Source organism: Mercenaria mercenaria, chromosome 18, assembly GCF_021730395.1.
Source record: "Mercenaria mercenaria strain notata chromosome 18, MADL_Memer_1, whole genome shotgun sequence".
Classification (NCBI taxonomy): Eukaryota; Metazoa; Mollusca; class Bivalvia; order Venerida; family Veneridae; genus Mercenaria; species Mercenaria mercenaria.
The window spans coordinates 54,090,147-54,162,235 of NC_069378.1; the positions used below are offsets into that span (position 1 = coordinate 54,090,147).

General features: G+C 33.2%; 2 protein-coding genes and 1 long non-coding RNA gene across 6 annotated transcripts in view; all 3 read right to left on the reverse strand.

Annotated features, from left to right (window-relative positions):
* The window catches only part of LOC123538892 (uncharacterized), a 7,220-nt gene extending 7,208 nt beyond the window's left edge, over positions 1 to 12 (reverse strand). For all 3 annotated transcript variants that reach the window (XM_045323301.2, XM_045323300.2, XM_045323299.2), the window contains exon 1: positions 1 to 12. This exon is cut by the window's left edge and continues 128 nt beyond it. The gene's annotated coding sequence lies outside the window, so the exon portion shown is untranslated.
* A 9,133-nt stretch (positions 13 to 9,145) lies between these two features.
* Positions 9,146 to 43,038, reverse strand: LOC123539166 (low affinity immunoglobulin epsilon Fc receptor-like). 2 transcript variants are annotated; one of them, XM_053530030.1, is made up of 2 exons: positions 41,304 to 43,038; positions 9,146 to 12,216 (listed from the first exon to the last, which is right to left on the reverse strand). In XM_053530030.1, exons 1-2 carry the CDS (start codon positions 42,512 to 42,514, stop codon positions 12,072 to 12,074), a joined length of 1,356 nt encoding a protein of 451 aa, XP_053386005.1. In that variant the 5' UTR covers positions 42,515 to 43,038; the 3' UTR covers positions 9,146 to 12,071. The 2 variants fall into 2 exon arrangements, with proteins under 2 accessions (XP_053386005.1, XP_053386006.1); XM_053530031.1 differs by lacking the exon at positions 9,146 to 12,216 and adding an exon at positions 36,003 to 39,415 and having other exon boundaries at positions 41,304 to 43,037.
* Positions 43,039 to 67,017: 23,979 nt separating this feature from the next.
* LOC128550643 (uncharacterized) lies at positions 67,018 to 71,355 on the reverse strand. The gene is made up of 4 exons (XR_008368350.1): positions 70,769 to 71,355; positions 68,394 to 68,485; positions 68,102 to 68,186; positions 67,018 to 67,050 (listed from the first exon to the last, which is right to left on the reverse strand). It is a non-coding gene; the product is annotated as an uncharacterized LOC128550643 (long non-coding RNA).
* Between the last annotated feature and the right edge of the window lie 734 nt (positions 71,356 to 72,089).

Sequence of the window (72,089 nt, forward strand, 5' to 3'; positions counted from 1 at the left end):
TGCTTAAGTAGATAGATAACATTTTCGAAAAATAGGAAGAATAATACATACGTAAAAACAAATCTTCACAAAAGTATCAATTCGTCTACATTTTATGATAAGACGCAATTTACAAAACGGACAGGTTTATAAACGTAAATATGATTTTGAAAAAAAAAATGTTTGAAGAGTGTAGCGGACAAAAAGATTAAAAGCTTAAAACAGAGTATGCTATTATTTTGTTTCTTTGCATTCTATCTTTTTACAGAGTCTATTTATTGGCATATATTACTAGTAAATAGCCTTTCCACACACACTGTTGCTAGTTATACGTATTTAGGGTAGCATACTCGTAACGACGATCGGCAATTTCCGCCCGATTACGTATTCTCGTCCTAGGCTATTTCGGTATCCTTCGGTCGTTACAGTTACAGATTTGTTTTCGTAACGACCGGAGAAGGCTTATTATTATCATTTATAAATTATAATAACATTGCTTCTGCGTCCACAATTATATACCTATATGGCCTGTGTGTTTACAATTCCCAACGAAAAGATATTGCTGTAACGTCACGTAATGACGGAGCATTCTAGAGGTTAGAACGCTCTAGTATATTTTACATACAACACGTTGTCATATAAGATACGTGCATTTTGCCAGGCGTAACCTATGAAAAACGGACATTGCTTAATTTAAAAAAAAGTATGGACAGATGGAAAGGGAAATTAAAACTGTAAAGATAAGATATAAATCTCCGTTAAGTTATTTCCCTTTGGTTATGAAAGGTATGATTGTCTTAACATACGTCTACATTTCATGGGAAAATTCATATTACTGTCTTCAGTGATGTGTGTGCTTTGAAATAATGCATTTTAGATTGTATGGAAGCCCTGGAGGGACACTCAACTTTCGTACTTCCAACTATTGAATTCGAACTTTTGCAAATCTCACTTCCAACCAGTTGACTTCTTACTTCCTATTTCTAGCGTCCGTACATTTCACTTCTTACTTCCTCCAAACTTCGACTTCTGTCTTCCTACTTCCACACTGTCTTGTTATTTCCGACTTTCGCACATCTGATTTCTGACTTCCTGTCTTCTGACTTCCAACTTCCCTCCTTCTTACTTGTACTTCAGAAATCAAGAAGTCAGAAATTAAAAGTCTGGGGCTGGAAGTTACAAGGGCAGAAATTGGACGTCAGAAGGGCGAAGTTGGAAGTAAGAACAATGGAAGTTGGAAATCGGATGAAAAAAGTCAATAAGTTAGAAGTAAGAAATATGGAAACTGTAGGTTAAAAACAAGAAGTTCACAAGTTATAATTTAAAAGAAAGGAAATTTGATGTCAGTGGTTGGAAGCGAAGAGAATAGAAGTGAGGAAGTTGGAAGTAAAACGTTGGAAAGGTGGATGTCGGTAGTCAAAACTCAGGAAATCAGAAGTCAGATTTGCAAAAGTTAGAAATTGGAAGCAAGAAGTCATGAACTTGAAAGCGAGAAGATCAGAAGTCAGAAGTTATAAGTAGGAAGTACGGAGGTCAAATGTCCCTCCAGGGCCTCCATAAGATTGTACTTTACATACAGATAATATTAAGCACACCACATTCACAATGTAGGAAGACGACGTGTAATATTAATTAAGAAAAATAAATGGTAGGGTGTTATTGTCATAGAAATTAGAAGCATTTACGTTCAGAAAATGTTACTTAAACATACATGGAACATGTGCTTTCTTTTTTTTATATCAGGTTATGTATATCTATAATTTGCAATTTCAACAAAGCCGAAGTTGTGCTGTGCTGTTTTCTTTTTCTTTCTTTTTTCTTTTAAATTAATAAAATTTAATGTTATACCGTCTAACTTGTGCATGCCTTTCTGTGTAGAAAACAGTTCAGGGATAAATCTTCTATTATATTGAATAAAATAAAAACACTGTAAGATTTGTCGGTCCGTTAATCGGCAACAAGATAAAACAATTAATCTAATTATCGAACTACATGTAGTACGAATTATTTACTTTTTGTCAAAGGTAAGGGACAAGGGATAGTTAAAATTAAAAATAAAAATAAACAACGCATTTATATAAGTGTGGGAAAATCCATAAAATTCACAACTTTGAGAAATGTTAGATGAATGTAGTACGATAGTATTACATCGCATGTCAATTAAACGAGTAAAATATAAAACATCTGTTCAGGACGTAAAAGTTTCTTCAGGATTTTTATAGGATTTACAGTACAACCTCTCCAAAGCGGCCCTCTCTTAAGCAAAAACCTCTCTATAACAACATTATTAAAATTTCCCTAAGCCGAAATATACTATCAAATTTACCTATCCAGAAGAACAACCTCTACATAACAATCAATGTTTGTATCTCCCCAAGGGTGTTGCCCAACAGAGGTTGCACTGTATATGCAAAGCTACGCTTGAAAAGATGATGTTGCTTTGAATCATTTCAAATCACAAGACGTGTCTATTTTATCAAAGTTTAGTTAACGTTTCACCGAAATGGTCCTGAGGCTAACCTCAGCAGACCTCTTATCTGTAGGAACAAGTTTATCTTACTCGGGGCGAAATAATTTCAGTACACAAAGTATAAATATAGCAAATTTGCTAGAAGTATGCTGCTGATCATGTAACTTTTGCCAACGCTTTTAAATATCATTTTTCTTTATCAAAACATATGTAATGACTTGTTATATAGTTAATCATTAAATAAGATCCTGCGTAGCTTTTATTTCTATATCAAGAAGTAATGTACACAAAGTTAGGCAATTTTTTATTTCATTAACAAAAAACAAACCAATCACCACAACTGCAAAATGTCATTGATAGTTATTATACAATTGATATCTTATGTACTGTTTATTTCTTAATTATCTAAACACGATAGGTATATGCGCATTATTGATATTTTGATCATGTATATATAATCTACAAGTAAACAGTACATAATTCAACAACAACAGAATAACAGCAAATAGTCGCATTTATTTTGCGTACAATATTCCTAGCCTGTAAAAAGCGATTGACCTTTTCAATACGTGCCCTCAGTAAACTCTTATGATTACGTATATAATATGGTTTTTTTTCGGCGTATGAATAAATAAATGCAGCGTACATAATTTTGACGACAGAATTAAGTTTTGAAAGTGTATGTGTTTTAAGTGCAAGAGATTATCTATAACTCGCACCTGTTTGTATGCGTACGCGTGTTGAAACTCCGACTGAATGGCATCCAGCATATAAATGTTGCAAGTACATAATTATTAAACGACTACTGCTGAGTAGAAAAAAATAGGTTCTGCACTTTTGGGGAGTCGCCCATAATGACCACTTGGAAATGTTGTTATGTTTTAAATACAACCCCTGACGCCTAACATCGAGTCTCAAACAACACCGTTTTATTTTAAGGTTCTAGTGTTAGTACAGAAAGAACGACTCACGAACATACAAGTTGACAACTTTATCCCTTTCCTATAACTCTTAAACAAATTGTGAATGTTACATCTGCGTTCAAGATAAATGTAGGAAACATACTGACCTGATTTCTGCAATCTATGCCATTGCCTTGAACTAATTTCACCCACGTGATGTTTTATCTTGACAGAGTAGAAATTTCTCATGATAAGCACGCTTAACTTGTAAACAATTCTCAGAAAATCTTATAAATTAAAAGGAAATAGGTTAGAAAAAAATAAAACAGAAACCCGGATGTTTACTGAGAAATGAAAAATAGAATGCAGCAATTCAAAGACGTGAGTCAAACTTAAGGTACTTGGAAAAAAAGAGAGCAGATTTAGTTTTGTTAAACCTTGATAGACTTTCTTATCAACAAAGTATAATTTTGACTTTGCTATGTATTTTCAAATTGCTTATGTGAAAAAAAAATCATCAAATACAAATATAGGGGAGTGTGTCTGGCTGATTAGTATTTGTATTCTACACAAAAATATATTGTGTATCATTAGCATAATCGAATACTACACATGCTCTTTAAGCGATGTTTTTCCTTGGTCCATTTTAGACTAATACGGCAGCTCCTAATTATGTTTTCCGCTCATTACTAGCATGATAAGAGCTCTGTATACAGAAAATAGAACATTCTGGACATTGGGATTCAGTATCTTACAATCTCCTGTAGGATTAGCTCTTATGGGCTACTGGCGGCAGGTAGTAATCAGTTGAAATACACATCAACACAAACCATTTTATACGCTGGGCACGCGGATTAAAGGACTAATCCCTATTGGTCTTTGACTCTTGACCAGTATTTACGCCTTAGCGTGGGACTGTGAAATGAGTGTTATGGCATCTTGGTTTGGCACCGTATAAAATATGGAGTGGAGTCGTGGAGTGGAGTGGCGGAGTGGAGTCTGGAGTCGATTTTGGAGTAAAATTTGGAGTGGAGTCTTTTTTGGAGTCAAATTTGGAGTCGATTTTGGAGTCAATTTTCGAGTCAAATTTGGAGTGGAGTCGTTTTTGGAGTCATGGGAGTGATTTCTCTCAGGCCTGGAGTCACTAAATATATGTAGTTGTCTCTTAATGAAACAGTCTTGATTAATAAAGTGGGTCTTAAGACAAATGGTCTCTAAATTTATGCGGTCGGTCAAACAAGATTTTTTGTAAATGTTAAGGGATTTTGTGAGTGGAGTCTCATTGGTGTTTAATGTTACTGAAGTGTTTGGTTTATATTAATTTCTTTTTATCATTTCTGTGGTGAATTGAGGAATGAAATTCCTTGATTTTATGGTCAAACAAAAAACAACAACACTGGTTATAACTGTTTTCATCACGGTTTTCCTGGTTAAAAATTTCTATTAGAGTCTGTGTTTTAAGACAGTGGTCATGTCATTATTGATAATATTATAGTTTACCAAGGGTATTAAGTCCCAGAAACACTTTGGATATTATTATTTCAAGTAGCATTTATTTCACCAAGAACGATATCAGCCTTTTTAGCTGAAAATATAATCCTAGCATTGCTTTTTAAGTTAAGTGTACAATAGAAATACAGCACAATATTTTTGAACGGTATTGCAAAAACTACCAAATGTTTCAATTTAATTGTTTTTATTGAAGAAATGACTTAAATACATAAAATGGTATATAGTAACCTTAATTTTTTTTACACAATTACATCACCGAACTATCACAAAAAATAATGTTCTGTAAGTAAATTAATTAATGGTTTTATCTTTACCTTTTTCACTTATACTTTTTATTAACTACCTTTAGGGTTTAATGAATATTAGTTTAAATATTTTAGCATCAATATTGCTTACTATATTGGTGAGTTACAGTGACCTGTGACCACCTGATTGGTCAGTGGGCCTTAGATTCATCAGTTATCTGTTACCCCCATTTATTAGTAGAAACTAGAATGTGTATTCTCTCGTGTTACTTTATCAAGGTAAATTGTCATCGTGTACCATTATAAATATGACTTGTTTGTTGGAATATGGAGGACACTGGTAACATCATTCATTGGTTGAATAATACTTCACAAAATGGAAAAATATGAGCTATGTAAAATGTATACAGCAATTTTTATTTTACATGTTTTTAATGATACAATCTTTATAACTGACTCCAGAGTAACATGGATATTTATAAATTCTGACCTTCTTATTTCTCAATACGCCCTTCGTTATTAACAAATTTTGAATTTTGACCAGCGAAGACCATGGCTGAACATGGTCTGCATTGTTTGCAGAAGACAGAACTATTTACCTGCTATAACAGTCTGAACTTAAAATTTACAAAATGCAAATCTTATAAAATGCAGATATTTTGTCTTTATTCATAGTTGAGCCACACCATGAGAAAACCTGCATAGTTTACTGCATTGGCATTGAACTAGATCAGCCTGCTCCAGTCTCATTCATCAGATGTCCGACATGGTATCCGAGAACCTGGCAGAGCTCTGCCCCTGCGAAATGAAACGTTACTGAACACTTCAGGAGTTGTTCGTGAAGATCAAATGACACAAATTCTTGAAACATTCTTAAATACTGTGCATGAAAAGTGAAAGATGACTTCAAGAACTAATGTACATGAACAGTTCATGAACTATTCACTTCATGAATAATTCTTGATATTTTGTTGAACATGAATAGTTCATGAACTTCCCGCTAGATGTTTTATTGTGCCATTTTATCTTCACGAACTGGCAGTGAACCGTTCATGAACCTGATTCTTCATTAGTTCATGAACTACCTGTCATGGGTAGTGCATGAAAGATTCAAGAAAATAACATCATGATTGTTCCTTTAACCTTTTATCATGGACAATTCAAGAACTCTGTGTGATTCCTTAGTAGTTCATGAACTGTTATTGAACACTTTTTAAAAACAGGTCATGTCCAAAAAGTCATGAACACAAATCAAGTACTGTTGAAGGTTAGTTCATGAACAGTTCTTTAATGGTTTGAAGTGTTCATGATTTCAAGAACTGCATTTCGCATGGGTGGTATGCGAGAATGGCCTGCACAGGCATGCAGTTGATCAGGATCCATATAATTCTTAACAATTTGTCTTACTCGAATATGGTCTGAAAGCAAATTTTGTATGGAATGAGCAGACTAGTCACAATTACAGTATACTGGTTTTGTCATGGTGTGGCTCAATTATTAATTCAATTCTTTTGCTGGATTAAGTGGCACATTAAAATGTTGCAAACTATAATTTTGCAAATGTCTTCTATATGTTTGTTTTCCTCCACTCTGATTTTATAGAAATCAGAAATGGCATTTCTTGCATGCTGGACAGAATTTTCCCGTGCTTTTCATGTGCTAGAAAAACAAGTTTTTTTTTCTTCATTGAATATTGAATTAACAGTCAAACATGTCTGGACGGACCACCCATGGAAACAGCAACAAGTTGTTTTGGGCGGACAGTCTCACTAAACGTATGATATCTTTGAAAATGGTCAAATTGGAGATAAAAATCCTGGTCTTTGCAGACAAGTTTTGAAATATTGTTTTTTTGTTAGCAGGTGGTTTTTACCACAGGTTGACTGTACATCAAATTCCTAGTTCTTTTTATAATCTGTATGTCCATATGCATTTTATAATATGAAAATAAAAGTACAAATGTATTTTTCTTTTTTTGTAAATTGTACTATTGTCTATTATAAACATGTGCATAACACAGAGTATTCTATCCTTCGTTAATTTTATCAAGTATTATCGAATATTATTATGTGTCTTATTATATTATGCCGTTTGTAGCAGATAGTAAATATTTAATTACCTAAGTTTTTTTCTTGTTTTCGAATTTTCCTGATTCATATTTTAATCTTAAAACAATAGTTTCTTATTATTTTATATTTCAAGTTAGAAATGTTTATTGATTCTCTCTGAGTAATCTTCAGGCTACATCTGGCCTAACATCATAAATAACAAACCATGAAGGAACTAGGGGTCAAGTCCTGATAAAAATGAGATATCATGCTGAGGTGCTAATAGGCTGTACCCGTACCTTCTCCAGCAGAATTTTGTAGAAATCTGTCATAAAAGCAGAGAGTGATTTGTTGTAATTAACTATCCAATGTAATGACAAGTCAACCTTACCAATCTGATAAGGGTCATTTGAGAAAACGTCAATAACTGCTATTGTTATTTCTAGAAGAGTATGATATTGAGCCCATTCATGATTCAACAGTTTACTATTAAATATAAGTGTGAAATAACTGTTATTGTTATTTCTAGAAGAGTATGATATTGAGCCCATTCATGATTCAACAGTTTACTATTAAATATAAGTGTGAAATAACTGTTATAGTTATTTCTAGAAGAGTATGATATTGAGCCCATTCATGATTCAACAGTTTACTATTAAATATAAGTGTGAAATAACTGTTATTGTTATTTCTAGAAGAGTATGATATTGAGCCCATTCATGATTCAACAGTTTACTATTAAATATAAGTGTGAAATAACTGTTATTGTTATTTCTAGAAGAGTATGATATTGAGCCCATTCATGATTCAACAGTTTACTATTAAATATAAGTGTGAAATAACTGTTATTGTTATTTCTAGAAGAGTATGATATTGAGCCCATTCATGATTCAACAGTTTACTATTAAATATAAGTGTGAAATAACTGTTATTGTTATTTCTAGAAGAGTATGATATTGAGCCCATTCATGATTCAACAGTTTACTATTAAATATAAGTGTGAAATAACTGTTATTGTTATTTCTAGAAGAGTATGATATTGAGCCCATTCATGATTCAACAGTTTACTATTAAATATAAGTGTGAAATAACTGTTATTGTTATTTCTAGAAGAGTATGATATTGAGCCCATTCATGATTCAACAGTTTACTATTAAATATAAGTGTGAAATAACTGTTATTGTTATTTCTAGAAGAGTATGATATTGAGCCCATTCATGATTCAACAGTTTACTATTAAATATAAGTGTGAAATAACTGTTATTGTTATTTCTAGAAGAGTATGATATTGAGCCCATTCATGATTCAACAGTTTACTATTAAATATTATTTCTAGAAGAGTATGATATTGAGCCCATTCATGATTCAACAGTTTACTATTAAATATAAGTGTGAAATAACTGTTATTGTTATTTCTAGAAGAGTATGATATTGAGCCCATTCATGATTCAACAGTTTACTATTAAATATAAGTGTGAAATAACTGTTATTGTTATTTCTAGAAGAGTATGATATTGATCCCATTCATGATTCAACAGTTTACTATTAAATATAAGTGTGAAATATTATATGTTGAACAATTTTTGAAGGTGGCATATAAACGCAGGATCTTTTAATGAATTTAAACGTTTTATTAAATGTTGACTCCAAAACTGACTCCAAAATTGACTCCAAAAAGACTCCATTCCAAATTTGACTCCAAAATTGACTCCAAAATCGACTCCAGACTCCACTGCACCACTCCACTCCACGACTCCACTCCATATTTTACACGGTGCCTCTTGGTTTTACAACATAATCAATAATCAAGATGTTGATGTTTCACCACAGTGCATCTAAATGATGCAGTAAGTTACATAAATATGATCTAACTATGACATAGATCAAAAGGTTATTTTAATAGTTAAAACAACCATTATCAAATAAATATCAGAGTTATTAGATATTCGTTAGGAAAGTAAAACTAGAGGATAAAACAAAATAAAAATATATGTATATAAAAGCTTTATTATATAAAGAGAAAAAACTCTTTCAGGTTATATGTCAGAGCTATCTTAAATTTACAACACTTACAAACAAAGCAAAAACAAAACGTCTTTATTTTCCTTAAGAATACTGCAGTCAGAGTGGTTACATTCAATAGCTAAAGCATAGCTTTATTTTCCATGAAATAACAATTATCAGAGTGATGTTGCATTCAAAAACTATTGTAGTGCTAGTTAAAACACAACATAAATCATAGCTTTATATTTCATGAGAAAACAATTTTCAGAGTGGTTACATTCAAAAGCTAAAGCATAGCTTTATTTTCCATGAAATAACAATTATCAGAGTGATGTTGCATTCAAAAACTATTGTAGTGCTAGTTAACACACAACATAAATCATAGCTTTATATTTCATGAGAAAACAATTGTCAGAGTGGTTACATTCAATAGCTAAAGCATAGCTTTATTTTCCATGAAATAACAATTATCAGAGTGATGTTGCATTCAAAAACTATTGTAGTGCTAGTTAAAACACAACATAAATCATAGCTTTATATTTCATGAGAAAACAATTGTCAGAGTGGTTACATTCAATAGCTAAAGCATAGCTTTATTTTCCATGAAATAACAATTATCAGAGTGATGTTGCATTCAAAAACTATTGTAGTGCTAGTTAAAACACAACATAAATCATAGCTTTATATTCCATGAGAAAACAACTGTCAGAGTGGTTACATTCAGTATCTGAAGAAATGGTAGTCAATAAGAACATAGACCACTACTTTATTTTCCATGAAATAACAATTGTCAAAGTGATGTTACATTCAAAAGCTATTCTAATGCTAGTTAAATAAAACATAAATCACGGCTTTATTTTCCTTAAGAAAACAACTGTCAGCGTGGTTACATTCAATAACTGAGGTAATGGCAATAAAAAAGAAAGCATATATCACTACTTTTTTCCATGTAAAACAATTGTAGGATCAGTAATGTTACATTCAAAAGTATTGCTAGTTTAAAAAACAACAACAAAAGAACATAAATCCTAGCTTTATATTCCATAAGGAAACAACTGTCCGAATGGTGTTACATTCGATAACTATTGTAATTCTAGTGAAAAACAAAACATAATTTATAGCTTAATCTTCGTACAGAAAGCAACTGTCAGAGCAGTTTTTCATTCAATAGCTACAACATTACTAGTAAAAAAAATCTTTTTCATTATGTATCAAAGCTAATATTCACAATCTTTTATTTTATGCTAACTAATGAAATACTGTATTCTATCAGTTAAATATTTTCATATTTCATCACTCATACTGTGAAAATATGAAATCTATATTTTCACACTGTGAGAGATATAGCTCCGCCCCCTCATTATATTGTGTATGAATTTTAAATTATTTGCTTAAAACAGGATGAAAATTGTAGCCGCACTTTATTCTTTATAGTATATTTCTCGATTCAAATTATTTTACTTAAAGAGAATTTTATACCGTTATGCAGCAAAAAATAAAACAAAATGGAACTTTATGTTGCATGCGTCTTTATAACGTCACAGCACGTCTGACGTCATGTCTGTTTACGCGCGTCTGTTTCCCGCGCTGAGATTAAAATAGTTGCAAAATACACATCTCTACGTAACTGAGCATAAAATAAAAAGAAAATTTGTCTGTTTTTCGTGAATATAGAATATATCTCACCTCGAAGTGAGAAAATTTCACATTTTCACTCGCGCTACGCGCTCGTGAAAATATTTGAAATTTTCTCACTTCTCAGTGAGATACATTCCATATTCACTCAAAACAGACAAATATCCTTTATATATTCACTAGCTACAAAAAGACTAGAACATAAAACGAAATATACATACATCAAAATGTTAATATAAAAGGTGAAACAACTCTTTAAAAATGTACATCAGACCTATGCAACATTTACAAGGTACAGTAATGCTCTTTGTCACATGTTCGACGTTTATAGTATAAGAGACGTTGGTAAAATTGACTATAGTAAAAGAAAGTAGAATTTTTTGATGTTTCGACAGGAAAAGCTAACATGTGATATAAAGAATATCACATTAAAATTTTGTAACTTTCCACATTGAATTTATTAAACTCGTTAGAGCCTCGCATTTTATTATTTTATTCAACTCGTTTAATAAATTCAATATGAAAAGACTTTCATGTAATATTCTCTATTTAAAAACAAAACATAAAATCAACGTTAGCTTAAATGTTCATGTGTGAACTATTGTAATGCTACTTATAATCACCAACCAGCCATAACAGTAGGTTACTCGTAGCCTCGTGTTATTATGAAGTTAAATTCAGATCTCAACAGAAACGAAAACAATGTTCTCTATCTTTTAGATTGAAAAATACACTTCATTTTAGTATCGACACAAAACGCCAAATGAACTTAGATTTTGGGCGTTTGAGTGGAAAAATATAACAGATACCCCTTTTCACTCTATGTAAAGAGCTAAAATAATATTTCTGTCAAAGGTAAAACAACGGAACTTATTCAAACTTTGAAAGTATTGTTTAAGCAGAAGATATAATATTAAGTGCCAACGGCTAAAAAATTTTACATGAAACACTTTTTATAATATTTCTGTATGATTTTGAAAACAGAATTTAACATGTGCCGTTACTAACTTCATCATTTAAAACTTACCACAAACAAGCAAATATGATACATTATAAAGTATCAAGGTACAATGTCATGTTACACTGTCCGCAATTATAGATGACAACAATAATGACTTTCGTCCAGGTGTAATAAAATCCCCTTTAATGCTTATACACGTATTTCGTTGCTGTGAAAGGAGCATGCACATACCAGTAATACTGCATGTTTAAGACTGTATTTGACGTTTAATTAAATAGCCAACGGGAACAACAGTAATATTATGTCAAGTCAATATTAACCAATTCGTGCTGCTGTTTTACAAACAAATGTTTGAAAATAATAACAATGCCAGTCATTCCATTGATCATAAGGACTATTATAGCCAATTACAACACATTGTTCGCTTGCGCCTCCATTAGGTTGACCAGACCTCCAGTTTCTGTAAATAGACACATAATTACACAAGGTAAGTTGTTGCCTTATTTTTGTACACAATCAGTCACATATAAATGAATAAAAGTACAACTGCTATACATGAAACGACAAAAAACAGACTGAAATTCTTCTAAATATTTTGAAATGTAAATCATGTTATTTATGTTTTGAGCAAAAAAAAAAGAAACAAATAGGAAATTTTTCTTATACTTATATACTATGTTTTTTTTTTTCTAAATATAACATTAAGTGTTACACATGACATTTTGAATTAAAAATATTTAGCAAAGAAATACGCTGTACGTATCTAACAGACACATGTATAAGGTCTATTTAATAGACACCTAAACATATATTATCCTGTCTTTCATTTGGAGAAAAAAGAAAATCGTTCCGAGTCCACATTTCCTTTGAAGAGCGCCACCTGGCGGCATATGTATTTTTCAAGGGAAATCGCCGTTTTTCTGTAATAATCGCATTAAAATTAATGTTATTACATTTTTTCAAACTCAGGAATATAGCTAAATTCAATGTTATTGTTTACATTTTGCGTTTTGTAAATTATTCCATTTGGAAAATGCTTAGATAAAGAGATGTCCGTAGTAGGGGTGGGGAAAAATGGCGAAAATATTCAATGTATTTCATGGCCGTTTAGCCGAAATAAAATAAACGGAACGGTCAAAGTTCTTGATTTTTAAATATATTCTTCTTTAATCATTTCTGAACAAAAAAATAAAATAAAAATAGGGGGTCTTCACGGCAGATTTTTTGCAAATTTACTTTTTATTTGTTTTGGTAATGTAAATTTTGTGACGTTGATACACAATGACGGCGTTCACGTCGTCATTATGTCTTTCATTGATATAAACAGGACCTTCAGAGTTCACAAAAATCTTTAGAATCTTTTTTATTTGAATATATTCACATGATGTACATTGCTGCGTATTTTGCAGTCAATATCTATCTATTATCTAGTAATATACACCAGAGCCAGTTAAAGCTACTTGCCCACAGTTTCGGTGAAATTTTTCAACATGTTCATGTTCACCAAGTTTGGCACAAAATATGAATATGTCGCGCTAAGACATGTACTATAACTACTGAATATAGTATAAGCGGTTGAATTTTTTATGAAAAAGTTTAATCTTGCATAACTCACGTATCTGGCTCCGTATTTAAGGGTTAGTAAAGTGTTGCGGGGACGGGGGTGGGGGTGTAGAAAAAATCTTATCAGTTTATCCGCTATGAATTAAAACGGAGCTGTCAAAATTCTTTATTTTCAAACATAGGTTTCTTTAATTATTTTGAAGAAAAAAAGAAAAAAAGAGTGATTTGTAAATTTACACTGAGCCGCGCCATGTGAAAACCAACATAGTGGCTTTGCGACCAGCATGGATCCAGACAAGCCTGCGCATCCGCGCAGTCTTGTCAAGACTCCATGTTGTTCGCTTTCAAAGCCTATTGCAATTAGAGAAACTGTTAGCGAACAGCATGGATCCTGACCAGACTGCGCGGATGCAAAACCATTATGTTGGTTTTCTCATGACGCGACTCATTTTACCTTTTGTATGAAATGTTTAAGTGCGAAACTGAACGACATTCCTTATTGTTTTTCAATATTTCAAGTGACTAGCTAACAACGAAGATACAAGATACGTAATGTGGTGAAACTGTTTTCCAGACAAAAATGAAATACATTTTTAACGAAAAGGAACATTTTGAAGGGTGGCTAAAACATCAATATGTTTCTTTTTTGTTATGATATGTAACTTTATTTAGAGGTTTTGATTTTTATTATAATTCTAATTGTGTATTATATTTATTGCTTTTTAAACCTATATTTAATATTTTCAATAAATACAATAATGGAATCTTAAGCAGATGATGGATAAATGAGATAATGCCTCTTACGGTAAAAATGTACTTCAGTCTGTGAACTTGAAACCGTTACTTGAATAAAGCTCATTTTGGTGCCGCTTAGTGCATTAGATTTATAACGTCAACGTGAATGCACAATGCAAACCGTATTGTGGGAAAACTTGCTTCGAAATGACAGAACAAAAATAAAACTCTAACTCATTTCGCTTCAAAACATTCAGAAAATAATATAAAACATACAGTTGACGCAGCCGATACTTTAGGATGGAAAGATGGAAGAAGGGTGGTTTAACTGAGGCTGCTCTTGCGAAAGGTTTAGAGGCATGCGTTCATTGTTCAGACCCGCTGTTTCTTTCAGATATTTTCAAGGAAACGCACTTTCGACATGTTTCACTGTTGTACATACAAAAGTTTCGATTATAGAATTTTGGCGGCAAATTGGGATCATTTTTATTTGATGAAGGTTTTATTCCAAAATCGAAGTATGGTATTCCAGTGCTGAATGTAATATCAAAAAAATAACCACTATGATTTCATCTCGTGCATTTCTTTTGGTGTTTCAAAAATTTTAAAAGACGGATAAAACTAAGAAATAAATAAAACCACCATTTACATGTACTTTGAAATGTTTTCGCCAGAATGCTGAAAACAAAATATTTGACTGGTATTTAGTGTAAAAGTGCATTTTGACGCAGATGCGAATAAATTCGGATATTTCAGGACTGCAACTCACTGCAGACCTAGAACGCCTGTATAAATTACAGACCCCGGTATATACCGGATTCAAGCAATTTGAATGAAAATTATCTTTAATGTATATATTTTGTGACCATTGTAATACTAACCCTAACCTTTTGTCAGTATATTATACATATTATACACTAAATGCATGCTGTCGTACAATAATTTGCGTATTTTTGCCATGCGCTCCGACTGATAATCTGTTCAAGACATGCGCAGAAGACCGCTCCAGCTATGACAGACTGCAATGAGCAACATCGCATAAAGAATGTCCGTGACATTGAGCGCAAAGTGAACAGAAGTTACGGTATGCAAGCATCAAATGGGGATTTTACATTTATGCGTTTTGAAGCGCCTTGTCAGATTTTTCTGTTAATTTTATTTTCACAGTTTTGCATATCATGGATCACAAATGTATCATAATTAAAATGATTATAGTGAAGTCTACAAGTAACCACCGACTGGATATATTCCTTAATGAATTACTGTGATCATTGCGTTGAAGATCCACGGCTTAAAAATGTACCATGGATTGATTACAGTGAAGTCTTCATGCATTAAGTTAGCTCTAAAACTGTTTCAAAAATGGATAAAACAATTTAGCAGATGCGTATTGGTTGCACGCAATGCTAATTACGACGCCAGTATTCAGAAATCCATGTGAATATAGACTCTGTTCTTGCAAACAGCTAGTCTAATAGAATTTGAGATAGGCTGAAATTTTAATACCCTGACAGAAACGGCAAGGGTGTCCGTGGTCATCATTTTTAAATGACATTTTACATCATAATATAAACAAAATAATTAGCGTCTTTAAGGAAATTGTTGAACTTACATAGAAGTATATTTCTAGATGATATACTTAGATTGTAAATTACTTAAAACTGTAAATAATGTGAATCTATTTAGTAAAAATAATTCATTTTTGTGTACTTTCATCATCCTGTATATACAAAAATGTATCTTTAAAGGACATAATGAACAAAACGTTTGTGTGACGTTAACACCATAAATGACGTATCAACGTCACAATATTTACATTACCAAAACAAATAAAAAGTAAATTTACAAAAAATCTGCCGTGAAGACCCCCTATTTTTATTTTATTTTCTTGTTCAGAAATGATTAAAGAACAATATATTTGAAAATCAAGAATTTTGACCGTTCCGTTTTATTTTATTTCGGCTAAACGGCCAAGAAACACATAGAATATTTTCGCTATTTTTCCCCACCCATACTACGGACATCTCTTTATTTAAGCATTTTCTAAATGAAATAATTTACAAAATGCGACATGTAAACAATAACATTGAATTTAGCTATATCCCTGAGTTTGAAAAAATATAATAACATTAATTTTAATGCGATTATTACAGAAAAACGGCGTTTTCCCTTGAATAATACATGTGCCGCTAGGTGGCGCTCTTCAAAGGAAATGTGGACTCGGAACGATTTTCTTTTTTCTCCAAATGAAAGACAGGATATGTTAGTACATACAGACTTAATATCAGTCTTATATCTCATACTTCGAAATTTTCGTAGGAACCCCGCGAACCACCTTAAAATATGCATACGCTCTGTCTAACAGACACGTGCATCATATTTAACATATACACAGTAGCAGAAATTATTACTGTCTCTGGTGTGAGATGACTTTTATAACACTACTTATTTGTTGACTTTCGTGTGTCAAAATAATAAAATTAAAGGTTATTGATATGACCATTTGTGACAAACTTAAGTCAATATTTTTCCGTTTTGGATGTTGTAGCCGCGGGTATGTTTCATGAATGACTCAGCAAATTATATAAATAATATTATGAACTTATTGTGTGTTTTCTAATGAAATATTGAGAAAAAGTGATGGAAACCAATGTTTAATTTCATTACATTATTTTTATAGATGAAACACAATAATTTGTTATTGCTATGAGCTTGTCATTATTACGATATTAGCGGGTATTGTTTGTCTATAAAACCACATTTTCGTGTTTTCACAGTGACAAACATTAACTGTACTTTCATCGGTTTTACAAGCTATTTTTGTTTCCTTGGACAGAGACGGAAAATGTGTTGTAGTTATTTCGCTTGGTGTTAATTAAAACAAATGACGTTTTTAACCGTTTTAATATATAATATCAAATACAAAATTAAAGTTTTCACCATGATAGTAATTACTTTCATGTCTTATTTATTACAATATGATGAATAATTTTCGAGTATGGTATTTCTGGCGGCAAGTGATTCTGTCTATGCGACCAGTGCATACCAAGATGTGCAGGCTGATCATTCTCTGCACTGTTTGCGATTCAGTCAGTAAATATTCAGTGAACACTTGTTCGAATAATAAATAGTATTGCCCCAATTGAATGATGGACCAGTCCAGTTTATAAATTTAGCAGGGTAAAGGTAAATTTAATGATCTAGTATACATCATTTTTACAGAGTGACATGTTTTTGTCTGAAACTTTAAAGACAACAAGCATAAACCAGAACTATCAATTGTAACAGCCAGTTACTATTAGACTTTTCAGATGATATCATTTGTCGCGCACAGAAACCTTTAGCTCTGAGGAAACGCCTCCGACTCCCCATGTCTCGTCTGATAGGACCAATTGCCACATTGATTAATGGAATAAAGTTCTTGTAAATGCTAACTTCCGGTCAAGAGACTGTGGTAGGCAATCATTTGTCTGATCAAGAGATCTAAAGCCTGTTTTAGGACAGTCTGTCACATTTGAGACTTGGTCTCATGGTTACGAATGCGTTTAAACGAGTCATGAGTTAAGGTTATCATGTAATAACTGGATTATTGTGGTGAGAAGCCATCTGACAGTGAAGTAGTCGCCAAATACATGTATATTCTATGACTGCCTAAAATGTTTCAATGGATACTCCGGTATATTTTAAAGAGTTGACATAGATCTATGATTTATCTTAATAACTTAATTATTCCGCAAATTAAGTGAACAGAAAGAGATTTTTTCATCGAATTGATACTTGCTTTGACAGTCCCTATATGATTAATATGTGATGTCGCGAAAACACGTGACAAATCGACCGATGAATAATCGGAACATGAAACTCAAATTATCTTACGTTGTTCTTTCTAAAAATGCATTATATTTAAAAGGAAAGTACAATATGACATTTTATAGCAATTTTCATATGTAGGTCAGATAAGCAAAATAAGGAAACTTTCACTTTTATGTCGTCGAAGTACACAAAAAATTGTTTTAATTAGACATGTCAGTTTAATTTTAGAAAAAGTGATTCAAATATAGTTATAATTTTTTTCTATATTCCAGTCACATCAATAAGGAGTATTACGTTCTTTTGTGTAGCTGTCTATCGTTTACACTTCCATGCATACGCTGTTGTCGGGTTTTATTTTAAGGAGGCAGCGTGTTAATAACTATTCCTCTTGTACCGTTGTCCTTGTTCTTCTGCTGCAACGAACAACAAGGAGACACCATCTTCAGTAACTATTGCCACTGAACAGACAACAACCAATCTATGTCCTAGACAATACAAATGCTAAGCTTACAAGCATATGACTCTGACGGAGAATTACAAGACATAAGAATCTTTTCGACTCGGGTTTTCAAACAACATAGAAATTAATTGTGATCATCCAAGCTGTTAACGAAAGAAACGGATATGGTTAATTTTAATCATTCAACAAACTTTCAGCATTAATTTCCCAGAGCATGTATTAACTTTTAAACCATAAGATTCTATGCCATCATGTGACACAGTTTGTTTTAGAATAATTAGTCACTTAAGATCTAGATGTTACAGCATGGACCCCGTTGGAAATAAGTATTTGCATGTAAATGCCGAAACTATACGGACAATCCTGTGCATTGTCTGCTATTTATAACTATATATACTGAAATAAGTATCACAATTATATGTGATATCAGTATCGTTAATATTTTGTTTCAGCCACTATATTATCAGAACATCCTCTGATGAATTATTTTAATAGTATGCAATAGATGATATTTCGTTGCTACAACGGTGATATCTGAGAAATACTGTAATAAAGTAATATGCTATGTAATTTGTATTGACATGAAGTGCACGAATAAAATTATTATTATCATTATTATTATTATTACTATTATTATAACTGTTTTTAAGGGACGTTATTATTTCCTTAGAATAATAATATATTCAATGTATTATTTCATATGCACATTTGCCCATTTACAATTTACTAGGATAAAAAAGTTCAGCTATTTCAAACAATAACATAGTAAATTGCAACATTTACAAGTAAAAATCTTGTCTTGTCCTCGTTATTTACATGTTTTACTATTTTTCAATAATTTATTTGTGTATACTTCAATCATGTAAAAATACATGTATACAGTTATATGTGGTTGCAGTTTGATGGGACTGTGATTTTCCTATTTGATATAGAGTAATATGGACGTTTGTTAAATTCAAAGAGTATGTAATAATAAAACAAGCAGTGAAAACAGGTTTGTATCATATTTTTGAAATATAGTTTTTAGAATTAATTGCACATTATTGAACTGATTGTACTCTCTCTCTTTCTTCCTCTCTCCCTCTCTCTCTCTCTCTCACACACACACATACACACACACACACACTCTCTCTCTCTCTCTCTCTCTCTCTCTCTCTCTCTCTCTCTTTCACTCATTTACTCACTCACTCACTCGTACGTGTAAGTTGCCTGTCTACCCATTCTGTCAGATATCCACACATTCTCTGTTACATCATCAGTAAATCCTATCCAGACCACCAGACCACATTATATGACAAACCAAAATCGTGTCCACTGTCTGTACACAATTTAACGATGGAATCATTCTCCTCCGTGCTTTGGATATCAGCTACACTTACTTCTTGTGATGAACACCTCTCTCGTGTTTTATTGTACGGCAATCTATACTTAACGTACAAGTAACAATATGATTTGAATTGAGTCCAACTTCTTTGACAAGGTAAAAACACAACACTCAGTTTTAGTTGGTCTACACTTTGTTTATTTTTTCTGTGGGACATGGTAACAAAAAGCCACACATTTGGTCTACACTTTGTTTTAGATTGTTTATTTCAAGTCTTTGTTCACTTATAAGTTTCTCCTTCTCTTGGATTTCAGTATTTAACTTTTGTAACATAAGTTTGCAAGTCTGTTTTAATTCGGCGCTTACAATTTCTTAAATGTCCACAATCTCTGAACTAAAGGATGATATATTAATTAATTTGCTTCATTATTTTGATTATACATGTAATAGGTCTAATATATCATAACAAGAGTGGCATTTACCCTACAGCGCTCACCTGTGTACAAGGTATCAAGTGTGTTTGAACTAAGGGCAATAATCTAAACAATTACTGTAGACAGTACAACGCTGATATTACACGTCAAGTATCAAGGCTCTAGGTATGATCGACTCAGAGTAGAGTTTCAAAATTTGAACAATTGAGGAAGAGGTTGACATAAGGACCATTTGTTTGATTTTCTTTTTCAAAATATGACCATCGGTTTAGGAATTTATGTAGTTTAAATTTTTTTCTGTTTTTAACTCTGGTGACCCCTATGTGGAAACAAGCCAAACTGTTTAAACAACTTTGGTAGAGGACCATCCATGGAACATCCAAGCCAAGTTACATCAAAATCCATTCAGTGGGTTTGGAGGAGATGTCGTTTAAACACAATTGTTAACAACGGATGGACGGATGCACGCACGCACGCATGACGAACGACGGGCGGGCACAGCGTGATCACAGAAGCTCACCATTAGCACTTAATGCTCAGGTGAGTTTATGGTGGTAGCAATATATTTGGGTGAATACATGTAAGCCAGCGTTTGCGTGTATCAATAAATCATTAACATGTATTGATTGGTCATGTCAGAAAAGAGAATAGTGGACACCTGTTTCAATTTATCTAGACACGAGGAAGAGACTATTTTTGCCGGAGAATAATTGATAGAGGATGTAACCTAAATGGTGTAATAGCTGTAATTCGGTCAAAAATATGCTTCCGTGGTGTATTCCAAAATCATATAGATTATAATGTTATATTTTAGCGCATTTGCACGTAAATAACACAAATTCACTCGCGGAATGTATTTTAAGTAAAATACTAAGGCACATTTCATGCTTATATAAGTATGTTTTTGATTAATTTCAAAGTATTGGGCTTATTGTACTGACCTCTTTCTAAAATGCGGCAATATGAGGGTACCTGACAAGTTGACATGCGTTTCACCGCGTAATATTTAACAACCTATTTTCTTTTCGTTCTTGTTTAAGCATATGTATGAATGTACCTTGGAAAATAGGTTTATGACTGGGTGAGAAACTTGACAGTATACTAAACTGGATTTGAAATGACAACTGACATATTTTTCTCATCTACCATCCTTCATTTTCTCTTGTTTGAACCACATTCTTTCATTCCGTGAATAAATTGAAATTTTATATGATAAGCATGCGTTAGTTGTAAACAATGAAGACAAAGTCTAATTTATTCTAACATTTGACATTCGAAATGCGTAAAAGCAAGATCAAGTATTAGAATGCAGCATTTCGAATTTAACGAATTCGTTGAAATATAAAACCTAGGTTAATAGAAGAAAGTTAGTATAGTTATTTCATCTTATTATACCTTACTTTTGTCTACAATGATTAAAGAAAAAGATATTTTGACTATGAAAAACATTTTCAAACTTTTTGACACGTGACCAAGCGAAAGTGACTGTTATGTCATATGACAGCGCCGGTATGTTGAATGATATATAAGGGCAAATAACTGCCGCTTCATTTTTTAGCCAAATCTTGAAATGATTGCCTCCTTTGTACACAAAAAAGTAGCGACGTTACTATTCAGTGGGCGATTCAGATGACAGTAACTGTCAGAAAGAAAAATAAAAAAATAAAAAATATTTTTAACTGTTTATGTTCGATATAAAAAAATAAATATCATATGACAGTGTGTGTGACAATGGTCACGGAATTTAAACTGATTTTTCTCACACGCTCAAAGGCAAAAATGTGCAGACTTTAAAAGAACATTTTTATTCAATCTATAGTGATAGCTCGATAGTTTGATATTTTTTTCAGAGTCAACAGCTGCGATCACACAGATTGGTGATCAATATTTATTTCCAAAATCTTTCATTTAATGTGTGAAATTAAGCTAGCATTCCATTTCCAGCCTGGTTCAAATTTTCAAAGGACAGAATTTCGAACAGGCATTACATTTCGAACAATCAAGAAGACTCAAGCTAACTAGAAGTTCGAAATTCAAATTTAAAGAAACCATCGAGCTGGAATGTAATTTCAAATGTGTTAACAGATTTAAAAAAAAGACAATTTACATTTGCACCGACCAATTAGAAAATCGAAAGTCAAATTTTTAAAAGGCGACTTTAATACTGACATTGTACTTTATTTTGGTCTTTCCTCGAGAATCACATTTTTGAATCTATGTTTGTTCGCATTGGTATTTGAAATGTAAGTCCTGGCGTACATGTTTTATTCCTGTACGGTTCGTAACTTCCAGCTGGAGATCCGCTAAATAAACGACCTTTCGGTAATAACGTTGGCTCTCAAAGAGTCATATCCCAATTGAAGTAAAGACTGTGTATATATTCTACAAGTAATCACATATATTATCATGGAGTTTGTTTAAGAAATTTCAATTGTTTTATACTGTTTATGTATGGTAATGCATAAGTCTTAGATAAGATGTTTAATATTTACTCCAGTGAAAACCAATTTTCGACTGCATGCTTTTTCAAGCAAAATTCCAATATTGCTCCATGTGAAAGTACCCATTATCGGCTTTGTGTTACTTTAAAGCATAAGTTTGAGATATGGTTCTCAATATTGACCCCATTGAAAGTACCCATTATCTACTTTGTGTTTGTTTCATGCATAAGTCTGAGATATGGTTCTCAATATCGACTCAAGTGAATGTACCCAATATCGGCTTTGTGTTACTTTCAAGCATAAGTCTGAGATATGGTTCTAAATATTGACCCCAGTAAAAGTATCCATTATCGACTTTGTGTAAGTTTCAAGCATAAGTCCAATATCGACCCCAGAGAAAATATCCATTATCGGCTTTATGTTACTTTCATGCGTAAGTCTGAGATGTGGTTCTAAATATCGACCCCAGAGAAAGTACCCATTATCGACTTTGTGTGACTTTCAAGCATAAGTCTTAGATAAGGTTCTCAATATTGGCACTAGGAAAAGTACCCATTCTCGACTTTGTGTTAGTTTCAAGCATAAGTCTGAGATATGGTTCTCAATATTGGCACTAGGAAAAGTACCCATTATCGACTTTGTGCTAGTTTAAAGCATAAGCCTGAGATATGGTTCTTAATACTGACACCCCTGAAAGTACCCTTTATCGACTATATGTAAGTTTCAAGCATAAGTCTGAACTATGGTTTCCAATATTGACACCGGCGAAAGTACCAATTTCCGAAATTGTATTCTTACGACTTTAATCGTAACAAATCAAAGAATTTTAGAATTTTATGATGAAAAACACCAACTGTCTGCGGCGGGATTCAAACTCGGATGGATCGGATGTTAGTCTAATGCTCCAACCACTGAGCCAAATATTCGACTCCCTGACGCAGTTGTCACAGATTTGCTTTAATGTACATGATATGCAAAAAGCGACCGTAACACTTCCCCTCTTCAAAGAAGTCATCATAAAGATGACGAGTAATCCATTTTGCCATAGATAGAAAGTGCCATTTTCGGCACGAGAAAAAGTCCGTATTCCGGATGAGCCCCAATCTTATAATTTTAGCCTTAACAAATTGAAGAGAATAGCATTTTATTACGAAAAATCCGAACTGCCCATAACGGAAGTCAAACCCTGGTCGCTTGGGTGGTAGTCGAATGCTCTAACCACTTAGCAAAAGAGTCGCCTCCCTGACATAGTTGTCAGAGACTGGCTTTAAACGTTCAGGCTATGCAGAAGAGTCCGTAAAGTGTAAGTTTCAAGCATAAGCCTAGCCAGTTATTGAGAACATGCAAACATCGGCTAAATGTAAATGTTACAAACAATTTCATCTGAGAAATGAAATGCATATCTTTAAAGTATAATTATGATTTCTTTTAAGATATTTTTATGTATACTCTTTATAGACGGAATAATAGATCACAATATAAGCACGGTTTACTACTGTGCATAGTTACGAATAAGCTAATGTCCTTAAATAAATCGACTGGAAAAATAACTGCATTAAGCGCAATCTCAACTACCTTTCAAATTTATTTCAATGTTAATTACTAGTAGATGAAGCATAGGTCGATTGAATTCAAACAACATTTACAAATGACTTTGAACCCATAATGTATTGTTCGTAAACTTGCGTATTTGGCTGTCTTTCCTGAATATTATTTACTTTTTATTAAAGATACTAACAAAACTGTAGCTAATAATAGTCAGGAATTTAATCAAATTTAGAACTATGTTTTTTCTTCTTCTTTTCTGTTCTATTACAATTATGTCAAACTTGAGTTTACCTTAGGTATATATGTTTTCAAACGATTAAAGGGAACTTAAATAAAGTAAGCAATTTATGGAGTTTAAAACATTCTCTGTGTTCAGAAACAGTCCTTGTCTTTAGGATTTTCGAATTTCCGTGATACCCTATGATTTGATAAATGCGTTTATTGTCTAGAATCGTCATGGTACATTTTACTTCTACATGATACTGCGACAAAATACATTTTACCGATTGCTCGAGATCTCGTCTTCGCAATACATTTAGTAAAAGCTTAAAAACATTATTTTTCAATTGGAAAGAAAATCATAAACAATAAATGTAATTCTTATTCAATTAAACAATATTACACACTGTATTAGATAAATTCAAATGAAAAAATATCTTAATTATAAGAGAACACTTTAACGAGGGAAACATATAATTATGAAATTTGTTAATCCCTTGTACATTGTAATCAAGATACATGTACTTAAAGCATATTAGGACAAATTACTTCAAGTAGATAAATAACAATTGGGAAAAAGGGGAAGAGATATTTTTAAACTGATACAACAGTTGAAAAGACAATTGCAACGGTTTCTTTTAAAACACAGCCGTAAATCAAAATGTTCGTGAAGTATGAAAGCGTGTGCATTTTTAGATAAGAAGCATTTTCCGACAACTAACAGGTTCATATACTATGTGAATATAGTTCTGAAAAATACAAAACTTTTGCAGAGCGTAGCAAACATAAAGATTTAAACATAAATTTGATGTTATTGAGCGTGAGTGGTGTTGACATTTCATTTTTTCATCTCATGAACAGTTTTTGTTAAGCCGAGTCTGCTATTATTTTGCTTCGTGGCATTCTATCTTTCTAAATACCCTATTAGTGTCATAAATTATATTTTTGGTAACAACTGGAGAATGCCGAAATACAGAGAACACGTGATCGTGCCGAAATTGCCGAATATCATTCGAGTATTCTACCCTAGGTGCATGCGTAAAGAAAACATAATACATATATATATATAATGTAAACTGCCCGAAGATATGTGTACAATTGAAAGCGCTTGCAGTGAATAATTAAAATAATTGAAAAAAAAAACAACAACAGAAGTCTACTGCTGTTAATTCCTTGCAAATTGAACCTTTATATATTTTATACCTGCACAAGGACTTTTTTTAATATATATATGGACAGAATGCAACTAAGCAAAATAATGTAAGACAGTGCCTTTTGTCGATACAAGTTCGCTACTTTAAGACATAAACATAGATTAGCGTTAACGAGTGTAATGAGACAGCACACAAAAATGAGAAACTCATAAAAAAAAAAAAAAAAAAAAAAAAAACACACGTATACATGTACACACGATGATCGTCTAAGACCAATACTACAAATAAACAATATCATGTCTACAATGTAAAATGCTTCTGAGAAATGTCATTTGTTTTTTTACGTAAACGGAACATAAGTGCATATTTTGGAATGTAACGATTGAATGAATTTTTATATAACCATAAATGCCGCAGAAAATTATGCCGAGCTTGGATGGCCTAATGGATGAGACTCCTGCACTGCAATTGGGAGGACGAGGTTTTGAGTCCTGTCAAAGGCAGGTCTTGTAAATGAACAGAGACATGTTGGTGACCGCCAGTCCCTTTTAATAATAATTATCGACTGCCTACCTCTCTCCGCCTTACATTTGAAAAATGCTGATCTTCTGGTCTCGTCGCAAAGGCAGTGCCACTTGCTGCCAGCAGGCTGGCTTAAGGTTGAGCATCATGAATCCGTTTCTTTAAACTAACACTATCTCTCTCTAATTCGTGTAAGTCACCACACATTTAATTTCCCTTTTATACTCCTTTCATTGACCACACATTTAATTTCCTTTTTACACTCATTCCATTCACCATACATTTAATGTCTCTTTTACACTCATTTCATTGACCATACATTTAATTTCCATTTTACACTTATTTCATTGACCACACATTTAATTTCCCTTTTACACTGAATTTCATTGACCATACATTTAATTCCCATTTTACACTCCTTTCATCGACCACACATTTAACTTCCCATTTACACTCATTTCATTGACCACACTTTTAATTCCCCTTTTACACTGATTTCATTGACTATACATTTATATTGTCAATTTAAAACTCGTTTATTTACCATGCGGAACGTGCCAAAACAGAGATGTGAAGGAAATTTGAAATAATTGGTCCAGCAGAAGATTGTAATTATTTCATACACGTGTAATCATCTGACTTTGACTTTTCGTAGCTTCCTCACAAGAAATTGATATCCAGAATCCATTGCGAGGTTTCAAACCTACAACGGTGAGGAGCTTCGAAGTCAGAGATAGATCATTGATGGCATTGACTGCCAATTTAGAAACTGTTACCATTGGTAAATCAAACTTTAACGGAACGGGTTTAAGATACGTTTATAGTTACTTGTGTACACTATTTTCATTTACATTTTGAAACTATTGCATTATAACGTTCACTCAAACAAACAGATAACCTTTAAGAAATGCCTGTGTCAATGTATTTATAAATGTTCACATTGCTTCTGCGTCCGCATTGATAAACCTTTATGACTTGTGTATATACAGTTCCCAAAGAAATGATATTGCTTTAACGTCACGTAAAACGGGGGGTAGGTCAGAACGATCTACTATTGTTTACATACGTCACGTTGTCATGCAAGATACGCTTATTTTACCAGGCGTTGCCTATGATAAACGAACAATGTTTAATTTTAAATGTATGCAAAATAGATCTAGGACGAATTAGATATGGAAAGAAGGAAAGGGATATCTATAAATAAAAAGTAATAAATCTCAGTTTAGTAACTTCCCTTTGGTTATGAAATGTATGGTCTTCTCCACATACTTTAAACATTTCATAGACAAATGCATAATACTATCTTCAGTGATATATGTATGTGTGCTTTGGAATAATGCTTATTAGATTGTATGGAAGCTCTGGAGTAACACTTAAACTTTAGTACTTCCAACTTTGACTTTTAACTATTGCACTTCTCACCTCCAACTTCTTGACTTTTCACTTTCTACTTCTAGCTATCGTACTTCAGACTTCTATTTTCTGCATTTCTGACTTCCAACTTCCCGACTTTCGACTTCTGACAGATAATATGAAACACACCGTATTTACAATGTTGGAAGATGACATAATGTTCATTTAAGAAATTAAAGTGGTAAGTTTTTGTTGTCGTATAAGTTAGAAGAATTTGCGTTCAGACAATGTTATTGAAATATACATGGAGCATATGCTGTCCTTTCTATACAAATTGATGTAAATCTATAATGTATGGTGGCTGATTTCTGCCATTTCACGTGTTGAAATGTCGAAGTAACGAAAACACGAAAGGTCGAAATAATGCTTATTTGTCGTGTGTTCGCCTTTCGACTTTCGAGGCGAATACACGAAGTAACGAAACATTGAAGGCGAAATAACGAAATTTCAGAGGCGAACACACGAACTTTTGTATTAGTCACTTTTCGTGTCGGCGGACGTTAAAACTAAGTCGCCTTCAATATTTCGTTACTTCGTGTATTCGCCTCCGAAGGCGAAAGGCGAACACACGAAAACTGAGCTGTTTTCGACCTTTTGTTACTTCGACCCGCCGACACGAACACACGACAAATGTTTCGTGTAGGGTCTGCCTTAATACACTATAATAGCGCAAAATGGGGCGTAGTATAGAACTGAAATACTTGAAGAGTGACAAGTTTTATTGCATATGAAACATTTTCTATCATAAATTGAGAAGAGGAAGATCTTTTGTATAAATGGTAAAACACGTTATCTAGATAGCATTCAAAGTTCAGGTCGGCGTAATGATTTGCCCCATAAGACTGACAGAAGTTTTATGTATGTACAAAGTTAATATTAGTGATAAAATATCTACACAATGACATCTTTTATGGAATAAAAATCATTATCTTTCGTTTTCGGACAAATGTTATTTTATAAATGGTAAAACACATTATTTAGATAGCATATTCATTCAGCAGCATATGTGTAGTAGCTATGCGCATGCCTACTGGAGTGCGAATACACGAAAGGACGAAATTGCACATTTGTCGTGTGTTCGTGTCAGTGGGTCGAAGTAACGAAAGGTCAAAAGGTCGAAAACTGCCTTTTTGTCGTGTGTTCGCCTTTCGACTTTCGCGGCGAATACACGAAGACACGACAAAAGAAGGGCGACAACACGAAGTCTTGATACCCGCCGACATGAAAAATAATCAGTACAAAAGTTCGTATGCTCGCCTCTGAAATTTCGTTATTTCGCCTTCAATGTTTCGTTACTTCGTGCATTCGCCTCGAAAGTCGAAAGGCGAACAAACGACAAATAAGCAGTTTTCGACCTTTCGTGTTTTCGTGTCTTCGACATTTCGACCCGCCGACACGAACAAAAATGTATTATTTCGACCTTTCGTGTTTTCGTTACTTCGACATTTCGCCTCGCCAACACGAACACACGAAATGGCAGAAATCAGCAACCATAATAATGAGCAATATTAATGAAGCCAAAGTATCGCTGTTCTTGATAATGCTGTTTTTATATCAAATATCGCTCTTTATTTAATCCACTTAAATATTAATATTCTAACATATACATGTTTTTCTGAGTAGAAAACACTTCAGAGATGATCAATTGTATCATATTGACAAGATGTTAAACCCTTATCATGCTGGAGACAATTGATTCTTCCTTCTCAGTCAGTGAAGATTTTGATCAGCATGCACATCCGTGCACCAACAAGTTAATACAATTAATCTTATCTAATTATCAACGGTAACGACATATTTATTACAAGGTAAAAGGAAAGGAATAACTAAATTGAAAAATTGTAAAACTCGTTTATATTAGTGCGAGAAAATGTATAAAAAGGTACAATTTTGAGAAATGTTAGAGTTTGAAAGTATAACATCGCATGTTTTCGAAATTGGTCGATTTGTGTAGGTTTTGTTTCGCTAAAAAGGGTCCATCCTATTTGATACGGATAAAGTACGCGGATTTCACAAAATGAAAACGGGAGTCCGGTTTGTTCTGCGAGTTGATACGGATTTGCAGCGGATTGAGACCTGTCATTCTAGCATAAAACTGCTGTTCTTGTCACTTTTTGGGAGTGTTTTAACAGGAGAGAAAACGTGTGTTAACAGAGAGATTCTCACGCTCACATGTTGTTATAACACCTTTATATATATGCGCGTTCCGCGGCAGAGCGTAAACGTATTACGGATAATTCAAAAGGAAATGACGTCAACGTGAAAAACAATTCGGATGTTTCCCGCGCGTGTTATTTTTGTGTTATAACATCTTCAGAATCCCTCGGGAACCAACCAATCCCTCTGGATTCTGCAGACGTTATAACACGAAGAAACATGCGTTATCCCTACAATCAAAAAACAATGCGGCCGTCAAACGGTAGGGAACCGGGGTGCTTCGGATCTTTACCGTTGTTTAGCGATTAAGCTGAGGATAAGTTCTGTCTTATATTGAATGCTGCGTATTGATCAGGGGTAAATACGTGTTTTAACCGGACTGTCGTCGGATGTGGCAAAGTCCGTATTCGGGCAATATAAGCGCCGCTTCTTGAGTCGTGCATCAGTCATATCAAAACTGGTAACAACTACAAGAGGTCTTAGAAACCACCATGCCAAATGGTGCAAAGTTGGGGACGGGAAAGAAAAGCTCATTTAATGGGGCAAGCAGACCCAGTGGAAAGCCAAATAGGAAGGGAAGCAAATCGTTACTTAGTTTTCAAGAACATGAATGCCATCTTTATTTCTGACACACATGACTGACTATATTGAATATTTCATATTATGATTGTGCACTTGGGCTCTATTAAGTGTGATTTAAATACAAATCTCATTTTTCTTGTTAATTGAAAAAATAAAGTTTTAAATGTAAAATCTATTCGTCAATAATGGCTTGACAGACCTCTCGAACCACCAGGTATATGGTTTTGTGTTGTCACCAGTAGTTAGGTACCCGAGTGTCATAGTCAGCTTCCAGGGTCAAAGCTTGTTTTTTGGTAAACCTGGGACGAAGTATGTCTAGGAGCTACTCAAACATTGAGGGTCATCTCAAAAAATTCTTGAAGGCTTCTGGATTATCCACCTTGAGTTCAGTCATCAGTACCTCATAATGTCCGTGGTTTTGTTGTCACTTAAGCCAGTCTCTTGTCCACGATTTTTCCATCCATGTCAGCGTTATCTGACCACCTCTAGCATATGAGTCACGTAGTGGTAGTCCAACCCAAGCCATTCTTACATCGGTTTATCATTCATTTTAGTTGTGGGTTATACTAGACTATTTCATTATCAAACGCACAGAAAGCAAGTTGAAAAATACCCTAATATGCCAAAAATTATACAAAATGGATGTCACGGGAATCTTATATGATGTCACCTTAAATCTAAGTTCTTGTTAAATTTTTATACATTCGGGACAAAATCCTATCAGAATAACGTAAAAGACCATAATTTTTCAATTATATTCCTATAGAAGCCTTAACATGTCTTAGGACATCTCCATTGGTCGTTTCAAAACAGTAAAAATTCGTATTATGTCCGTATGTACTTTACCCGTAGCTACACCGTAAATGTCGGCATGCAGAAAATACTACATATTTTATGCGTTGACTTAATTGTGACAGAGAAGTACACGCTTCAGACTTTGTTAAGTTTGCTTTCGGGTAAGAGGTTAAGATGCGACAAGTTACATTATGGCTGACATCTGCATTTCAGTCATTTTGGAAATGCTCCATATATAAGAAGGCTTACTACTAAAAGATTAAGTGTATATCAATACTATTACAAATAGTTTCAACACAAACACTGATTTATTGCAGAAACATCGGAAAATATCCGTTTAAGCAATCGATATCAGACAACAATATATTATATAATAACATATAACGGATGCAAAACTGATATCGGGCCAACGTTAAAACCCGTATTGGTCCGATATCGGCCTGATATAGAATGCTTGTAGCTTTATGATATACAAAATTATACATGCAAATGAATATAATTTTGATATTTTAATGTTAATGTTGTATTGAAATAGATATGCATCAATTCAAACTGACTTTGAATAATGAGTACGTACATTTGAAATACACTGTTTATGGTATGTCTTTAGAACATTAACAACTCTCGTAACTTTTGTCTTCATTTTCAATGACACAAGAAGAAAAGGCTTTCTTTCAGAAATTTTTTTAAAAATTCAAGTTGTAAAAATCAATTTGAAATGTTTTGTTATGACTAGATATCTCTGTAAGAAATTTATAATTTATGATATTTGTTTTTCTTGTGTAATTGAATTATATATAAACAGATAGACATGTTTGTGTTTGTTTTTAAAGTGTGTTGAGACAAGCATACATTTGATGATAAAGGGAAATAACTAAACTGAGATTTATACATTTCATTTTCAGTTTTGATTTCCCTTTCTTTCACTTACTAAACCGTGATTTCAATCATAAGTGATATGTATGTGTGTTTTGAAATAATACATAATACACTGTTCTTTACACACATAATATTATTATATATAATAAACACACCACATTAACAATCAAGGGAGAGGACATTTTGTAGAAATAAAGAAGATAAAGTGGCAGCTTGTTGTTGTCATAGTAATAAGAAGCACTTACGTTCAGAAAATGTTGATGAAATAAATGGAATATGTGCTTTCCTTTTTATATCAATTTATGTAAATCTATACTGTGATACTAGTATAGGTCACATGTCATGCTGTTTTGGCAAAAGATTTCGCTCTATATTTTGATTCACTTGGATGTTTAAATACATATGTCTAACATGTGCATGCCTTTTTGTGTAAATAACAGTTCAGGGATGAACAGTTACATGATTTTGAAAAGACGACTTAACCCTTATCATGATTGATTCTGCCTTTGCAATCAGTGTAGATCTTGATCAGACTGCACATTCATGCATTTGTGCAATAATGTTATCAAGTCAAAAAGTGACATAACTAAATCAACTGAACACAAAACAAATGCGCATGTCTACTTAATGCTCATTATGCTTAACAAGTTGTATTTGAAATGAAGAAAAATGTAGAAATTTACAATGTATTTTTTATAGTCCAACAAAAGAAATGCCCCAGCTTAAGACAAAATATTGACCATAATTGGCCGGACAACATGCGCATGTTCACTTCATGTTGTTGATATATACAAAGTTTCATTCCAGTTGGGTGGAAACTGTAGGACTTGAGTTTACAATGTAATGAATTATTTCGTCCAAATGGGCAACAACTCCGGGAAAACTCCGGGAAAAAATAACAAAGCATTATAGTCCCGATAAATGCTCATGTCCCCTTCATGTTGAAGTGTAAAGTTATTCTTTTTTGTTTGTTTGTTTGTTTGATTTCACATTGTACTAACGTTTTTGTAAGGTTTCTGAATCCAGAATATTTCTCCTGAGAACCTGACAACCAAACTAGCGTTTCTGGATTTTGTATATATTTCCTGAGAAACTGAAAACTTTCTACAGACAAACGCGTTAGTCGATATCGGAGGTTGGATTACTTTAAATCCTGACAAATCATCCTTTGGCCGGAGATTCCAGTCGCGACCTCTTGAGGCAAAGGGGGCCAAACCTACTGAGCTTTTCTTTTTATTTTTATTCTCAAAATTTAAAACGGTCCTTTCCCTACATGCTTTGAGTTCTGTAAGGGCATCGGCACCAGTTGTACAGAGATCATATCAGAAAAACAGCTTGTAACGGAAAATGTTAAACAGACATTAGCACTCGACTTTTCGTCCATTCGACCTACTTTTCACATTCAGCATCCATTTTACCTTCTTTTAGCTACATGCTGTATTACCGAGATAAGACCAGTCTCTATAAATAAATTAGATTTTATGTTTTCTGTTTACAATTATGTATGCTGATCGCCTAAAATTTCAACTTATTCACGGTAGTACAGCAAACATATAGCTAAGTACAACAAAGCAGTTTTATCAATTTTTTAAAAATATGAAAGTTAAGGTAAGCGAAGGGAATAGGTCTATAGCAAGTTAATTTGCTTGTGCATAATATAACTTTTTAACAACACAAAATTTTATTCATACGTAATGTATAATGTTTGCAAAATGTAAGGGCTGATTTACCTTTTATTAGAATTAAATTCTGTGGAAATATAACACTTTGACGCTATCTGAAAATATTGTAAAAGTCTACAATTCGCACTGTGGGGAAATAAGGCTCCTCGAGTTTAATAGGTCTGAAGTGTGAAGAATAAGTCATTCCCTTTCATTCAAATTCATGAAAAAAAATTCAACACATTTATCATATAGATATTTCAGTAGTGATGATATTCAATAAACATTGTTTTTCTTGTGAATATTGAATTTTCACGAAAATGGTCTTTTGTAAATGACAATAAGTTGGTAGGCAGTTGGTAGTTAGTATATGAACATTTGAATAACCAACTTCTTGCCTGTTGGTGGTTGGTTATTCAAAATTTATTGGAAAGTTCACTTGCTTTTTCAACTCAAAAAAAAACACAGTCTAGCAAAAGTTATCAGTTTGGAGGCATAGGTTTTTATTTCACACGAATATCAAACTGCTTCCTGGAAGGTAACTGGTAATTCTAATTTTGAAAAAGATATCCGAATCTCTTTAAAAGAGATCAAATCATTCAATTTAACATTGGTTTAGTATCAGATATAAATATTCAACGCTTTAAATGTATGGAGGTCAGGACAGCCAGTTGATAATTTGGCAGAATAACCATCTGCATACCGGCAGTCTTTGCGACGATAAGGGTAGCCAGTTGCCAATTCATCACATGTTTCAGAAAATCTACATTTAAGACATAAAAGTATAAAACATTAAATTTAAGGTAGTTCTGCACGTTTAATAAACCGTTAGCATAACGTCATTTATCCAGAAAACGTAAGATAAAGCATGGATACGGCGTACGGCAACGGAAATCATTTGATTAATTAATTGCAAGAGGTGAGTAAACTTTATTACAAGGGCAACATTACTATCTTTCTAAAGTTAAATGTATGATAATAAAACATATGACATGTTAAATGATTAAAGAATGTCTTAAAATCTGCCCGAAATACTAGGATATCTTCAACCATATCTAAAAAAACAAGCACACGGACCTATACATTTTATTTCACCATATTATAGCTCCTCTGTTTATTTACGACTTTGAGAAGTTTTATTAAACTCTACATTGTAGATAAAATTATATTTTCGAAAATGTTATCATTTGTGACTTTCCCATAGACTCCCATTATCAAAACTCGTGTTATGTCATTTTTTTTTTTTTTTTCAAATCAGGCTAGCAAAAATCAAGATATGAAGCACATTACCCTACCATTTATATTTATTGAAAGTAAATTCTACAGTTTTTTAAAGTGAGAGTTTAATCAAATTCTACATTGTAGAAAAAAATGATCCAAATATGCAGAACTACCTTAACGATTTATTTTCCCTTAGATATTAATCAGTCCTATCCATCCCTCAAGAAAGATTTAATAAGATAATTAATATGGAGGCTTTAATCTGTCCTCCCATCTTGAATGTAGAAGGAATTATCCCGAGAAGTCGTTTATCGGAATCGTGTAAGACAAGAATTCTGTAGAATTTCAAAGAGTCATATCCCCCCTAAATTGTGAATGATACGCATTTGTTGGGTTAAGAATCACAACGACACATTAACGTCATATGGCCATTTTTCTAGCTTTTGATGGTAGAAGATGACCTCAGGTGCTCATACAGATTTTTTTTTCTATCATGGGCAGGCGTCTGGGAAGAACCACAGAAATTCCGTAAGCCAGCTGGGTGGCTTGCTCTCATGAAGAATTGTGCATCCTGAGGTTTCGAACCCATGTTGGTGAGGGGAAATTCATTCATAGTAAATGACTATAACCACTCTGCCATGGAGGTCCACTGATGCATTCATATGCGGTCACGTGATAGTAAAATATTTATCTATGTTTGGACAAAATCCTTTGAAATGTTTCTGAGATTTTGATGGCAAATATTTCTAAACGGACGAGCAGAAAGAATGATCTACGGACAGACAAGTCGACAACTTTAATCTCTAACTATTTAACAAAAAATGTATGTAACATCTGTTTTCAAGAAAAATATCGTTTTTTTTTTCTATTTCAAGGTAGCATATAGACCGGATTTCCGCCATCTATGCCATTGCCTTGATCTGATTTCCTCCACATGATATCTTATCGTGATAGAGTTGAACATTTCCCAGAAAAAATCTTATAAATTAATAGAAAGTAGGTTACAAAAAATTCAAAACAGTAACCCAGATGTTTTACTGAAAAATAAAACGTATTTCAAAGATGTAAGGTACTCGGAAAAAAAAGAGAGCAAATTTATTTTGTTAAACCTGATAGAATTTCTTTTTAACGATGTAGAACTCTGAATTTGCTATGTGTTTTTAAATCGTTTGTCAAAAAACCTTCGAACACAAAACTCGATTGATTCGAACTATTATACATTTAATTACAACCTCCAGTTTCTGTAAATAGATACATAATTACATAAGGTAAGTTGTTGCCATATTTTTTGTACACAATCAGTCACATGTATATTAAAAAAAGTACAACGGCTATACATGAAACGACAAAAACAGACTGAAATTCTTCTAAATATTTTGAAATGTAAATCATGTTATTTATGTTTTTGAGCCAAAAAAAGAAACAAATAGGAATTTTTTCTTATACTTATATACTATGTTTTTTTTTCTAAATATAACATTAAGTGTTATACATGACATTTTGAATTAAAAATATTTAGCAAAAGAAATGCGCTCTACGTATCTAACAGACACATGTATACGCTCTATTTAATAGACACCTAAACATATATTAGCTCTTTTGAACAGGAGCATGCGTTCTATTTAACAGATACGCACTATTTAACAGACACATAAGCACTTTTTAACAAGCACGTAAGATGTATTTAACAAGCATATACGTTCCATTGAACAGACACATATCCATAGGACACCGGGCACATTTTTATGCAATCTCGCCAGACATAGGTATGTTTGTGACAACACAGAAAATGACGTCACTCGACCTTCAGCTATTTCCGGAAGTTAAAAAAATTAGAGTAGACAGGCTAAACTTGAAAACGAAAGTCGCCTTTGCATTGGTCGATAGTCAGGGGTCACGCGCAGGGTTCACCCCGTCAAAATGTATGCGCGTGGACTTCATTATTATTTTGTATTTTATTCTTTGCTAACGGGGTGTCATTTTCACCATTTTCTAACAATTTGAAAATACCCGGGCTTTAGCACGACATGTCAGCTTTTCATATACGAAAACATATCTGAAATCGGAATAAACACAAATCCCACACGGTTCCGTAACGGAGCAATGGTATATAGAGGTTTTTGGAACTTCGTCAAATCGCCCAAAAGGTCCTATTTGATGTCTGAAAGTGTCAGTATATGCTTAGGATGTAAGATATTTCCGTATTTGAGAGCTGCTGACATAGACATTTCAGTAATATTTTCAAAATGAATTTCGTATAATAAATGTTTATTCTACGGAAGCATGAAAGGGCCACCAGATGCTAATATTATTACGTTACAGGTGCGGAAAGGATATGCTCTATCTAACAGAAACATACTCTCTATTTAACAGACGTATACGCTCTGTTTAAATTACACATCTGCTCTATTTATGGTCAATATATACTTCTATTAAACGGACACATACGCTCTATTACACGGACTCAAACGCTGTATTTAACAGACACGCTCTACTCAAAAGATCAAACGCTCTGTTCAAGATAAGCATACGCTCTTCTTAACGGACACATACGTTCTTTTGAACACACACACATACGCTCTATTGAACAGAGACATAATGCTATATAACAACCATATACACTCTATTTAACATATGCATACGTTCTACTTAACTGACACAATTTTGCTTTATTTAACAGACACGTATATTCTATTTAACATACACGTCCTCTTTATCAGACATATTCGCTTTGTTTAACAGACGCATACGGTATGTGTAACAGACAAATATGCTCTATTTAACAGACGCAAAAGCTATATCTAAAAGATGCATATGCTACATCTAACAGACGCATACACCCGGTTTAACAGATGCATACGCTTTATTCAACAAACACGCTATATCTAACAGACACATAAATTCCATTTAACAGACGCATACGTTATATCTAACGAACACGCATATGCTTTACTTAACAGACGCAAACGCTATATAACAGACGCTTACGCTATATCTATCCGACACATAGCTCTATTTAACAGATGCATACGCTTTATTTAATAGATGCATACGCTATATCTATCTGACGCACGTGTTCTATTTAACAGACGCACACGCTCAAAATAATTAAGATGAAGGTTATCAATATGACCATTTGTGATAAACTTAAGTTAATATTTTTTCCGTTTTGGATTTTGTTGCCGCAGGTATGTTTCGTGATTGACTCTGCAACTTGATATCAATGATATTTTGAACTTATTGTGTGCTTTCTAATGTAATATAAAGTGTTTTATAGATGAAACACAATGATCCGTTATTGCTGTGAACTTGTCATTATTACGGTATTAGCGGATATTGGTTGTCAATAAAACCAATTTTTCGTGTTTTCACTATACACAGCAGTGACACATTAACTATACTTTCTTTGGTTTTAGAGAATGATTTTTGTTTCCTTGGACAGAGATGGAAAATGTGTTGTAGTTGTTTCGCTAGGTGTTATTGTAAACAAATGGCTTTTTTTTCAACTATTTTAATGTATATTAAATAGAAATTATTGTTTTCAACACGATGGTTATTTTTTTTCATATCATATTCATTAAAATATGATGATTAATTTTCGTCAGTAAATATTCAGTGAACACCTGTTCGAATAATAAATGGTATTGCCCCAACTGAATGATGGACCAGTTCATTTTATAAATTTAGCAAGGGTAAAGGTAAATTTAATGATCAAGTATACATCATTTTTACAGAGTGACATGTTTTTGTTTGAAACTTTAAAGACAACAAGCGTAAGCCAGAACTATCAGTTGTAACAGCCATTTACTATTAGACTTTTCAGATGATATCATTTGTCGCGCACAGAAACCTTTAGCTCTGAGGAAACGCCTCCGACTCCCCATGTCTCGTCAGATAGGACCAATTGCTATACTGATTAATGGAATAAAGTTCTTTTAAATGCTCACTTCCGGTGAAGAGACTGTGATAGGCAATCCTTTGTCTGATGAAGAGATCTAAAGCCTGTTTTAGGACAGTATGTCACATTTGCGACTTGGACTCATGGTTACGAATGCGTTTATACGAGTCATGAGTTAAGGTTATCCTGTAATAACTGGAATATTGTGGTGAGAAGCCATCTGACAATGAAGTAGTCGCCAAATACATGTATATTCTATGACTGCCTAAAATGTTTCAGTGGATACTCCGGTATATTTTAAAGACATAGATCTATGATTTATCTTAACTTAATTATTCCGCAAATTAAGTGAACAGAAAGAGATTTTTTTCATCAAATTGATACTTGCTTTGACAGTCCCTATATGATTAATATGTGATGTCGCGAAAGCACGTGACAAATCGACCGATGAATAATCGGAACATGAAACTCAAATTATCTTACGTTGTTCTTTCTAAAAATGCATTATATTTAAAAGGAAAGTACAATATGACATTTTAAAGCAATTTTTATACGTAGTTCAGATATTAAGCAAAATAAGGAAACTTTCACTTTTATGTCGTCGAAGTACACAAAAATTGTTTTAATTAGACATGTCAGTTTAATTTTAGAAACAGTGATTCAAATATAGTTATAAAATGTTCCTATATTCCAGTCACATCAATAATGAGTATTACATTCTTTTGTGTAGCTGTCTATCGTTTACACTTCCAGGCATACGCTGTTGTCGGGTTATATTTTACGAAAGCAGCGTATTAAAAACGTGGCTATTCCTCTTGTACCATTGTTCTTGTTCTTCTGCTGCAACGAACAACAAGGAGACACCATTTTCAGTAACTATTGCCACTTAACAGACAACAACCAATCTATGTCCTAGACAATACAAATGCTAAGCTTACAAGCATATGACTCTGACGGAGAATTACAAGACATAAGAATCTTTTCGACTCGGGGTTTCAAACAACATAGAAATTAATTGTGATCATCCAAGCTGTTAACGAAAGAAACAGATATGGTTAATTTTAATCATTCAACAAACTTTCAGCAATAATTTCCCAGAGCATGTATTAACTTTTAAAGGTGGATAATCAGATTTTGGCCATGTAACGGATTTGTTCGAAACTTTAGCATCTGATCATTTACACTCATTTATGTTCACTTAACACTTAATACAAATTAGATTTTCACTGGAGGTTTTTTTAAAATTTCATTTTCCTATCCTGGTTGCCCAACCAAGATAGAGTTATTTTATCATAAGTATAAATTTGATAAACATACTTTGCCTAAGGAAATGTATAGATATTAGACATATTGTAATATATTTGTAAAATATTTGCATTAAAAATTATGTATTTAGATGGAATTCATTAGAAACGCAAGTTTGAAAAATTATTATTACCTCCCTTTGCCTATCTTGGTTGCGCAACCAAGATAGATTGGAATTAAATGAATTCAGAAGCTACACACAGCTTTTAAACTTGTATTTTGGTTCAGATTGTTCAATAGTTGATATGTCTATCAAATGCAAATGTAAAACTAGACATCGTATCGAAATAAAAAGAAATACCCAGCTTTTTATATACTTTCATACTAAAGGGGAGTAATTACAAAATTTTATAAAAATAATAAAATATACATTTCAAATAGGAATCTAACTCTATGTAATCGGTCTTTTTGTTCCTTAAATAATTCTCTACCAGAATATACAAAAAGTAAAAAATATCATTAAATGTTGTTTAAATGTGATTGACCACCTTTAAACCATAAGATTCTATGCCATCATGTGACACAGTTTTGCTAGAATAATTAGTCACTTAAGATCTAGATGTTACAGCATGGACCCGTTGGAAATAAGTTTTTGCACGTAAATGCCGAAACTATACGAACAATCCTGTACATTGTCTGCTATTTATAACTATATATACTGAAATAAGTATCACAATTATCTGTGATATCGATATCGTTAACATTTTGTTTCAGTCACTATATTATCAGAACAATAATAGCATCCTCTAATGAATTATTTTCATAGTTATGTAATAGATGACATTTCTTTGTTACAACTGTGATATCTGAGAAATACTGCTATTGTGTAATATGCTATGTAATTTGTATTGACATGAAGTGCACAAATAAAATTATTATTATTATTATTATTATTATTATTACAATGTATTATTATTATTATTATAACTGTTTGAGGAACGTTATTATTTACTTAGAATAATTTTATATCCAAAGTATTATTTCATATGCACATTCGCCCATTTACAATTTACTAGGATTTCATAAAAAATAAGTTCAGCTATTTCAAACAGTAACATAGTAAATTGCAACATTTACTAGTAAAAAGCTTGTCTTGTCCTCGTTATTTACATGTTTTACTTTTTTCAATGTTTTATTTACGTATACTTCAATCATGTACAAATACATATTTACAGTGATATGTGGTTGCAGTTTGAGGGGACTGTTTTTCCTATTTGATATGAAGTAATAAGGACGTTTCTTAAAATCAAAGTTTATGTAATAATAAAACAAGCAACGAAAAACATGTTTGTATCACATTTTTGAAATTTAGTTTTTTAAAATTAATTGCATATTATTAAAATGAATGAAATCTCACCCCCCCCCCCCCACTCTCTCTCTCTCTCTCTCTCTCTCTCTCTCCCTCTCTCTGTTTTATACGTACGTGTACGTTGCCTGTTTGCCCGTCCTGTCAGATATCCACACATTCTCTGTTACTTCATCAGTAATTCCTATCCAGACCGTGTCCAACGTATTAACAAATTTTTGTCCACTGTCTGTACACAATTTAACGATGAAATCATTCTCCCCCTTGCTTTGGATATCAGCTACACTTGCTCCTTGTGATGAACATCTTTCTCGTGCTGTATAGTACGGCATCCTATCCTTAACGTACAAGTAACAATATGATTTGAATTTAGTCCACCCTGTGGGACATGGTAACAAAAAGCCACTCATTTGGTCTACACTTTGTTTTAGATTGCCTATTTCAAGTCTTTGTTCATTAATAAGCTTGTCCTTCTCTTGGATTTCAGCACTTAACTTTTGTAACAGAGGGGTGTAAATCTCTTGGATTTCGGCATTTACAATGTCTTTAATATCCGCAATTTCTGAACTGAGAGATGACATATTACTTTCTATGTCTTTTTTCATACTGATCATACTGGCATTTATCATGTTAAATTTCGTTTGCAATTTATCCTTAATTTCTGCACTTTGAACGTTTAATATATTATGTATTGCTTGTTTGTGACTGTCTATTCGGACTTCTTGTTCGTTTATTTCATTTTCAACTGCCACTACTTTATCTTTAATGTCCACAATTTCTGAACTGAGAGATGACATATTACTTCCTATATCTTTTACAATATTGATCATACTGGCGTTCATCGTGTTAAAGTTTGTTTGCAATCCATCAACAACTTTTGTATTTACTGCTTGTTCGTGACTTCTTAAATTACTTCTGATTTCAGAAATGCTTATGTTTATCAATTGTCCTTGTTCCTGTATGACGTTTTCAAATACCACCATTTTCTCACGTAGCCATTTCTTTTCATTCGCAAAATCTACAGATACACGTGCTTTACTAAATCTGTGGATGTCAATCACCCTATCAGAGTGACTTTTTACCTCCTGTCCGTCTCCTTTTTTCATTTTATTGGAACAAACTTGATCCTTTGTATAGACAAGCGACGTATTTAGTGCCTCTATATCTTGTTCCAGGGAAATCGTTTTTTCATTGTCAGTATTCATGCGAACTTCCATCACATTCATCCTCTGTTCCAATACTCCAAGTCTTCGTTTCAGAGAAGTTTTACCCCCAACATTCATGACACTTATTGTCGCAAAGAAAACGCATTGCAAAAAAATACACATTTTTTTTTTATTTTGCAATCATTAATCAAACATTTTCGATCTAAATTAAAAAAAATACAACGCCTAAGCCTTCTTGAATTTAAGATATTTACGAAAATATTCAAATAAAATTTTGTAAATTCATTACTATATGGAAAGATTATTTATCACGCAGAACAAGTTCAACAGCTGTTACAAAGCGATTAAATTCACATGATGCAAATTCTCCAAGAAATGATCAAGTATCTACAAAGGTGTTTTGAGATAACTCAGACTGGTTTTCACGTCTGTTTGGAACGCTATTTCTTGATAACAGCTTAAGGATTTAGTATACCGTGTTACATGGCATTTTTAAATTTAAAGTAAGTTCATAATAAATAACAATGGTGCCAAGCTTGCAAAAAGATACATGTTTAAATGAAATATACACCTCATTAAAAAGTAAAGTATGTCTTCGATCAGTTTGGGACTTTATTCACTGTTTGTCTTATGAAAAAAAATTAACTGACAATGATAGTTTTGCCGCGTTAAAGCCGAATGGCACTAAAGAAGTATCCTAGAAAGATTAATATGCGCACAATATAGTAACCGCTTAACATCTAAGCAGTATATGACAACATTTTTTTTCTCGGCGCCGCTCTATATGCAAATTAAGCATGTCTTCCTGCACCAATGAAAACATTGTTTATGAAATAAAGCCAGAATAAAATATAAAAAAAAAACATGTTATGTCTGTGCCGTTTACTCGCAATGTCGGATTCCCTGGGATTTCAGGCCAATATTTTCATATGTAAAATATTGCTTGATTCACGTGCAAACTATGTTTTCCTTTTTTAAACATATTTACAACTGATACAGGAGATTAAAGGTGGGTGTTGCCCATAAATTTTAGTGTTAACTGATCCGCGGAAATTATGTTTAGATTATACCTAAATATATAAGTCAAAACACGGAAACCTCGTGACATGTCAAATAATGACATAACAATAAACCTTTATGAAAAACGTTGACAATTTGTTTGACGTCCGTTTGCTTAAATAACATTATAGACATTTTTCAGGCACTTCAGACATTTTTCCAGGCATGGGCTGTTACATGGGTAGAACCATCGATCTTCTATAAGACAGTTCAATGGCTTCGTCACATTTATATGAAAATTTTACATTCCAAGTGAGGTCTACAACCCACATCGAGAGAGTGTTTATATTGTGAAATATAGTGCACATTTGTTATTTTTGTGAATATTTAATTTTCTCGTCTGAAAGAAAAAACATAACTTTGTATAATCATACTTTGGAAATAAGATTGTTTTCATCCTTCTGATCTCGTAGATTTAACCTATATACACCATTAACATAATTCTGATGCATTATCTTGATGTAGTTAAATGTTCCAGGTAATAAACATGCATAATTTGCAAGCAGTTCCACGGAATCTAAGAAATAAGTGGAAACCTGACCGGATGTTGATATTAGTAACTTTTAAAGTAGACATCACGTCAAACTTGTAGATAATAAGGGAAGTAAATGTCCTTCAAATTAGTTGTTCGGATCTTTTCTTTCTACAATATTTTCAGAAACTTGTAGATCTTGCATATTTTCCTCAATACCGTATACATTTTGTTATCAATTATCAAAAAGGTTTTCTTATTTTAAGTCTAACATGATACAATAAAATCTTTATCCTAAAAAAAAACTTTTCTCTCTAAATTATTCATTAAGGTTTGTTGGTTTGTTTATTAAGAATTAAACTTTAGCGGAAATATGTTTTAATCTAAACATATGAAGATGTTCTATGTTCTTCAGAGGAGTAGTCTAAGTGGATCATTTCATGCGGCGTATAACGTATTCACAATGCTTATGTTAATTGATTTGCTTCATTATTTTGATTATACATGTAATAGGTCTAATACATCATAACAAGAGGGGCATTGACCTACAGCGCTCACCTGTGTACAAGGTTTCAAGTGTGATTGTATAACGCGATGGTACACGTACAGAGTTAGGTTTCTTCTTTCAATTGTAAGACTATATAATATACATGTACATGTTACACTCATTTATGAACCTAAGGCAATAATTTATAAAATTACTTTAGACAGAACAACGCTGATATTACAAGTCAAATATCAAGGCTCTAGCTATTATCTATTCAAAGAAGATTTTCTTATATATAAGCCTATAGTAAGTACATTTCACACATAGGGGCGTGGCTATTTTTGACCTGAATGCAATAACTAGGACAATTACGGTAGAGAGTCAAACCCATGCCAAATATCAAAGCTCTAGAGAAAAATATTTTTAACATCTAATAGCTGATAAACCACTTTTAACTAAAAGACTCATATTTTCAGTGAACTTGAACCATTTTAACAACTTTGAAAGGGGCCTTCACAGAGATCATTTGTGTAAAGTTTCATCAAAATCTTCTCAGTGTTTTTGGAGATGTTCTTTAAAGAAATCGTTGATGAAAAGTAAAAAAATACCTCTAGCGGCAATGTTCTTGGCGAATCAGACAAATTTGAACTCTATTAGTAGAAAAGATAATGCGTAAGGGTAGACTTCTTGGAAGCACAGAGCACTAAAAACAAAGCCCTAGAGCCACGCATTTGCAAAGTAGGCCCACAACAAAAAGAAGCTGTAATGGAAAAATATTTCAGACGTGTTGCTTCAAACAGCCAACAATTAATTTATGCTAAATATATAAGGGGAAGGAAATGGTAAGGGGCAATATGGGGCCGGGGGCAGGGGGAGGGAACCCGAAAGTGAAAGTTGAATAAGGACTCATAAGCAAAGAAACACATTGTCAAGGAGAATTTGTGTGAAATTATTCTAAAGTCGGGCTTACAATTTTAAACAAGAAGAATTTCTAAGTTTCTACTTTATACATATAGGGAAAAGTGACTATGCCCCCTGTCATCCATGTTGTTTTGACAATTAGACAAATCGGAATATTTTTTTTTTTAATTGTAGAGGGTCACACAATGACCATTTGTGAAAAAATATTATAAAATTGGGCCATCAGTTTTACAGAAGAAAATGTTTAATGTTTCCATTATAATATACATATAGGGAAAAGTGACTGACCACGCCCTCTGACGGCCATATTTTATGACGAATCAAAAAAGTTTGAACAATTATGGTAAAAGGTCAGACATACCATTTGTGTATGATTATTTTAAAATCGGGCCAGATACAGAGGTCGAACGATAATTTGATATTTGTAAACAAACACAGCCGAGCGTATCTGTTACCTGTTTAGGTAAATCACGTTTAGACGGTATGGATTAGTATCTCGCTAGGTATGACACCCGAGGTCCGGAGTTCGATACTGGGTTGAAGTAAACTTTTTAAAACTTTTTTCAGCATAGATACATTACCGGTTTTCCACTGGCTTTGAAAATAATACGGTAATACAGCATGCACGGATTTTTCGTGAAAATCCATTTTTACCGATAGTATGTAAGTACAGTACCCCAGCATTATACACTAACATACCATTCCATAGCTCGAAATGGCAAACATAGAAAAAGTTTCTTCTGAGCGACTTTATTATTCTGAGGACTCTAGGAAGATCATTTGACAAGTTCTATAGGTTTATTAATTTTTTGAAATGATGAGCATTTGTCTCTGATTTCTTTATTTCTTCTAATTTCAGTATTTAATTGTATTGATTAAAATTTCATTGATTAAACAATGAGAAAGAAAATAGAAAAAAAGTAATACACGTAATAAGAAAAGATAGAAAAAGAGAAGACAAACTGAAAATCAAACTGAAATAAAACAAAAATTAAGCAGGGCTACATAAATCATTTCCTTAAAAAATTAACCTCTTGCGAGTTTCGACCCCGTGCTATTTTCCGCACTGCATTTGAAAATCGATAGCTTAGCCACCTGAGCTATTTCGCCATTCATATAAATGTCAATTTTTTTGACAAGTATGATAAGAATGCCTTTCTAATTTACCGTGATAACTGACCAACCTAAATTATCTTTCTTAGACTCGCACGACATTTTCGCGCCATTTTTATTATCGTTCGCCGACTGTAGGTTTTAAATTTCTAATAAAGACATACAGAGAAAAGTGGCCACGCCCTCTGGCGGCCATGTCTTTTGACGAATTGATTTAAACAATCGAGGTAGAGGTTGACATAAGGACCAACTGGCAAGTTAACTAGTGTACATGCATGCTACACTTTCCTCCTTAGAAACAAATAACCTAACTTACTTTTCTGGATTCTATACCTTTCTCCTGAGAAGCTGACAACCTAACCAGCATTTCTGGATTCTGTACATTTCTTCCGTAGCGTTTCTGGGTTTTGAGAAGCTGCGACCTAACCAGCGTTTCTACATTCTGTACATTACTCCCGAGAATCTGACAACCTAGCGTTTAAGGATTTTGTATATTTTTCCTAGCTTGCTTCAGTGATTACTGTACCTTTTTTCCTTGGAAACGCTTGAATCAAAGTCGGAAAGTGAATAGCCTTATCTCCTAAAGAACATGCTCCTTGGCCGGAGTTTGAAGTCGGAATTCTCGATCCTTATTAATAGAATGCCAATAGAATGCCAATTGTACAAGATTTTCGCTTTATCTTTATTTACCTATTTAACATGGTCCTATACAAAAATATTTGGAGTTCTGTGGGAAAGGGGTTGAACATTATATATCAGAAAACGGTATGTAACGGAAAATGTAAAACCGACATTAGAAATAAAATTTATTTGTGAAACTGACCTACTTTTTTCATACAGCATCCTTCATTTTGTCTTGTTTGAACCACATGCATTCATACCTTGATTAAATTGAAATTTTATATGATTGTTTTAACATTCGAAATGTTTAAAACCAAGATCATAGTAGTCTTAGAATGCAAAATTTCGAAGATTTAAGGAATTCTTTGAAATATAAAACATAGGTTAATCGAAGGAATAAGAGGAAATTAATGCGCTTGCGGAAAAATAGAACTTTTTTAACAATATAGAATTTGATTTAGATATTATGTAGGGAAAATTTATTGGGCTGAATTCCGACAGTCTGTACAGTTACCTTTATCTGAATAAAATTCTGTGGAAATATCACATTTTGAAAGTATCGAAAAAAATTCTACCGGTTTTTGACCATTATCACCATATTTGAAAATAAGAATCTCTAGATTTTTAACGCGTGAAGCGTCAATGAGCCATTTGATTTATCTAAATTGATGAAAAAATATAGATGTTTGATTATTGCACACGATGTGATACTATTCGATACATATTGTCTTTTTATGAATATAGAATTTTTAAGAAAATGGTCTTTTTCAAGTATACTTTATGTCTGTGTATCTGTTATATAGAAACTTGAAATATTATATTTCTAACCAGAAATATATAATTCATTATTTACACTTTAAAGCTAATGCCAACGGACTTTTACCCTTTATTTATTCAGTCTATTCAGCTATTATTTCATGTTAACTTCAGTTTCTTAGTACAAAATAAACAATGTCCTGTCTAAACATTTTGTAAATGAGCATAAGATTTCAGCCGTTATGTCATGTTAACTTCAGTTTTCCAGTAGAAAATAAACATTGTCTTCAAGTTGTCTAAACATTGTCAATAGACAGTTTGAGATTTCGACCTTCGCCTTCCCCTTCAACGTCTCTTGCGAAGTTAACGTATGAAGTTGAAGTTCGATTAAAATTCCTTGAGATTTCAAACATTAGAATGAACCTTATTTCTTTTAATCCGCCCATTCAATTTATCCGTAATTATGATCGTTTGTTTTTTCGTGCATTTTGATACCAGTTGTCCGAAAGGGCAGGAATTTTATAAGAGGTTTTAAAAATGAAAAAATGAAAATTAAATAAAAAACATTTCAATTAATATAATCACAGCATGGATATTAGAGCGATAACCAAAAAAAAAAAAATATGAAAAATTGTTTAATTTGTAATTTATGCAACATTTTGTTTACTTTTACACTTTGATTAATCTGACCTATTAGATACTGGCACGTAGTAATTTATCAGACTGAAATGAAATGAAAGTTATAATTACGTCATAAGTTGGACTTATACAGGACGTGGAATGTTTTCTTAACGTTGTAATGGAAAGAATCGCGTGACGTCCATGGCGTCCACGCGCACGTTGCGACAACAAGTTGACGTCATTTTCGCGGAAAATATTAATGCGCGTCAATTTGATTTGTTTATTGCGTTTTCGGAGAGTTTTCTTCCCGTATTTTTTCCCGTCTTTCGTGACAGAACGATAATTTAGATATAAATTAATCATTTGATAGTGGATATGTAATAAAAAGGCTTTCAACTTTGTATGTGGATATGTGCACTCGTTCTTTCGCGGACAATATTGCGCTCCTAAAGTCGCGCAATATTACCGCTGCAGAACTCGTGCATATATCCACATACAAAGTTAATAACCTATAATGATCATATCAACGTGATAATGACACTCTGTATGACTCTGTATAATGCCAAACTCTCAGACAGCACAATATGATTTTAATACTCTATTTTATAAGTAAAGCATCTGCGGATCCAGGAATTTTGGTAAGAGGGACACCAACATTAAAGAGGGGTCACCCATTTCAGGGGCGGGGGGGGGGGAAGGGGAGTGGGGTAGGGGTAGGGTAGGGTCACACCGAGTTTCAAGACCGACTTTCTTTGTAAAATGTAAGAATCAAAGGGGGAATGAACCCACAATGTCCCTCTGCTAGGCTCTGGTTCCGTGCATTTAAAGAATGGAGTTATCCCATACGGCTAACAGGAAACGTCTCTTATCATGATATCATAGATCTGAAATTGTCTGATACTTCAGAAGAATTTTCCGTCTTCCTAGTACCATTTTATGTTTACAATTAAAACGCAATTGTCGTATTAAGTGTCCGACAGAAATAGATTGATTTTATTTGGATGTGAAAATAAAATGTTCCACCAAATGATAATCGCGAGTAATTATTTATTTTTCAAGTAAAATGACTGTCATGCCATGTGCCTCCATCCAGATTTCAGTCTTTGATGCCGAGTATGTGGACAGAGTACGTAGATGTAAAAAGAATGAAGTTTCGACTTTCGTGATATCACATCTTCGGACGTTCAAAACTTCACTTCATACGACAAAAAGGCCCATCTGGTAAAATCGATACCGCCTGGGGACACAAGAAGAATGCCGTAGAAGTTAAAGTTTGAACAAAATCTCAAAGTTTCTCAAAATCAGTTGATAACTTCATACTTCCAGGTTCAGTTCAATGTATTTAGTTAAATTCATTAGCCATACAAAACTTCATTATTCTTATACCTATTGATAGTGTTTCGCATCAAATTTAGTCTAATTATATATATGGATAATCAAATAACTTAATAAGCAGAAATCCTGAAACTAAGCTTTTTATTTCGCATAGTAATAAAGAGAAGTCTTAGGCTTACGTGATATTACATGGAAAACTTTAGTAGCAACGTGTGATATAAATAAAATACACGCATATCGGTGACGTTTTACCCAAAATGTATACGAGAAACGTTGGAGGGGAAGGCGAAGTTTGAAATCTCAAACTCTCTATTACCGGCATTACTCGAACGTTCGCTATAATTTTTCTCAATTATCAAAGAATATCAACTGTATTTTTTCTTTCTTGACATGCTGAAATGCACAATTGCGCTGGCGTAGGAAAACAGCTTTTATTCAAATTATTGCAAAAGCTCGATAATTTTATTTTAAAACTTGCTGATCGAAATTCAAACCTTTCAAAAAGCGGAATTACTTAACAATTATTTTGAAGTGTTGAATTTAAGCTAGCATTTAATTTCGGGCCTGGTTTAAAATCGAAATTCAAATTTTCAAAAGACAGAATTTCTAACAGAACAGGCATTATTTCGAACATGCTAGAAGGGCATCATATTTCGAACAACCTGGAAGATTCAAGCCAGCTTAAACACAAAAACTCAAATTTAAAGGAAAACGACGAGCCTGAATTATATCCTTTAACCTGCTATATGTCTATTATGCATTTGTCCTGTCCATTTTCCAATTTGGACAGTACGATTTACTGTTCAAAGAAGTTCTTACTCAAAACGATACTGACTGAACAGCGAATAGTACAGATTCTGATCAGACTGCACGGAAATACAGGCTGACCATGATATACACCGTTCGCAAAGTCAGAAATAATCGTGTCCAGCATGTTAAGGCTTAAATGTCAAATCTGTTTACATACTAGTTAAAAAAACTGACATTAGAGCCGACCAATTAGAAAATCGAAATTCAAAATTTAAAATTTAATTCTTACGGCTATTCCTACACCCGCTGGACAAAGACCACCGCTGGAAAAGATAACCCCGATGTAAATGGGTTGGTTGAGATTTTCATTTATTTCTATTGGTAGGAATCCAATTATTCGATCCAAGGAATGGCAATGGCTAAGTAGGATTTGTATGTGTGCGCGTGTATGTTTGTGTGTTCCTTTGTTCGTTTTGTCCCCGTGTGTTGGCTTTGTGTGTGTGCACGTGTATGTGTGTGTGTTTGTGGTGTGCACGTCTGCGTGCTGTAGGTTTCGTTTTGGGGAGGCTGCGATTTTGGTACGTGGCATTCCCTGTTTGATATTTGTCTTTGTTTTTACATTTATAGCTTCTGGTCTGAACACTACCACTATATTTAAAGAAATGTCTTTTTTTCGCGAACAATCTGTGTTAATTTTTATTATTTGGTTTAACAGATGTATCTTTTTTGGAGCATCTATGTACTTTTCTGGTCTCAACGTTCCCTCAGAAAAAAAGTGTGGATTGTGAAACAGGTATGGTTGAAAAATACGATTGTTGAAAATGGTTTTCAAAGATTTTTCTTTAAAAAAGACTTTTGCGAATACATTGTAAATCTTAATTTTTGTCCGATTTTAATGGACAGAAGAAATTGTAAACATGACGATCGTTATCAGAACAGAAGTTGTAAATGTTAGCCATGCCCTTTCTATTCTATTAAGTTAATTTTGAAGGCTTGGCTTCACAGTGATAGAAATAAATGACAAAAAAGTGGAAATTCCACGAAAGCCAGGTTTTCAAACTTTGCATCACGTAAACATGCTCTGTTTAAAACAAGGAGATATAAGTAACAGAACATAGAAATTACACTTAGGTGCTGATTTGTATGATAGGACCGACCAAACACAAATCAAACACCATAATGATGACAACATGTCCGTTTTAATCTTATCCTAAAATTGTTTACATTTGCGAGAAACATCTGTGTCGGCTGGTCCATGATAATTCTGATTTTTCATCATTTTCCAGCATGCGAATATCTGAAGTCTTTGCACAGATAACCTAAAAATTTTAAAATATTTATTTAAGATAAGTGTTATCCTTTTGTTATGTCTGAGTTTTGTATAAATCTTTTTTTTTCTAAATAATTAACAGAATTTGTCACATTTACTGACAGGATATGCATCTTTCGCATTGCAATTATATAGAGGATAATTGTTGGTTTCGGTGTAATATCACGTTATAATTTCACCGAGTGGGCACCAAAAGTGATATTTTCACGAGTGGCGCAGCCACGAGTGAAAATAACAACTTTTGGTGTTCACGAGTGAAATTACCGTGATATAACATCGATACCAACAATTTTTCTGTTTATTTTATGTCTAACTCTACTTTTGTTGTGTTTATTTCAATAAAATGTCGAAATTTGCGGGAAATTTTATCAGGAAGCATCGCAAAGATGACGTCATTTTAACGACGTCATCGTCATATTGTTTCCGGCTTTCAGTACGCTCGGTAAACTTTTTGACGTTAATCCGGGTATCAAATTTGATAATTTTCACTGAGTGGCCAGTGAGTTTATCAGGATATAATTCACCGTTATATTTCGATAAACCACCGAAAAACATAAAATAAAGTTGGACTGTTTACCTCCGTTACTAAGCAGAATAAAGTATCATTGTATTCAGTAAGATGTTAAAATCATTTAACTAGTTAGGTGTATTCAGCTGGTACATAGTCAAATGTCTTTTTTTGTCACCGTTATACTTCATACAACATCCATTACTATGTTACAGCAGTATCAAGTATTAAAGTTAAAGATCAGAGTGATCTGTCAGTCATTGTAACCGTTCGGTCACTATTTTAGTAAATTTATCTCAACATTACCCCCTTTCGATCCTTTTGATTATTTTTTGCTCATTTTCTCCTGAAAACTTTAAGGGGACTTGATTATGATTATCGCTCAAGCTTTCAGAATTAAAACCACGTTTGGCTTTTTTTTTTTTTTTTAATTTTTACTGAATATAGACGAAGTTTACACTGAAATCAGAGTTGTTTGTAGCTATAACCGGGCATAGACCAACGTGATTACATTTTGTAAATTTTACAAGCAGTTTCTACCTACAGTCAGTATATTGTTTGTACATTTACATAAATTGCCATGACTTGTAAAGGGATCTCCAGTTACTGCACATCATACGCGTGTCAATATTACAAGTTATGGAATGGATCAGTAATAAATAGATATGATTTTAACACAGATATATTTTGTTTCTGGCATTCAGTGCAACATTACATATAACTTGTTTGTAAAACCAGTGTAACTCGCTTCGCTATGTATAAACTATGGAAGGCCGGTCTTATTCTTATTTGAAGAACCTGTACTTATAAGGCTAGATTTTAACCTTTGATTTTATGTCTTGAACCTCTACATAAGAAGATGTGAACTTTTGATCACGTTTATACACTGAATAAATGATAGAACCCTTTTTGCTTTATCGTTTTACTTGAGTAAAGTTTACCCAGATGTTCATGGTACTCCTAGCCTATATATTTCAATCTAACACTGAAACAAACACATTTTCTATTTATTTTATGCAGTTTAATGTCTTTAACCAAATTATATCAAGTTTGTCCGCGCAACGTCACGTGCATCGCATCATGGCGTCATAATGTCGTGACATCATGATATCTTTGTAGAAAAACTGTAACATTTCTATTACGTTTCCTACGGTGGTATGTTTAGGACATGCAATTATTTTTTTTTTTAATTAAATTATCTCGTGCGCACGACATCTTATCTTGAGCGATGAAGATCTTATCTCGTGCGCACGACATCTTATATTGTGCGCACGACATCTTATATCGTGCGCACGACATCTAATCTTGAGCGATTAACATCTTATCTCGTGCGCACGACATCTTATCTCGAGCGATCAACATCTTATCTCGAGCGATCAACATCTTATCTCGTGCGCACGACATCTTATCTTGAGCGATCAACATCTTATCTCGAGCACACAACATCTTATCTCGAGCGATCAACATCTTATCTCGTGCGCAAAACATCTTATCTCGTACGATCAACATCTTATCTCATGCGATCAACATCTTTTCTCGTGCGCACGACATCTTATCTCGAGCGATCAACATCTTATCTCATGCGATCAACATCTTTTCTCGTGCGCACGACATCTTATCTCGAGCGATCTACATCTTATTTGGTGCGCACGACATCTTATCTTGAGCGATCAACATCCCTGCTTGTTTAAGATATTTCATTTTTTGTATGTTTTATGTATGGTAATGAATATTCGGATGACTCTCTGAAGGAATGTTATGTTAATAGAATGTTTAGGGAATCTTAGTTTTTATAGATAATCAAAGATATCCAAAGGCCGTTTTACACTTAACCTTTCGCTGCCAACGGAAAATTCAAAAGATGCCAAAGTGACGTCGATGACGTCGATAGCCGTTAGAGAATCCTGACGTCAGCGGTTATATTCATGCTAATTGATGCCTTAATTTAATTGTTTTGCATTTGGTATATGATAAGGATTTTGTTAGTAAATGTAATTTTCATACATCCGATCATATAGAGGATATTTTGTTTGTGTATGATAAAAATATCTTTCACGAGTGAACACCAGATGCAATATTTTCATAAGTGGCTTAGCCACGGGTAAAAATGTAAGAAATGGTGTCAATAAGTGAAATATATTTTGATATTACATGTAAAACAAACAAATTTACTCTTTATTTTATGTTTTAATTAACTTAACCCATTTTATAGTTTCTTACCAGTGGCAAATATATTTTTTCACTGTGAAAATACCAGATATATTTCACTCTACTATTTTGGTAAATCACTGAAACACATTTAATTTAAGCTGGTAATTCTAAATGTCTAGCATTTAATGAATAGTGAAGAATGAATACTGTGGCAATACACTGTACTTGTTTCTCGGGACGTGGGTTCGTTCTTGGGTAAGTCATATATTAATATATAACTGTCAGCTTCAACATGCATATTCCGATCACTCTTAATTAGGGATAAGGACAGACAGTTTTTCTCTTTTGTGAAATATCCGGGCGAAATTGCGCGGACATAAAACTATGAAAACATTTTATTATGATGTTACATACATAGCCAATTTCGCCACATACGATTCTCATATGAAACGATTATCATATGAAATCCATATGAATTTCTTATGATAATCATATCGTAATACGATCATATGCTTTTCATATGTACTATTTCATATGATTTTCATATGAAGGTTTTCATATGCTACTCATATGAAACAATTAACATATGAAAATCATATGAAATATTGTCCATATGAGACCCATATGTTTTTGATATGAAAACCATATACATATCTTATTGCATTATGAAAACAAAATGGCGGAGACAATGATGATCTGTACAACATACTCCTCCGGGAACTGTTCAGAATTAGAGCTACATGTGATTTTGCGCGTTTCGGTCTTTTTTAGATGGAATGGCCTACCACCAAAGGGATGGAAATGACTGACAGGCCTAAATCAATGTACAAAAATATATGCAGCGCGGGTCATAAATCATGAGGGTGGAGTTGGGGATCTCCATAATAAAGATTTTGTAATTTTAACTTCAAACTAATGAGTTTAAGATGCGATTTTTAGCCCCTTTAAATGTTAAAACTTTATTTTTCGGACAAGCAGTAAAATGCATAAACAGACAAAGCGGTTGGTGCGTGGGCTTTGGCAAATTAGGGGATCTCCCCTAAGAACATTTTTAAGGCGAAAACCGTGCACTTTGATGAGTTCTCGGTATAATTCTATGTTCTGTTTTCCTTGAAACTTGATACTGTAACAAAAACAAAAATCGGACGATTTTACGACCTCTCCTCCCCCCCCCCCCCCCCCCCCCCCCCCCCAACACCACTGAAGTTGCGGCTACGCTATATACTGCTAAAAAGATCTTCTTTGGCATCTAATCGCTACAGAATAGTTCACATTTTGAGAATATTACCGGACTTTGATCTTTGACCTTGACCCCTAATTGTCCGGGTTCGAACCCGACTTGACCTGTTTTCTCTAGGGACAATGTTTGTTTCGCAACAATGTTTCATTTATTAAAATCAGACATCAGGTTATAAAGATATGACTCCTCTGACAATGCTCACCTCTCTGTTCTCTATTTAATATAATTATAAAGAATGCATATTTTCACAAAAAATGATACATTTTAAGACGGTCCCACGACGAAACTAGGCGGTAAAAGTATACAAGTTATATATCTCTTTACACAATGTATCAGATTTAATCATAAAAGTTATTTCATAAACATATCTTGTTACTGGAACATTCTACAATTATTTGAAGTTAATGAAAAACACGGACGTTTTCCGTACAGAAAATTACGGAAACACAGCTTTTATCCTAAATTACGTACAGACGGACGAACATATGTTGTTTGTTCTTGTCATAAACTTTCAGATTTTGACATTTCTATCAAAACAAGTATTTACTTGCAGTTATTTACCCAAAATAAATATTTTATACGCAGTTTTTCCTTATTTTACGGCTAATATTTTAAGTCAAAAAGGTTAAAGTTCATGCAGAGGAAATGTTCCCGGCGTGTCCGTCGAGGAAGAAAATTGTTTTTCATATTCGTTTAAACAATATTTCCAACTACTTATTAAAAGAAATTTCAGTTTTATAACATATTCCTAACGTTTTTTATAATAAAATGAAATTGATGAATTTTTCGAAAAAATGCGATGAGAATTAATGAGCGTTAATTAAATGGTCCCTATCGCCAGTCTACAGATCGTACAGACAGACAAAACTTACTGAAACTATTTATTTCAGTAGAAATAATTGATATACACCAAAGCGTGTTACTTCAGAGCCTTAGTTGATGAACTTTTTTTTAGAAAAATATGGTGTATTGTCGTGCATTCTTTACTTTTTGACATGGCACCCATGTTCGAGCCTGTAGGCCTACGACTCTTATGGTCGGGTTTGAGCCTTTATGAAATAGTTATTAAATAGTTCTACAAATACATGTAATATTTATTAATACATCTTTAGTACTTTTGTCGTAATATCTGATTGAAAATGACCAATTTTTGAAAGCAAAATATTAACAACATTTTATCTAAATAACCTCGACATGCGATAATTTGCATTCGCGATATTTGAGCGACAGACTGTCGTGTGTCGTTGCTCGTTGTCGTGTGTCGCGTTGAATGTCGTGTGTCGTGGTTAAGCATTTTATGTCGACAGTCGACAATTCCACGACATGATATAATATCGAGTTTCGTTGTACATTGCCGTGTCCAAATTAATGAAACAGTTCAATATTTTTCATAGCGTCAGCACTATCTAGATCTAGATTTGTAAAGAGAATTGAGACAAGCAAAATACACTGAAACCGCTATAAACTGGAATCCTTGAAAACCGAAAACTCATCCAACTTTGAGAAATTTTGGTGTCGCAATTGAAAAACATCCATGTTAACTCATGAAGTTGTACAGCTATTAGGCCCCTAAACCGCGTGAAAAGTGAACGACCTTAAAGGGAGTCCGACTGTTAATTTGCAGTTACCGTTACCATGATTGCATGCTTAATTCAATCTTTAAGTAGGCATAGGACATAAATCTGGTAAATTAAAGATAAGTAACTGAATAGGATTAGATATTAAACATAGGCCTATCAGATTTCCATGTAATTATATTAAATATTTTGTTTATTTTGTTAACTTAATATATAGCAATTATTCTCATTAGAAAACCACTTTAAACAAAAAAAAAAAATCATCTCCGCATTGAACTTAAAGAAATTAACTTTTATCTGATAGCTGTTCTTTATACTGCCACACTGTGAAAAAAAACACGAACGGATATGAGTTAGTTTGAAAATACAGCACTAATTGCAATAAGAATACAAATGTCAAAATATTTATCACATGACGACCGACTACAACGTAAGTTACAAAGAGAAAAAAAGAAAACACGTTTGATAACATAGGCTAATTAAAAAGTTCAGTTTGTTATCAAGCAATAACAGCGGTTTGCTGTATATATATAGCGTCTTTAATAAAAGTTGTGACACATAAAAACCTATTTTTTACCATGTATAGATCTACATTAAAAATATACTACTTCCGAACACCGTATCCGGTACAGGTACGGCACTGAAACTGAATATCGGATGGAAACCGAGATGTTCCGAATTGAGCGTTTGTTTACAAATGGATGACATACACACGAAATTACATCCACAACAATTCAAGCAGCGCACTGACAAGTTACTGACAAGAAAGACAAATGGCAGGTCAGCTTAAAGGCTACGCAGTGACTGAATCAAGGGCAATCATGATAGATCTATGCGATACCATAACTGATTCCGTAAAGGCGAGCAGGAAGCGCCGCAGACGAAGTTGTCATCTATGTTTAGAAGAATGTTACATCATGTAAAATCTACAATGAAATGTCAAGATAAAGTAATCTGCTGATGGAAATTGAGTCATTCGGTTTAACAAACTTTCAAGATGTGCGTATCCAGGTGACATTATTTTAGTTGCTAGCCCAATGAAAATGATGGGTACAGATAATGTTTTTACGCTCTTTGAACAGTAAAGATGAACTAATCTAATGGAACTTAGCATTGTGCCCTCACTGCCTAGCTGCAGGGCAAACCGGGAATATCTTCATCCACTTTTGATCAAGAATCTGATAGCGCCATTAGCGGCTATTTTGATATGAGCGGAGGTTCCACAGCCTGAGGCAGAACCTGGTGACCACCAGCTCTTGCAAATTATGAAACCTCTACGTTCCCTCAAGGGGTTTGACATGAATGGAAGATAGAGAAGAACTTATCATGGTGCAGTGCAACCTAGCAGAATCAGCCTGTCATGTGAATGGATGAAAAAAAAGTAAGTTTCCCATTTATACTAGATATGTGAGCTCTATTGTGATGAAAACTTAAAATTTATTTGAATCACTCACATGTCCACTTCATGGAAAAAACCACTACTGGTCGCAGTGGTGTCGTATGAGAAGGCATGGTCGTGACCCTACAGTCAGGTGCTCAAACTCACGACCCCTGGATTGAAGTTATGAGGTCTTAAACTTGTGTGTGGTTTATATAAAGAAAATGGTCTTAGACTCTATATATTGTTATTTAGTAACCTTCCATATTTTCAAAGTTATTAATAGGATATCTTTTCTGCCATAAGTACATGCATGTACTATGCATGTACCCATTTCTTTTCTATTGATCTTTACACACAAATGATATTATGCACGCTTTGTCAACATGAAAAAATATATTGTAGAATAAAAACCAGATTATATTCAAATGTTTACAGTGTATTCAGCGGTGATTCATTTTCTTTTTAGGCAATGACATTGAACTCTACTGAATATAGTAGAGATAGTACCTAAGTTTTTCAAATCATAGGTTTGAGGTTAAAAAGCTTTGAAATGAAGACAAATGTCCATATATTTCTCAAAAACAGAAATACAGACAATATTTTAACCAGAAGTGCGGAGTTATGAGCATTTAATACTTTCATGATAACGAAAATTTTGTGATCAAGGAAATGTAACTCTTCTTGAACATGGAGAGCATAAACATCAAAGGGACATAATATAGTCAACATTTTCTAATTGGGTGCATTTGATTTAACATTCAACTTTGATCTGGATTGCTAAATACTGATCCATGATACTTTGTGCTAAAAATTTAGAACATCTGGAACAGTCTATTAACAGCAAAACTATGCTTTAGCAGAATCTAAATAGTTAAGCTCTAACTGGGACTCGAACCCAGGACCTCTCACACCTAAGGCAGACACTCTACCACTTCCCTATAACAGCAGTAGCTAATAGCTATGCAGTTTAATTGCTGGATTACATTGCGTGAACTGGAACAATAATCGGTGAACTCCGGATTATCGGCGTATTCGCTTTGTTACCTAACGGCAATTTTTGTGTTAAGAAAAAATATAATCTAATGCTGCCAACGTCATAATTGGTCAAATCTGCCCAAATTTCTCTGACGTGTTGTTCAGAGTATGAACTTACTAACTGGCAGTACCAGTGAAATATTACTTACACTGAATCTTTTATATTTGCCCTTTTTACAGCTGCCGAACGGCAAAGACGATAAGATTTGTCCAAATATAAGTAATTATTTTACCAGTTTTGAGAGGATTTCAATTGATGGGAAATTACAGTTACAAACTAAATACCTTTCTGCAACACATGGAGTCATTAGCATTCATTTTCAATCAGTATTATGACTAAGATCGACTGTCATTCATTCTTTTCAAAGTTTCATAGACAGAGTCCGTTGTTTACATTTTTATCGTAACCGGTGCACTTGTAAAAATCACTTTAGTTTGAAAAATCAAAGTATGCGAAGAGCTATGGTACGGTCTCTAAATATAGTAAGAAAACACAAACCGAGGGGTGAATGCGACACAGTGCTAAGTGACATTTTTTGAAAAAATCACTTTTTTTCATATATCAAGTGTTTATGACCTTGCCCATGTCCTGTAAAAATATCAAGATTATAGCAAGTCATTAAATGAATTTATAACAAAATGGTCAAAAAGTGCTAAGTGAAAATGATATACCATTTGAATGCGACACAGTGCTAAGTGCCTTACGTCACTTGGCGCTTTTTCACACCGAACTATATCAAGTTTGCACTTAGTATGTGTACCAAGTGACAAATATTTTTCAATAATTGTGCCATTTAGTTGCTTTTTCTTTAAGTATGATATCATTATCAGTATCTGGTATAAAGGATTATTATTTTTTTTGACAAACAGTTGATTTTTATTCTCCTTTTTTTTCACTTGGTACTTTTCACAGTAAACATGTGGCTGTAAACCAAGTATTGTTTACTGTGAAAAAGTGCTAAGTGACAAAATGCATTTAAAGTTCTTCAGATGAAATTGTCTGATTTTTTTTTTATTTCAAACATTCGTCTCAAGATTTTTTATCTAAATGAGGACAGGGAAAAGTATACATTAGTGAAATATACTTATTTGAACTCAAAAAGTATTTCTCTATGTACAACTGCACTAGTTCTGACTAACGTGTTGTAAATCTTGCCTCCTGGGTCAGGTGTACAAATGGAACTACCCCTGATCCAAGCAGTATACTCTGTTGCAACAGCTAAGGGAGAATCTGATCCCACGATGCCTGCCAAATACAATGACATTATTCTTATTTCAGCAGCATGTCGTGTGTTTTATGTGCTGCTACCACACAAAACAAAAAGTACTTAACTACATAGTAATATATGAATACTAAGAACAATCGTGTAATTTAGCACACAACTAATATGCGGAAACTGACAAATCATCATATTTTATTTTCCTTTTGTTAATTAATTATTTATATTATATACAAATGAGTTCTGCAATAAACTCTACAAAAGTACCATTTATTCATAAAATACGGGTGTATTTCGGTTATGATAATTTCCTGCACGGTTATTGTTTTGAGTGGACGTATTTTATTTTACTTTCATATGTTAATTATTTATGATATATATGATTGAATTATAAAAAAAATCTTCAGAAATACCTCTAATTAAAAAGATACAGGTGTATTCCAGTTATGGAAAGTGTTTTAGGTTTTAGGTGGATTCCGGTTTAACTCATGTGTGACCGATCGGCAAGTTATGACTGTTTGTACAGTTGTACAGTTCTTGTTTAATGTGAATCACAGTATACAGTTGTACTGTAGCATTTTCATAGTATATGATTGAATCACAAGAATATACGAATAAGTTCATCTTGGCCTGGAATTTAGATTGATTGCTCATCTTTTTGTCATTTCACAGTTATCTGATTTGTAGTGTATGTTATTAGTATGCATGTCCTGCACTGCATAGAAATGGCAATGTGGAGTGACATTAAGGTTCATTCTATCGGAAAAATAGTGGGTCTAAATAATTAAGATTGGCGGGTTTGTTACTGGACAAAAGTCATAAAAAGTATACACCAATAGATTCGTCTTGGAACGAAGTATACGACTAGATAATCAAACTACGACTACGACTCTTTCATAAGTCGTACGACGACGAATTTGATAACAAAATTGGTCATGTTTTTTCAAAATCAAGGGTTGCTTCAAAATACATGCGGAGTCCATTTAAAATGTATTAATAGACAGACAAGACATGTATCTAGTTCCTGCCACCCTTTAAATTACCCAAACTTTTTCTAAAAGGCTGACAATTTACGATTGAAAATATACTTTAAAATGCTTCAGACGATTGTTTTCATCGTGTTTTGTTGACATGCCGGACTACTTTTTTGTTACTATAAATACTAATATTGCACGGTGAAAACGTGCTCGATTCCCGCCAAATATAATAAAGGATAGTTCTTCACGCCGTTTACCTGAAGGGAGAGTTCTTTATCCCGATTATCATTCTTTTTATTTTAATATTCTACAACCTGAAATGAAATCTAGAATATCTGATTCATTGAACTACGGTCTACTTAATATGATAAAAGCGTTATCGTTCCAAACTTTGTAAAAAAAATTCTTACATCCATAACGTTTTTTAAAAAATTTGACTTCCCTCAGGGGCGGATACAGTATTTGGTGTAAGAGGGGGCGTAAAATATTTGAAGACTAGAGGAAATACGGGGTCCGGGGGCATGATTCCCCGGAAAACTATGAAAATAATGGATCCACTTGGTGCATTCTGGGCGTTCTTGGGTACTTTATTTGTTATTGACAAAGGACAGGTTTTGTGACAAAATCAACACAAATAACATGCTAATTATAGTCACGTCGTATGAATTGTCAGACTTATTCTTGCGCGAGTACTCGGAATTTCTTACCCGGTCTTTTTGAGGATTTTCATGGAGAGGGTTTACCTAGGAGTAAAATAAAAAGGTTTTTTGGAGCTCATGCAAACTGTCAGATTTTAAATGTGCCAGCACAGCGAGCGAGAAAAAAAATGCATTTTTTCCATTAATAAAAAAAAAAAAAAATTAACAAAAAAAAACAAGTAAGACAAATTACTTGTGAGATAGAGATAAAAATGCACTTTTTATGTTTAACCCAGAACAGAAAACAAATTAAGTTTTCGAGCGTAGCAAGCGAGAAAAAATATGCATATTTTTCAGCCGGAACAAAAGATTAATCATTAGTGCGAGCGTAGCGAGCGAGGAAAAATGCATATTCATATTCTTCGTCAGAATAAAAGACCAATTATGTATCAAAGCGTAGCGAGCGAGAAAAAATGTATATTTTGCAATTATTTTACCCAGAACATAAGACAAATTACCTATGCTCCGGCGATTTTAGGGGCGGGAGCGCCCCGGTGACCCCCCCCCCCCCCCCCCACGACCTCCGCTATGAATCCACTAATGGTAATACTTCAGTCTGTACGCATAAATGCCTGACAACAGAACAACTTCATAATCTCTGCCGACGTCGTTGATAAGCTTAAATGTTGTAAAACTTTGCTAGATCCCTCTTCCGACATCGACCTTAAAGGCCTTTATCATACTTAAGGGCAGGTCCGGATCTAGCCAGGGAATCCAGTCTGACAATTTCTAACCATTTTTCTACCTGCAAATTGACAATATCAGAAACTCGGATGAACGCCAATTAACATATATTGGCACAAATTAAGTTGGATCTTTATGTAGGTAAGATTTCTTCTGAACAATTATTGTCAACGGCTCCCAGGCTAGTCCGGATCCAAAAATGCCTTTATTTGATGCAGCGAGGCAACAGTTTAGAAGAATGTGTCACCAGCGAGACACATAGCTCCCAGCGTGAGTAGGAGTCAGGGTGTTCTCCCCCAGTAAAAGTTTTGAAATATATTATGTAATGGTGGCATCTGATAGAATTTTTGGTCTGAATTTTGAGAAAATATGTTTAGTATACAGCATCTTCTGTGTATGACTGTGCTATTTGCGATAAAAAGGATGAAAGTGACGACAAGTAATCAATGATGACTGTTTTATTTTGCAGTATAACAAATTCATGCATGTTCACACAAATAAAAGTGTTATGTATATGAGCAAGGCAAATAATGCATAGACAGTTGTGCTACAAAAGGAAGCGAACTTTTCCCCTTATCGGTATAGTTTGACAATATTCCTTCACGGAGGTTGCAAAGCGAACTAGAATGATGTCGACAATAATGTTTCATTCAATAACTTATAATAACGACGGGTCAGTAATGTTATTAAAGAAAAATATATAGAAGTTAAACAACTGAACAAGAAACAAATGCGCATGTCTACATAATGTTTATGATGCTTAACAAGTTTTATTTGAAATGAAGAGAAGGAAACTACAATGTAGTTGTCATCCGTCGTTAAAGAAGGGCCACAACTCCAGACAAAATAATCGATCATAAAAGTCAGGGCAACATGTACATATTCATTTCATGCTTCTGATGTATACCTAGTTTCAATTCAGTTGGATGGATTTGTTCGACTTAAGTTCACGAGTTCACGATGTGATGAATTAGTTCAAGATCAAATAGGGCAACAACTCCAGAAAAAAACAACAAGAATTTGTAATAGAGTTAGCAACGTCCCCTGCCTAAGGACATTTTTCATCATACATACTGTATGCCAATACAGCATCTTGGCATGAACAAAATAAAACAAGAGTGCCAGGATATATGCTCGTCAGAAAGATGAATAATAGAACATTTTCTGTACAAAACTATAGTTTGGTAGACAGAAAGCCAAACAGTGACATATACCAATTCTAACAACCAGCGTAAAAAGTTTCAAGAATAATCGTTTTATATAGTAGCAACAAAGGGAATAAGTTTTTATTTTTTAAGTCTACAAAAAACTCCTTACCAGAAGACGTACCTTAAAATACACCTAAAATTTGAAAGTAACACAGAACAAGAGCTGTCCATAAGACAGCGCGCTCCACTGTTCGGGGATTTGACAGTAAAATGAATATATGTCTGAATAAGACACCTCTACTTTAAAAGGAAGATACACCAAGGGGCATAATTCCATCAAATACACAAATATGAGTTATTAGGATTGTTACAACACATGCAGATGCTGATGATAAAGATATATTTTGAGTTTCAAGTCATTATCTTATATAGCACCAAATTTATGTCCAGAAAACAAAGTTTGTAAAAAATTTAAGTATAAAAGGGGCATAATTTGGTCAAAAATACAAATCAAGTTATGGGATTGTTACCACACATGCAGATGATATGATAAAGATACATTTAAAGTTTCAAGTCTTTATCTTATATTGCATTAAGTAGTATTCAGAGAGCGAAGATTGCAAAAAAGTTTAAGTACAAAAGGGCATAATTCTATCAAAACACAATTATAGTTATGGGGTATGTAGCTGCACATGCAGATGATCATAAACAAATACTTTTAATTTCAAGTCATTATCTTTTAAAATACCAAAGATATGTCTATAAACAAAGCTTTCGGAAAAATAACATGAAAATAATTCTATGTATAACTCCTTGGTGACCTTGACCTTGGGTATAATGGGCCCAGCCCTTACACATACTTTGTTTGTATGCTGGACAAAGTTGAACTTACAGTATGATATAAGCAAAAGTAACAAAGATATGACAGAAAAACAAAGGCTGCCGAAAAACTTTAACCAAGAAGGGTAACGCCGACGCCGGGGCGAGTAGTATAACCGCCCCCCACCCCCCACCCCCTATTCTCCGAATAGTGGAGCTAAAAATGGTCTTGATTTCTCCCTACGGTCAATTATAAAAAAGTTGTCTATATATTGTTTTTAGTGACAACAAAGAGAAGTTAATCTGAAAAAAATCTAAGTCCACACAAAAGTACTTATCAGGCAGCCTTACGTCAAAATACATCAAAAATTGGATGTAACATGCGTGTTGTTCTACAGAAAAGTAGTCCCAATTTTCTCCTAGGGCTAATATTAACCCTTACCCTGCTGAATTTCTATAATGAAGTTGTCCATTTTTCAATTTGGACAGTACCATTAACTGTTAAACGGGATGCTTACCAAAAATATACTGGTTGAATGGCGAACAGTGCTGATCATCATCAGACTGCATAGATGTGCAGCTGATCATGATCTACACTGGTCGCAAAGACAGAATAAATCATGTTCACATGATAAGGGTTAATAGAATAGAATTTACAGTAATAGCTATTTATAGTAACAGCAAAGGATTAGGGGCCTGGTTCTTACTCATCACACACCATCTCATGTTGATGAACATTTTGCCATTGTACATCAAAATCCCTCCATGCATGAACAAGAAATGCTACGGACAAAGTCATTTTTGTATCTGACCTTTGGCCTCCAAGTGTGACCTTCGAGCTAGGGGTCTTGGTCTTGAGCATGACACCTGGTATCATCATGGTGAACATTTATGCCAAGTTATCTAAATGTCCCTTCATGGATCGCAGAGCTATTGACCAGACACCAAAAAGACTCTATTAACCTTTGACCTCTAAGTGTGACCTTGACCTTGGAGCAAGGTTTGGTCTTGTGCATAACACTTGTCTCTTTATGGTGAATTTATGCCGAGTATTCCAAAATCCCTTATGTATGGCAGTTATTGACCAGACAGAAACAGACCCGTTTAACCTTGACATCTAATGTAACCTTGACTAGGAGCTAGTGGTCTGGTCTAGCAAACTTACATTGAAACATCCAGAAACATTTTCTATAAAACAAGTATGAAAGTCTTACACTTTTCTACAAGACTATTTTATAAAGTTACAACATTTTATGTAGAACTATGCTCAGAGAAGTTGAAGATTAATCAAAGTCCACACTTTAACTTCCATATTCATAATATCATTAACAGTTGTGAGGATAAAAAGTATTTTGTAAATTAATAAAAAGCAAGTTCTTCATTCATGACAATTATTTCTTTTTCCCTAATTCTTGATATTTCTTCTCTGATTTCCCCAATGTGTTTGGAAATAAGATTAAACCTTTTGTATTATCCCTGTAGCCATGTTGCAATTTTTATTCAGAATTATGCTCACAAAATTGGAAAAGAAATGTTGCACTGGACACATATTTTCCAGAAGAGTACACCTTTCTTAACTTTCTTATGCAATCATCAATTGTTAGATTTCAATGTATTTTGCAAATTATTCTAGGCAGTTCTTCATTCATGATGCATACTTTTCCTTTCTCTCTAATACTTATATTCTATTTCTCTGATTCTGGAAATATGGTAGTACATTCTGCAGATGTATGATCCATCAAATGTTCAGTTTTGTTGACCATGCTTTAAACAATTGAGCCCTTCAGATGACCATCTGAAAGGAACAATTGAGCCATTTTACACTAGTATAAACTTAACATGTTTTATATGTCATAAAACACAAAATTTTAAAATGTAAATCTTACAATTATAATATTATCAGTCCTGACAGACATTATCAAGAAAATGTTATTAAAAAGTGGAAAAACAGTACCTTACACAAGTAATAAAGACTAAGAATATAGCTATGACTTCTTACAGATGATAATATATTTGTCTGTATGCCTTCATATATTCCATTTTCAACTAACACTATATAATAGACACATGATCACTTCATGTCCATAATGTATACTAAATTTCTTATGAATTGTTTGAAACTGTGAGTAGGCATACACAATGTACAAGTGTATTTGTGATATTTTAAAGGACTTCACTCAATAAAAAGTAACCTGAAATGAAGTCTTGCAATATGTGCATGCCTACTTCATGTTGATAATTTCATATCAACTTACTTTTGCACTGTGACACAGTATGGAAACTGTAGGAGGAGATGAAATATAATTCTTATAATATAAAAAAGGGGCATAACACTCCAAATTTAGATTTTAGGCTAAAATAGATAAAGGCCTTACTTTACATTTAAGGTAAAAGTGTATTACAAGTTTCAAGGGCAGGATTGAAAGTGGGGGAGGAGCTGAGTACATAAAGAACAAAAAAAAAAAAAAAAAAGAAACTGTAACTCTTTCATTTAATTCAAGATTCTAAAAGGACCATAACTTTAGAAAACTGTCATCAGATGTAAAATCCACTATTGTAATAGTATGTGTATAATTCTGCTGCTTGGCCATGAAGTATACCATGATCCATTTGAATATGATGGAATCTGCAAAAAGAGAGTTTTAATGCAAAAGGTATGAAGGAAGCGATGATATGACAATTTGAAAAAGAAAATGACATAATAACTGAAGAAACAAATAATCAAATTTGATAGTCCTGACAATATGTGCCTGTCCACTTCATGCTGATGTACCAAGTTTCATTTGAACTGATAAATAGTAATTACATAAAAAATTACATAAATGCAGCTCTAAACTATCCTGTACCTTTTGATGTCTACTGTTCATAGTCTAGCCAAAGCTCCAGAACTGGCTGCATTGAGGCATTTTGTTCACCATATCATACTGTAACCTTAAAAAAAAGCCCAACATGTACATTTATATATACATAAATTTTTCTTTCACAATTAACTGTGATTTCTCTATAAATTTCTGACACTTCACATTAAAAACAATCTAAAAAGTACAATGTAGATAATTCTAAAATCAGTTATTATATAGTTGTAAAATAAATGCTGAATGCCATATCTATTTTCAAAAAAACTTTTTAAACACCTACCTGTATAAAATGGTGTGTAAATTGGAGTCTTCTTCTTGGCAATTTTAGCATTCATTGTCCCATTATTTCTTTGAATAAATTTATATCTTCATCTGAAATAAGTATAGTATAGTATAGTATAGTATAAAAAAACTATGAGGAAACATATTGGTGGTTTTCAAAATAATGAAGCAAAAGTGTGACATAGGGGTTGGAAATTCAACCCTATTTCTTTTGGTGGTCACATATTTTTTATGACAGCAAATAATTAAAATTTCAAGGAAATATACAACTTTAGGGAAGTGTTGAGAAATACCAATCAGATAATATTTTGAACAGCCTTCAGTTCATAAGTTCAGAGAATTTCCAGTAAGATAGGTGATAAATATGGCAGTGTTTTATGACAAGGAAATATGTATAACAGTAAATGTTTTTCAACATATATGAATATGTGTTTGTGTATAGTTTGAAACTTATTTAATAACTGTTTGTGGACTTTGGTTTTTAAAATCACCCTTTCTGCACAAATCTGACATAAAATAAAATTTTACCTAGAAAAGTTGTTGCTGAGTGAAAAATAATTAACATATTGTTATAAAACTTTTTTTTCTCTCACATTTTGCAGGTTTATAAACCACATTCCAAATTTCAAAAAATGTCTGGTGATTTTTAAGAGATGCACAGGGGACACATACTAAAAAATCAGTGTAATATTGTAAGTATTAGTTTTTCTGTTCAAAACAAGATATGGTGATCATCTAAGACAAAAGTCTATTGAACAATTACTTTATTCCACAAAATAACTACAAAACTGAAATTCAGCAACATGTAATGCTTTAAATGAAAAATAAGTGACTTTAAACACAATTAACACACTGAATCATTTATATTACATGCACTGCTTATTCAGAGTAGAAAAATGACAAAAATATCATGCATGGTAAAATGGAATGGCAAAATTCATACATCTTTATAATGCTACTAATTTTAAGAAGATGCACAGGGGAAAAATGGCAGCAAAAATATATATTCATGGAATATGTTCAATAGTAAGTAAATCTTTCAACACACAATACTAGCTTCTGAATATTTACATATGTAGGTAAACTTTAATTAAAATTAATGTTCCCCTTTTAAACCTGAAACTTGAGAAAAATGCAAAAAATAAATTTAAATTGTCCTGGGATTCTTATATAATGCTTAATTATCAAGTAATGCATGCATTTAACTTACACACTGCTAAGAATATAGAACTGCCACAACATATTACAGTATAAATGCTATGATAACTGATGAATGTCAAAAAAAGGTGCACAGGGGACATCACTTTGGCTTAATATGTGAAGCTGAAAGCTGCTTTTGTAACCATTGTAACTTCCATTTAGAGTGAAATAAAGTAAAAACCCATTTTATTTAAAGAATACTTACAAGGGACATTTTTGGGTGTGTAGACATAATATATGAAGATTCTGAGAAAGTTGATTTATAAAACAATAAAATCATAAGGTGTCTTCAAAGCTGTAAGGATAAAGATCTTAGAAAAACATTATGACTTAAGAAAAGTAATGGGGTTATGAAATTGTAGTGTTCAATTTTTAAATGTATCACTATTTTTTTATGAAAGGGCTTCCATCACAAGACATGAACTATTGGTAGGAATAAAATGTAGTTAATGAAAAGAAGTATTTTGTTTTAAATGTGCAGAGTTCAGATTTCATTTAAGAAAAGCCAAAGCTGTAACAATTAAGTTTGGTTTGAAAAAGTAAAACACAGTTGAAAACTATCCTTTATGCAAAATGTCACACTTTTGGTGCAGAGGGGACAAAATTAGCTATATAATTTAACATAACTTTAAAAATGCTTGAGCCATTCATCTGAAATTGCACACATTTCTTGAATACATTGATTTGGATATGATTTGCCCCAAAACACATTCTAAAACTGAACTGAATTAAAGTAAGGTGAAAAAGAAGAAAAAGCTTCATTGTTTTGAAAACCACCCATATAAGGAAATCAGCATTATATATGGAATCTTGACAAGTTTGGATTAATGTATCTTAAAACTATTCATGTAGCTTCATTTCTTTATGCTGATTCTGTAGGTCTACAGCACAGCTGATTTATGAAGTTGAACAATTCATGCATGCCATGTAAAATAAATAATTATGATACTATTTATTAATCACATCTTGCTGTAATATAGGCCTACTGTATGTTATTTCATTCCATTGTATAAATGTATAATTTTGTTGATATTTTGGTGCATGATCATGCTTCATTCAGACCCTTGACCTTGTCAGCTATGCAGAGGTGTCCTTTCTTTGGCTTACTTATAGACATTGTTCTTTATTTTTTACGAAATTATTGTAGAATATATATAGAACATTGACATTTACCTAGCTGTACTGTTGGTCGACATCATGTATTCCTGTTGAACAAGAAATGTCAATGTGAACGCCCAGCACAGGTTCAAAAAGTTTGCAAATGACATTGTTTCCATGGTGCAGGTATTCATTCATCTGAAACAAACACATGACGGATTAAATGCACAGTAGACCTTGATTCTAATTAATGTTGCTTTAGAAATATTGATGGTTTTTGCCGGATGATTCAGCACGTCCGATCAGACATATTTTATGGCATAAATGCAGTCTATGTTCAAATTATGTCAATTCGAATGCAAAAAGTACATCAACGTTTTTTTCTATGACAATGATCTATTCTGTCTATTCTGATCGATTCACTATCAATGAAACAATGCGTTAATTCTGCATCGACTCTCTTTCAAGATCTGAGAATGATTTGTTGTAGATCTACCAGTGGATCTAATGATAATCTATGGTGGCAGTGATACAAGCATGCATATGCTATGTTCTCCGCCCAAAAATAGGCAAATCATTCTCAGATCTTGAAATAGAGTCGACTGATAATCAACCTTACTTTGAACTCGTTGCAGAAATAATAAATTTATATAAATCTATATAACTTTGCACTTACCATTGAACAACTCGACCTGTCAAAATATGTAAACACGAGGGAGGCCTTTTGACAGGACAGTCCTGTAAACTTCCGAAGGAAATAGTCCAAATTTATTCCAGTTACTTCCATATGCGATATTATCGTGAATTATAATTATATGCATAATGTATCGCATATAGATTTAAGCATAAATTTAATGTTCGTGAATCCTGTGCTTTAGCTGTTTTCACGTTAAGCGCCGAAAATCATGAAATCCATAAGGCCATGTGCTCAGCCTGATCACATTCTACGCACTAACACATTTTTTGTGTGAAAAAATATGCTGAAATTTACATTTTATTCTGTCAATAACTTTGTGCCTGCAACCGTTTCTAAAAATAAAATTGACACAACTGACTTTATGTGTATTGCCATTGTAATGATATTATGGATTTTTGTCATAGATACGCATGTTTATCTCAGATTATTTGAAATGATGATGTCTGCATGAAAAAAAGAGAAAATAAAATTGTCTGAAATTATCGACTATAAAAGGCACTTTCATCAAATTTATTTAAAAAATTGATTGCTCGCAGGAAGTAGATATATTATCTAGGTACGTTTTGGTCACAATTTTAGGCAGAATAATGCTTGAATGTAGCAGCTGTCGATTTTGAAAAAATATGACCGCCTAAAAATATTTTTTTTCTGTCTTCTGTCCGGATTTTCGGGTACAAGTTGGCATTTGTTTTTCAAGAT

Excerpts from the sequence above, each read along its gene's own strand:
- LOC123539166 (XM_053530030.1), bottom strand. The coding sequence starts at position 42,514 with ATGTGTATTTTTTTGCAATGCGTTTTCTTTGCGACAATAAGTGTCATG. Across the intron at positions 12,217-41,303 it reads GGCAAACAGGCAACGTACAC|AAACTGGAGGTCTGGTCAAC; the intron begins GTACGTATAAAA and ends GTCTATTTACAG.